The sequence below is a fragment of the Pinus tabuliformis genome, chromosome 5_2 (genome assembly GCF_031772625.1).
Source record: "Pinus tabuliformis cultivar Carrire ecotype Pingquan chromosome 5_2, CPIR1, whole genome shotgun sequence".
Taxonomy (NCBI): Eukaryota; Viridiplantae; Streptophyta; class Pinopsida; order Pinales; family Pinaceae; genus Pinus; species Pinus tabuliformis.
This window is the reverse complement of record NC_142306.1, coordinates 683,101,111-683,173,199: the sequence shown is the minus strand read 5'-3', so window position 1 is coordinate 683,173,199 and position 72,089 is coordinate 683,101,111. Positions and strand designations below refer to the sequence as shown.

General features: G+C 37.7%; 1 long non-coding RNA gene across 2 annotated transcripts; it reads left to right on the top strand.

Moving 5' to 3' along the window:
* Window positions 1-27,523: 27,523 nt before the first annotated feature.
* Window positions 27,524-68,780, top strand: LOC149160950 (uncharacterized). 2 transcript variants are annotated; one of them, XR_016261580.1, is made up of 3 exons: window positions 27,524-27,616; window positions 68,399-68,476; window positions 68,572-68,780. It is a non-coding gene; the product is annotated as an uncharacterized LOC149160950 (long non-coding RNA). The 2 variants fall into 2 exon arrangements; XR_016261579.1 differs by having other exon boundaries at window positions 68,399-68,480.
* The last annotated feature ends 3,309 nt before the right edge of the window (window positions 68,781-72,089 follow it).

Here is a 72,089-nt window from a genome sequence, read left to right as displayed (position 1 = left end):
TTGCAGCCAAATGTCCTCACAAAATGAGGTTGTTATGAAAGGAAATAAAAGTCCTAGGAAGTTCAACAAGCAAGGCAAGAAGAAATGGCTTAAGAAAAGTTTCTTATCCAAAAAAGATAGCTCCTCATCTAAGTAAGATAGTGGTAATGAAGAAGAATTCAATGGAAGAGTATTGTTTATGGCCAAGCACAATAAGCAAGAGGCACCTAACGAAGAAGGAGATGAAGAAGAAGAAATGAATGAGGTTGAATTTCAAAACGAAGTGATCAGGGTTATCAAAGAGCTCAAGGCTGAGAAGAAGCACATCAACACTCTTGAAGATGAATTAAAATCAGAAAGGGAACATGTCCTAAATCTTAAAGTCAAGGTTGAAGAATACAAACAAATTGAAGAATCACTTAGGAAAGAATTAAAGGAAAGCAACAAGGAAAGAGAAGCATTGGAAGTTGAAATCGTTTCTTTACGAAAGGAAGTAAAAAATGGAAAAACTCTTCCAGACTATGCCAACGGCTAAAAGACTTTGGACAAACTCATCAATAACCAGCGATCATGCAACGATAAGAGTGGTCTTGATTACAAAGAAAAAATTGAAAAGGAGTCAAGTCCTTCTATGACAACTAAAGAAGATGGATATGCAAAATCTACCAAGCAGGTAGATCTCGTAGCTAGATCGAGAAATCAAGACTTGCAAGAAGAACCTTGGAAGACAATTCCTCGAAGAATATTTCCTCCCAGGTATGAATATATTTTATGGTCACGGTTATTCATGTGGAAGGTTTGGAAATAGAGCTTTAGAATGTCGCATGTATGTTTGGAATGAATATAATTCCAAGAGATCTCTTAGAAATGGATATTCCAGAACTTAGCATAATATCCACAAATTTGATCATTTGAGAGATGATGTCGAATGTTACAAATGTAACAATTTTGGACATATGGCTAGGGATTCTGAAGTTCCAGACAGGTACAACTATTATCGGCAAAACCCTAGAAGCAAATTTGCAGGATCATGAGATAAATACCAAACTATATCTTCTATGAATAACATTGAATGTTACAAATGTCATAACTATGGACACATGGCTCGTAGCTATCGGTACAAGATGGAATCAACCATGAATGAAAATATTGATGATGAGAATAAGAAGGTTTGGAAAGGAAAACAGGTACAGGATGAACAAGTAAAAGATGACCAAGAAAAGGAAGAAGGCAATAAGGTTCTGACAGTTATTCTTTCACGATTCATAATGGATTGTGAGGAATCAACAGTTGCTTTAGTTAATGACTCAATTCCAGACGATCCGTTAAATGACACATTATTCTAAACAATTCAGCTTATCGACTCCTAGAAATTTGAAGATGAGGAGTCTATGCAACAATATATGACACAAGTCTATGATTGACAGACAGGTAGTTTAAATAATATGGTAGTTTCATTACATGTTCAAGGGGAGAATAATAGTTGACGTATTATAGATTCAAGAAAGGAAGTGCTGACAAGAAATCTCTATGTGAAAGTGGATCAAGAAAATCTAACAATTATCGAGATATCTCAATAGGATAAAGGAATATTCATATATCAAATCAAGTACATCAAGGAAATTCTCAATAAATTCAAGATGGAAGATTGAAAGCCTATCCTTACCCCCATGGTAACAGGTTACAAGAAGATTCGTCAACAGATGTGGACCAAAGGTTGTATAGATCCATGATTGGTAGTCTCCTATATGTGACAGTCTCCCTGCCAGATGTGATGCAGGCAGTTGGACAAGTAGCAAGATTCCAAGAAGCACCAAAAGAATCTCATATTATTGCTATCAAAAGAATTCTTTGATATATTAAGGGCACAACGGAATATGGTCTATGGTATCCCAAAGGAAATGATCTGGTTATCCAAGCTTATACAGATGTAGATTGGGTAGGAAGTGTTGATGATCGTAAGAATACCAATGGAGTAACATTCTATCTAGGTGGCTGTCTTGTTTCATGGTTAAGTAAAAAACAACCTTCAATCTCATTATGCACAACAGAAGCAGAATATATTGTGGCAACAACTTGTTGTACACAAGTTCTCTGGATGAAACAAAGTTTGAAAGATCTTCAAGTCAATTTTGATGAGCTTATTCCCATCTTTTGCGATAACACCAGTGCCATCAGTATCTCCAAGAATCCTGTGATGCATTCCAAAACGAAGCACATTCTGATTAAATATCATTTTGTTAGAGAGCAGGTTGCCGAAAAGAATATCCAGCTTGAATATGTTGGCACAAAGGAACAAATTGCTGACATATTTAACAAGCCATTACCTCGTGAAGAATTTGATTATCTTTGCCAAAAGCTTGGGATTCTCCCAAGTTTTCATTAGACTCTTTCTTGTATCTACTCTAGTAGAAAGGGGGAGTGGAGGTGTGTACAGGTTTGTAGGATGGCTATTTGTCAGGGGGAGTTATCCTTTGCCATTGATGACAAAGGGTGAGAGAAGGTAGTAGGAAGAGGTGTCATGATCGCAAGGAGAGTACTTGTGTTGCCATCAATGCCAAAGGGGGAGATTGTTGATCAATGATTGTCATTGATGTCAACCCAAGCAGCACCAGGGGCTACCCTGATCTTGCAAGGGCATTTTGACTTGACAACTCATATTATTTTGCATCAAAGATCTTCTTGATGGATTCTAATCATTGAGATGTTTCCATTGATATATGGTACGCCTCCCAGTTCTTCACAGTTTGAGAGTTATTTGCGTTTGAAGTTAGTAACCCCAGTTAGTGGGCTAAAACCCTATGGGGTTGTGGCATGGCACTCATAATTGGTTGTGGTCATTGAATAGTCAATTAATAATATTTTTTTTCTCCTAAAATCTCTCCAACATTCACTTGTTGAGGACCCTCTCAACTCAAGACATTCATATAAATAATGACCCTTATATCCTCCTCTTGTAGGGATTTTGTGGCTTAAAACAGGCCATCGTGGCAATTTGACTATAATTTTTATTTTTATTTTTTATTTTTATTTATTTATTTTATTTATTTATTTATTTATTTTATTTATTTATTTATTTATTTTTGCGAAACTTCAGAAGCTGAAATTAATGCCCATTTGAGCCGAAATATTGATGAACCTCGTGACCAAATTTAAGATCTTGGTTCACTATATTTTTGGAGATATGATCTGAGGAAGTTATGGTTTTTGCAGGCTCCCGAATTCCATGTCAAACAAGTGACATTGGGAAAATCGTCATAACTTTCTCTCTAAGAATTGGATTCAAATTTCGTAAATAGTCACAAAAATAGGACGGACTATAGTTTGTTGAGTAGCGTTTTCAGGACCTAAGGTCGTAACAGTGACACGTGGAACTTCGTACAAGTTCGCTCTACTGAACTAGTATATAATCAGGTCATCGTGGGAGATTGGGCATAACTCTTTCTTGAAGAATCCAATTTTGATCAGACCCATGGAGTTGGAAAGAGGACTCAGAGGGCTACCAGAGGACGAAATTTCAGAGCCTGGAGAGCTGAAACTACATAGATACAACAGATTCAATATCGAGCTCCTAGAAGGCAAGAAAAAACATGCATTCAAGGATCACTGCAGTAAGGACCACACATCAACAGTCAAGGGTAAGTATCCTACAACAAGGTATGTATGATTAGTGTTTACATTTTAATTTTGAGTATCATCTCTAACATATGTTTTTGCAGGACAACGTAATTATATACAATATCTTGGTTATATCTCTATGTCTCTATATGTCACAATTAGTTTTTCGGATGTCCTATTCTTGATACTACACATTTTATGCTACATATTCTTGATGCTACACCAAGTTTGCTAAATCTATATGATGTTGTAAGTTCATGTTACTTTTCTTGTCATAGTTGATGGAATGGTCTCTATTGTTGTACTTAGAACTGGTCCATCGCAAGTCTAAGGTCTGTCAGGTTTTTATTGTATATATCTTTATGCCAGTTTTGGATATAGTCTTGCATAGAGTCTAGGCCTATATAAAGAGTGGGAGTCTTTTTCTACTGCTGCAACAAGTCAAAAAAAAAGTGACAAGCACACTTCAGGTATGCATTGTAATTTTAATTTGTATTTATTCATTATTATGCACTTACATGTGTTTTGCAGGCAGAGGTAAGTTGAAGGGTATTTTGTTTTGTTTTGGGATTGGTTTCGCTGGGCAAAATTTTCATGCAGGTAGAAGAAGATTCAAGTAAAACTTCAAGCAAGAATTCAAGCGCTGAAGTATCAAATCAAAGGAGGCATTAAAACGGGACATCCTTTGAAGACATGACAACCATCTGCATATTGTGAAGAAGTATCAAGGCCAAGAGTCAACGGGACATCCTTTGAAGACATGATAGTCATCTGCATATTGTGAAGAAGTGTCAAGACCAAGAGTCATCATTGTAAAGCTGTAAAAGAGTCGTTTGTAAAAGTGTCATCATTGGAAGATTCTATATTGTAAAAGAATCAATCTACCTAGAGTCGAAAAGGCATTGTTGGGAGGTATAAGAGTCTCTCATGGGATGATGCCATGGTTGGGTTGCAGGTCATAGTGTGATTGGGCATTCGGTAAAAATCATTGTAAATCATATTGTATCGTGGATCATTGTCCCTGGTACGGGAATCCACTCTTGTCTCATTTCAGTCATTATAGGGTGGCAGGGAGGTGTTAGGCAGGTGCATGAAGTCGCTTACAGGTTGGAGCCTGTGAACACTTTAGGGTGGTAGGTTGGTCTAGGGTGTTGGGGCATCCATTCAGTTGATTACTGAAGAAACTAGGGTTTTGGGGCGTCCTTCCAATGTGAGCTGGAGAATAATGCTTTTCTAGAATTCTAGGAAGTTGTTGCTTTCATTTCAGTTAGGGCTAAAGATTAAAGAATTTATTAGAAAAGCATTTGGTGGTTTTTGACCCGGAGGGGGTTTTCCACCTAAAAGTTTTGTGCTTCCTGTGTTCTTTTATTTAATATTCTTACTGCATAAACATTAATAATAATTGAAGATTAACTAATGCTCTGAAAATATTTAAAAGTGTTAATTGCTAAGGAATACTGATTCACCCCCCCCCCTCTAAGTATTTTCCAACAGTAAAAAAACCCATCATCGGTGTATTCACCACCATTGTCTGACCTTAAGACCCGAATCTTCCTACCTGTCTGCTTTTCAACAAGATCTTTGAACTCTTTAAAGCGAATGAAGACCTCACCCTTGGTCTTCAAGATATATATCCAAGTCTTCCTAGGGTAGTCATCCATGAATATAACATAATACTCATAACCACCCAAAGACACATGAGACATACGACCACTAACATCAGTATGAATCAAGTCTAGTATACCTGTAGATCTGTTGTCGCTCACTAGGAATGGTAACTTGGTGTGCTTGCCCAAAGCACACCCTCTATAGACCTCATAATGCTCGACACTAAAATCAGGAACTCCGGTAGTGATCTCCCTCGGTACTCTCAAAGCTCCATGATGCATATGCACCATCCTCTGGTGCCATAACTCGCACAAGTCTCTATTACTGGTGGTACTAGTGTTGAGTGCTACCAGATGTGCTACTCACCAATGCTCCCACCGACTAAAAACTAAACCTATATAGTTTCCAAGAGTGGACTCCAATCACTTTGGCCGAAGTGATGGAAGCTCCCATGGGATGCATCAATACCTTTCCTCCTGAGAAAGTGACATCAAACCCCTTCTCCTCCATAGCAGACACTGAAATCAAGTTCTTCTTGATTCCCAGAACACACAAAACATTAATAACCTTCAAAGGAGGCAAAGATTCCCTCTCAAAGGTCACATTCCTCACACCAACAACTCTCACAGTGTGGTCATCTCCTAGTACAATCTCAATATCAAGTGCCCTCCCTGCAAGCTCTGAAAAGAACTCCTGTGCACATGTCATATGGCAGGAAGCCCCGATGTCTATCTACCACACATCGGATGATGTACTGCTACTAGATGTAGAAGTAATAAATGCAAAGTCCTTGTCAAACTGTGAAGCAAACTGCTCCACCTCTGCTGAAGCTGCAGTACCCTTCTTCCCCTTGTTCTTCCTCTCAGGACACGTAGCAGCATAGTGTCCCATCTTCTGACATGCCCAACATTTGACTTTGGACATATTCGTATCTTTCTTATTCTTCTTCTCTTTTCCCTTAGCCCCATCTGATGAGGCCCCTTTCTTGGCCTTCCCTTTGTTCTTCCCCCTGGCTGTCAAGGCTACATCCTCCTCATTTGCTATCTTCACCCCACCACTGCCAGTCTTCTGTATCTCATGCTGCACACAATCATCCCAGAATCTATCCCAATTGGGAAGATTCTCCCTAGAGGTAACAACATCTCCAAAGACCTCCCAAGACTTAGGAAGTCCCGCTACAACTATCTTGACTAACTCTGTGGGTGCAACTGCCTCACCAATAACAGTCAAATCATCACGTACCTGTTTGACCCTACCAAGATAATGAACTACACTTTCAGCCTTTGTCATCCTAATGTTCTTCAATTGTTCTTTAAGTGCCATCTTCCTTCTCTCATTGGTACTCTGATAGAGAATGGTTAGAGCTATCCACATCTGATATGCATATGTGTTTCCTGTCACCTGAGGAACCACATGATTCTTCAGACTGTCCATCAAAATCCTTTTTGCCTTTGCATTATTTTTTGTGAGTTCAACAAGTTCATCTGCAGTAGTAGGAGCTACAACCACTTGCCGCACTATGTCCCAAATTGTTGCCTCCTCAAACACGGTTTGAATTATGTCCTTCCAAACGGCATAGTTGGATATCCCATCCAGTCTATCCTCTATCCTTAAGAACATGGCCATGATTGCTATCCAAAATTTACAAAACCAAGAAAATGGAGAAATGAACTTTCCAGCACACTTTGTTGTCCCAAAAATTCAGCCTATGTGAAATTTCACCTTGCTGTCCAAAAATATCATTTTGTTGTCCAAACTGAGTTTACTATCCAAAAATTCAGTTTGATGTCCAAACCACAGTTTTTTGTCCCAAACTACTGTCTGGTGTTCAAACTACAATTTTCAGCCTGTACCCTTAATACCATGTTGAAATTTGATGACTAAAAAGTTTCCTACAATCCCAAATTGATTTTAATTTCACCTTATCACTCTCATTCAGTTAAATGCCCTTTCCCATAAACATACATTGAACATATAAAATTCTGGAAATGAAATTTTCAGATTAAAACACATGGGACTGCCAATATGCTGAAAATAAATATGGACATAACCAACAACACACATATCAGTTTAGACCCAGGAAAAACCCCTTCAATCTTCTCCGAGGAAAACATGTTAGAGAGCTCTTCAAATTTATTTATCTTTCAAGTCCAGGAAAAATACATTTTTAGACAAAACAAAACAACAAAATACAACTTATCTCTTCAGGCCAAAAACTCCTTGAAAACCGTGCCCACTTTGCCTCAATTTCCGTGCCCACTTGAAGCTGAAAATATATATTGTATGGATACGGACTATACGAACTGTATTGTATGATTTTTGTACGGGTATACAGAGTGTACATATTTTTCAATTTTTTTTTCCAAAAACTTCTCTCAAATAATGTGCAGCTCACAACATTAAATGTTGTTTGTACTATACCTTTTGTTCTCTTCTATGCCTTGATTTTCGTGCCCAGCTTTGCCCAAAAATCACTTCTTCAGCTTGTTGCAACAAATTTCTCCTTCAGAACTTTTCTCCAGCTCTTAGCCTCCTTTCTCCAATCTGTTCATGAAGAATGAATGCAGTCTCTCTTTGCTTTTCCCCCTTTTGTTTCCTTAAATGACTTTTGGGCAGCCCTAAGATCTAATGGATCAAATTCATTTAGATAAAGGGATGAGAATAAATGTGCATTTAATTCTCACTTTCTATTTTTTAACTCACCCATTAAATAAACTACCCACATTGTACTTTATGTCTAAAGTCACTTTTCACTTTATAATTTAACATTGACTTTACCACTTATAAAGTCACTTTCACTTTATAAAGTCAAACTTAGGAAAAGAATTATTTTGGACACTTTTCCTTAGGTAGATACTAACCCATGGGAGACCATTTGTCCAAGGTATATTAAAAATCAACATCAGGTTGTTCAATGTAAACTTCTTCCTCCAATTCACCATTTAGAAAAGCTGACTTAACATCCATTTGGTAGACCTTGATTTTTCTTGAGCAAGCATAAGTGAGAAACATCCTGATAGCTTCCATTCTGGAAAAGGGTGCAAATGTTTCTTCAAAATCAATTCCTTCAACTGTTCTTCTCCCCCTGAACCTGTTATGAAAATGTCATCTTGTTCAAACTATCTCTCTGTCAATCAGAGACTTGTGCCATATACCGCTACATAGACTCCCCCTCTACAAACTTCAAGGAGTCAACAAGCCGGATTGTTCAAAATAGTGAGTCACGTAACGGGCCATCTTGAATTGAGTCATTATCTGAAGCAACTACTAATTCCTCATGACCTTTTGCTTTTATGAATCCTGAAAGCACAACTGCTGAAAAATTCTTATCTGCTTGGTCTTCTTGTACATGTTTCCTTTTCCAAACCTTCTTGTTCCTGCAATCTCGATCCATGTGCCCATACTTATGACACTTGAAGCATTCAATGTTTTCCACAGGAGATTCCATTTGATATCTGCAATTGTGAGCACTATGGCCATAGTAATGGCATTTGAAGCATTCAATGTTTGGCCCATCTAACACGTATTGTCTTCTGACAAAATCATCGTGGAAATTGTCTCGTGATCCTGCAAACTTTCTTCTAGGGTTTTGCAGATAATGATTGTACTTGTCAAAAACTTCACAATCCGTAGCCATATGTCCATAGTTAGCACATAAAAAGCAATAACCATCAAATGAACGTGCGTACCTGTATAATTTATTCAGAGGCTATGGTCCTTGATAATTGTCCCTGTCAACAACTTTACAATCCTTGGCCATATGTCCAAAGTTAGCACATGAAAAACAATAACCATTAAATAAACGAACATACCTGGAAGATTTGTCATTCTTCTTTGAAGGCAGTGTTGTAGTTTGTTGCCATCCTTTGTTCTTGATTGCTTTGGTCTTGTTCTTTGGAGTTGCCAGATTCTTATTTGGCTTTTCACTTTGATCAACTTCCTTCTTAGAATCATCCTGCAAAGATGTGGAGCTTGTACCTTCATAAGCTAGAGCTATACCATCTTTAATTGCCTTATTTTTTGCTTCTTCATTTGTCTTACGTTGTAGGTTCTCTTTTTGTGATCCCTTGAGTTTGTTGATCTCATCATGGGTTGCATCAAGCTCTTCTTTCTTTTGAGCAAGATATTCTTGAAACCATCTTTTCAAGATCTCTTTTCTTTTTCTACCTCCTCAACCTGTAGCTTCAAAAGAGTGGCCTTCTCTACTTCCTGTTGAGAACCTGTATCTGTTCCTTCTACTTCTCATTTTCAATCTGAGCCTGCTTATTTCTACTGAAGATGTTTCTAATTCCTTTTCCTTTTGGTCAACTATGGATATGTATATTTGATCAAATTCATTCCTTTCAATTTATGCTTCCTACATATGCTATGTGATCCTGCTAATCTCTGCAAATGCTGTGTTGAGTTCTTGTTGCTTCTGTTGGACTTCTCTCTTGAGGTCTCGTGTCTTTGTATTTTGTTTTCTTCCAATTGAGTTCTAAGACTGTTAATCATCTTCTCAGACTGTTCATTTTCTTTGATGAGTTATTTTGTTGTCTTCAATTCTTCTTCCAAAAGTCTTGTCTTTTCTTTTTGACTTTTGAGTTCCTTTATCACCTTGATCACTTGATTTTGAAACTATGTTTTACTCATTTCTCCAATTTCTTCATCATAATTATAAGGATCCGAATTTTCAATAACATCTTGACGTGATTTCTTTGTTGAATAGATATTATGAAGCTTTCCCCAAAGAGCTTTAGTTGTTGAACATTGACCAACTTTTGTTTTCACAAAATTTGGCAAAACATTCAAAATTATATTCATGGCCTTTGAATTGTACCTTTTAGCTTCGTCGGTAGATGTGTCTCAAGAAACAATTGATTGCCATACTCCATGTGCTTGCAAATGTACTTCCATCTTGGATTCCCATATCCAGTAATTATCTGCATCAAAATCAGGGGTTGGTACACAATACTCACGTTCTTTAGATTTTATTATACTTGTACCTTCCTTTGAATCCTTACAACCTACTTCTTTGACTTTCCCATCTCTATGCTCTGAAAACTGCCTTCCAACGTTTTAGCTGTTACTGAAGGAACCAAGCTCTGATTCCAATTGTTGGAAATACTGAGGGGGAGGGTGCTGAATCAGTATTCCTTAGAAATTAGGACTTTTAAATCTTTTCAAAGTATTAGTTAATCTTCAATTATTATTAATGGTTATGCAGTAATAACAGTAAATAAAAGAACACAGTAGGCACAAAAATTTTAGGTGGAAAACCCCCTTCGGCTCAAAAACCACCTAATGCTTTTCTAAAAAATTCTTTAATCTTTAGCCCCAACTGAAATGAAAGCAACAACTTCCTAGAATTCTAGAAAAACATTATTCTCTAGCTCCCACTGAAAGGATGCCCAACACCCTGGTTTCTTTAGTAATCAACTGAATGGATGCCCCAACACCCTAAAGTGTTCACAAGCCCCAACCTGTAGGTGACTTCATACACCTGCCAAGCACCTCCCTGCCACCCTATAATGACTAAAATAAGACAAGACCGTGGATTACCAAAACAGGGACAACAATCCACGATACAATAGGATGTACAATGATTTTCATGTACTTGACCAAATACCCAATCACTCTATGACCTGCAACCCAACCATGACATCATCCCAATAGTGACTCCTATACCTCCCAACATTGCCTCTTCGACTCTAGGTAGAATGACTCTTTCACAAATGACTCTTTTACAATCTTTACAATGATGACTCTTTTACAACTTTACAATGGTGACTCTTTTACAATGATGACTCTTAGCCTTAACAATACTTCACGATATCTGGATGGTTGTCATGTCTTCAAGGATGTCCTGCTGCAATGCTTCCTTTGATTTGATACTTTTTCTCTTGAATTCTTGCTTGATGTTTTACTTGAATCTTCTTCTACCTGCATGCAAAATTTTCTCGACGAAACTAATCCCAAAACAAAACAAAATACCCTTCAACTTACCTTTGCCTACAAAACACATGTAAGTGCATAATAATGAATAAATACAAATTAAAATTACAATGTGTACCTAAAGTGTGCTTGTCACTTTTGTTGTTGACTTGTTACAGCAGTAGACAAAGACTCCCACTCTTGATATAGGCCTGGACTCTATGCAAGACTATATCCAAAACTGACCTAAAGATATATATAATAAAAATTGATGACAGACCCTAGACTTGTGATGGACCAAGTTCTAAGTACAACAATAGAGACCATTCTATCAAATATGACAAGACAAGTAACATGAAATTACAACATCATATAGATTTAGCAGACTTGGTGTAGCATCAAGAATATGTAGCATCAAATGTGTAGTATTAAGAATAGGACATCTGAAATGTGGTATCAAAACTAACTGTGACATATAGAGACATAGAGATATAATCGAGACCCTGTATATACTTACGTTGTCCTGCAAAAACATATGTCAGAGATGATACTCAAAATTCAAATGTAAACACTAATCATGCATACCTTGCTGTAGGAGACTTACCCTTGACTGTTGATGTGTGGTCCTTACTGCAGTGATCCTTGAATGCATGTTTTTTCTTGCTTTCTAGGAGCTCGATATTGAATCTGTTGTATCTATGTAATTTCGGATCTCCAGGGTCTGAAATTTTGTCTTGTGGTAGCCCTCTGAGTCCTCTTTCCAACCCCATAGGTCTAATCAAGATTGGATTCTTCAAGAAAGGGTTATGCCCAATATCCCATGATGACCTGATTATATATGGGTTCAGTAGAGCAAGCTTGTACGAAGTGCCACGTGTCCCTGTTGCGACCCTCGACCCTGAAAACGATATCCAAAAAACCAAAATTCGTCTTCTTTCTGACACTATTTACGAAATTTGAATCCAATGCTTAGAGAGAAAGTTATGACGATTTTCACAATGTCACCTATTTGACATGGAATTCGGGAGCCTGCAAAAACCCTAACTTCCTCATATCATATCTTTGAAAATATAGTGAACCAAAAATTTGAATTCGGTCATGAGATTTATCAATATTTCGGCTCAAATGGGTTTTAATTTTGGCTTCAGAAGGTTCGTAGAAAAAAATTTATTGCGAAAATTCCACGATGACCTGGTTGAATCCACAGAATCCCTACTAGAGGAGGATATGAGGGTCACTATTTATATGAATGTCTTGAGTTGAGAGGGTCCTCAACAAGTGAACTTTGGAGGGATTTTAGGAACAAAAAAAATGTTATTAATTATTGACTATTCAATGACCACAACCAATTATGAGTGCCATGCCACAACCCCATAGGGTTTTAGCCCACTAACTGAGGTTACGAACTTCAAACACAAATATCTCTCAAACCGTGGAGAATTAAGTGGCGTGCCATATATAAACGAAAACATATCGACGATTTGAATCCATCTAGAAGATCATTGACTCATAATAGAGTAAGTTGTCAAGTTAAAATGCCCATGCAAGATCGAGGTAGCCCCTGGTGCTGCTTGTGTTGACATCAATGACAACCATTGATCAACAATTGGAGAATTATTTTATACATAGATAGGGAGAAAAGAAATATCATGGATATTTCTTAAATGAGTTTAATGCAATAAAGAGGAAACCAGATGAAGAAGTGGTTGAGTTCATCAAAAGATTTATTAAACTGTATAATAGTCTTCATGCAGAAATAAAACTACCTCCTACTAGTGCAAAAGTGGTGTTTGCATGATCATTTGAGTCAAATTTTTGCTTTACTCTAAGGGAATGATGGTTCCCTACTTTATACCCCTACCTTACACCAAATTCAGGTTGATGCATTAGAAATTGAAGCCAATTTTTCTGCAACAAGGAAGATTAAACAAAAATATGAAGCAGTTGATAAAAAGAAGGGAAAGGAAGATGTAAAACATTCTAATCAGCTTAATGATTCACATGAGAAAAAGTTGGATGAGATGAAAAAAGTCATCAGGAATTTGTCAAAAAAATTGGTCAAGTTGGAGCTTGATAATAAAAATCCTCCTAGACAGATTCAATAGGCACAAAATAGAAATTTTATTCCTCAATTCAGAAGACCACCATTGCAAATCATGAAAAGGGAGAAGAAAGACCAGGATCACGTCCAAACCCTCTTGTACATTGAAGATTAAACAGAAGAAGTTGTGGAGGAAACTCTTACATTGCAGGAAAATCAATATTCTACTCTTTCAAGAAATAATGAATAATGAGGATTTAAATCTTGAACCTAAAATTGCATCAGATGATGAAGAAATTGATTAACATTGCAAGAGATTTACATATTTTATGCAGGCATAGTTGCATAAGAAGTATGATCTAAGATCAAGGACTCAATATCATGTAGAGGACCAATCAAATCAAACAACTTAGCTATCTGGGCCAAAAACGGATGAAAAGGGGAAGCAACTTTTGAGAACAGTCTTGGTTCAACAAGGAGAGAGTTCTAGAAGCCAACATATTAAGGTAACACGGGAAAGAGAAGCCAGCAGAGGAGGAACAACCTAAAGCAATGAATGAGGCTCATTCTTTCAATATTCAGAAAGAATTTGAGAAGATCAAAATACCTGTTCCATTGATTGAGTTGGTGAAGAAGTCTGCTTATAAAAAGCAGATTTTAGATTTTATCAATTTATCTCAAAATAATGATGTAGCAGATATAGTCAATTTACAGGAGGAGAGGCCAGTGGTGATGTTTGGTCCTCATGTGGAGGAACATGACTCTTCAACTCCTTTTTATATTTCTCTTTTAATACATACTTTTATTCTTCATAATTGTATGTTGGATTCAGGGGCTTCTCATAATTTGATGCCTCTCAGTGATGAAGCAGCTAAACCTCCAGATTACAAAACCATACAAGGATTTATATTCCTTTGATTCCAAAAAGGTTAAGTGTGTGGGACTTATTAAGGATATTGTGGTCTCTCTGGCTCAGATTCCAGCCAGAAGTATTGTAATGGATGTTGTGGTTGCAAACATCCTAATCTGATTTGGAATGTTGTTTTATAGATCTTAGGGAGCTAAGATGGGAGGAATGTTGAAGCTCAATTTCATTTATGCAATTATTCCAATTTTTGGTGGAGAATAAAGAAAGTTGTATAGGGAGTCGAGGTTTTATAAAACCATCACAAAGGAGGGTCCTACTAATAAATCAATAAAAAATAATTTTTCCTGTTTTATATTGAGAGTACCTGAAGAAGTTATTGAGGATACACAAGTGCAGGTTCCTCCAGTAATTCAAAATAAGGAAGTAGTAGTAAGTGGTGTTTGGAAGTTATATTTTGATGGAGCATATTCAAAGGAAGGGAATGGTGCAGGGGTTCTTCTGCTTTCCCCAAAAGGTGAGATGATTCCCCTTTCTTACAAATTAGAATTTGATTCTACTAATAATATAACAAAATATGAGGCTCTCATTCTTGGTTTACAAGATGCTAAAATTATGAGGATAGAATGTATTGATGTCTTTGGAGATTCTAAACTACTTGTGAAGAAAATCAGAGAATAGTGTCAAGCAAAACATCCAAGGCTTAGAGCCTATCAGAATGAATTATGGGATCTAGTGGATAATTTCTTTTTAGCTTTCAATATTCAGTTTATGCCAAGAGAAGGAAACATTCTGGCTAATTCAATTGCAGTGGCAACCAACACCTTTAAACCTCCACAAAATCCTAAGTTAAGGTATGAAGTTGAGGTTCAAAATAGACCTTAAATACCAGATAATGTTAAATATTGGTAGTTATTTGTAGATGATGAACAAATAAAAAGATTTTTGGAAGTGGTAGGTAAATTTTCTAACTAAGAAATTGATCAAGAAGCTGAAGCTAAAGATAATGCAAAGCAAGGAATTAAAGGCAAACCACATTGGAAGGATTCTATGGCTAGCTAGAAAATTGTTCAATTGAAGGGTAATGTGGATTAGGGGAGTTGTAAGTTCTGAAATGGGTCTCCTAAGGAAATTATAAAATAATAGTGGAAATAATAAAATAATATTAGATTACATCATCATATTTTAGATGGAAAAAAGAAAAATATATTTTCATCACATATTTTCAACTTATCTCCTTATAGGTTTACTCAAATTTCGAGTGGAAACACTCATTGGATGCATAATTTGATTCCTCATACAAGGAGTACACATGTTTCATACTTTCGATGTACCCTGCTACACAAAAAATGAGAAATACATGAAAAACGTGATTGCAATCACGTTTTTTTTTTTTAATGTATTTCTCATTTTTCGTGTAGAATAGTCCATTGAAAGTATGCAACATGGGTACTCCTTGGATGATGAATTAAATTTTGCATCCAACGAGAACTCTTGCTCGAAATTTGAGTAAACCCTTAGGGAGATAAGTTGAAAATACGAGTTGAAAAAGTAGTTTTATTGTTATATTATTTTTTAATATTTTTACTTTTTTACTCCAAAAATGGTATATCATCCCCCATGGTTGACATCATCATCTTGAATCCTATTGGTTCTTATAAAGTTTATTTTGGTTGTACATTTTTCTTAGGAGGCCCATTTTAGACCTCAAAAATCCCCTAATGATTCCTAAAGGTTTGGTACCCTTGGAAAAATTGTTTAATGCAAATGACGTTCCAGTAATTGCCAATAAGCAGAGTTGGGAGGATGATGTTGAAGATTGTAACCTTGGAACTGAAAATCAACCCAAATTGGTGAAGTTGGAAAAAGGTATTTCTAAAGATTATAAGCACAGGTATGTAGATTTGTTCAAAAAATATATTGATGTTTTTGCATGGTCTTATGAAGACCTCAAGACTTATGACACAAACATCATACAACATAAGATTCCTTTGAAGCAAGGGGTCAAACCATATAAACAGAAGTTGAGATAGATCAACCCCCTGCTTTTGCCTTCAATAGAGAAGGAAGTGAAGAAATTATTGCAGGCAAAAATAATTGTCCCTTTGAGGTACTCAGATTGGGTTGCTAATTTAGTACCAGTGAGGAAGAAAAATGGAGAGATTAGGTTATGCATAGATTTCAGAAATCTAAACAAAGCCTCATTGAAAGATAACTACCCCCTCCCAAAGATGGATCACATCCTACAAAAAGTGATAGGATCTTCCAGATTATCCATGATTGATGGCTTTTCAGGTTATAACCAAATTGTAGTGCACCCAGATGACCAAAAGAAAACAACTTCACAACTCCATGGGGGACTTTCATGTATGCAAAAATGCCATTTGGGTTGATGAATGCTGGTGCAACCTTTCAGAGGGCTATGGATATAGCCTTTGTGGGAGAAAAGGATAAATTCATGGTTATTTATTTAGATGACATTACAGTGTTTTCCAGATCATATGAAGAGCATTTGAAGCACCTACAACAAATTTTTGAGAAGTGTAGAAGATATGGGTTATCACTAAATCTGAAAAAAGTCTCACTTTGCTTTGAGAGAAGGAAATCTTCTTGGGCATATTGTATCTAAGGAAGGGGTGAAAATTGACTCAAAACGAGTAGAAGCAATCAGTAATATAGCTTTGCCTAGAAACAAAAAAGAAATTCAAATTTTCTTGGGGATAATTAATTTTCTCAGGAGATTTATTCCTAATTATGCAGAGATTGTTAAATAAATCACTGATATGTTGAAGAATAACGCAGAACTTAGGTGGACCCCAGCAACCAGAGAATATTTTGATAGAATTAAAATGCCTTTTGGTGAAGTGTTTGTTTTGGTAATCCTGATTACCAGAAGTTGTTCCAATTTTTTTCTTTTGCCTCACCTTCAACTGTTGCAACTGTTCTTTTACAGAGAAATGATGATAATGAGAAACTAGTAGCATTTTTCAGCAAAGTATTAAGAGATGTTGAGTTGAAGTATAACATCTTAGAGAAACAGGCTTAAGCTCTGGTAAAGCCTTGAATGTTTTCAGAACATATGTTTTGCAGTCTCAGATCGTTGTATATGTACCAAACTCAAGTGCGAAAGATGTGTTGACACAAGGTGATAGTGAAGGAAGAAGGGGAAAGTGGATAGCCAAGATTCAGGAGTATGATATGGACATTAAGCCAATGAATTTAATAAAGGGATATGGATTAGAAAAGATTTTAACAAAAGAAAATTACTAGGTCATGGGGATTAATTTGCTTGCAGAAATTTCAGAATCAAAATTAGATGATGAAAAAGGTAAAGAGAAGGAATCAGATAACATAATTCAATACAAATATCTATGTTTTGATTGGTATAAAAATATTGTTCATTACTTATCATTTCTTAGCTGCCCAACTTCACTAGACAGAACAAAATATAAAGCCCTAAGATTGAAGGCTCAAAAGTATGTGATAACAAATGGCCAATTATATTGGAAAGATCTTGTTGGTGTTTTGCTACTTTGTCTAACAGAGGGGGAGACAATCAAAATTTTTAATGAGTATCATGGATGTGCATGTGGAGGACATTATAATTGGAAGGTAAAAATACATAAAATCTTGAAGGCTGGGTTTTATTGGCCTACTTTGTTTTCAAATGTTTACAAATTGGTTAGGAGTTGTAAAAAGTGCCAACTCTTTGCTGAGAAGAAAACGTTAGCACCACTGCCATTAATTCTTGTGTTTGTTGAAGAGCCTTTTAGGTAGTGGGGTCTGGATTTCTTAAGGGAGATAAATCCACCTTCCAGTGGACAACACAAATGGATCTTAACAGCCACTGATTATTTTACGAAATGGGTGGAAGCAATTCCAACCAAGAAAGAAACTGATACAGTGGTAATCAAGTTCCTGGAAGAAAATATTTTTGCAAGGTTTGGTTGTCCTAAGAAGTTGGTTACAGACAATGCCCAAGTATTCAAATCTGCAAAATTAATTAATTTCTGCCAAAATTACAATGTTATTCTTTCTCATTCTACCACCTATTATCCTCAAGGAAATGGGTTGAAAGAGTCTTCAAACAAAACTTTGGTAAGAATACTCAAGAAAACAATTTCAGATAATAATAAGAATTGGGATTCTAAGGTAAAGTTTTCCTTATGGGCCAACAAAGTGACTACCAAAAGGTCCACTGGTAAGTCACCCTTTGAGTTAGTGTATGGTACAACAACTCTTTTTCCTAGCCAGCTAGCTAAACCAATAGTTTCACTCATTCAAGATGCTGAGGAGGAACCTAATGCATTAACTCGAAGGATTAACCAGCTAGTAGAACTGAATGAGAATAGAAAGTGGGTGACTGAAAATCTAGTCAACTACCAAGAAAAGATGAAACTTATTTTTGACAGAAAGGTCATGGAGATAATCTTTCAGCATGGAGATCTTGTCTTTAGATGGGATGTTAGAAGGGAAGAAAAAGTCAAGCATGGAAAATTTGATCCTCTGTGGTTTGGACCTTTCAAAATAGCAGAGGCAAGAGCCAATAATACTTTCATTCTAGAAAATTTGGAAGGAGAACTACTGTAGTTGCGTGTCAATGGGAAGTATTGGAAACACTAATTTCAACATTGAGAATTTTTTAATTTCTTCCATTGTAATATCGGCTTGATCATTGTAAGTGCTCGATGAGCTTTCATTGTAATGTTCTAAGCTATGATATGACTCCATGCCCAAAGTGAAGGCACTAATCTGCGGTTCATAGTGTTTTACTCTAAAACATTATCCCCGGGTGGAGATAGATGTTGTAACTCATTTTCACTAAGTCAAAAAAGTGAAAGAGAAAAATCATATATTTAAAAAAAAAATTATATAATAAAAAAAACAAAATCAAAAGCTTACTTAGGTTAAGGTTTTGTTTTTGAAAAATAAAAGGTGGGTTAATGTTAAACTAAGATGATGCAGCATTAAGTAAGAATGTGATCTGTGGGACCCCAACGGTATTCAAAGGAACGAAAGGTTAAATGTCGGGCACGTTTGTCATGTGGTTTCAATAGAGATGTTGGACCTTCCCCACAGAGGAAACTCGACATCACAACATGCGCAATAGATATTGATGGGGGTGCCCCCATAAACAAGTCAGCGCTAGATCGCTGACTCTCGATCAATGGAGAGGATCTGATACGGGATCACTGAAAGATGGTCCCACTAACCACCGTGGGTGCTCGCATGAGTATTAGAGGGTTACCACCAAGGGTTTGCGGCAAACGAGTGTGAGTATATTTCATCATCGACACTTCACTACCACCTCATCCCAGCCTACCACATCACCTATGTCACATCATCGAAAGGTTAAATGTCAGGCACATTTTTGTGTGGTTTCAACAGAGATGTCAGGCCTTCCCCATAGAGGAAACTCGACATCACAACATGCACAATGGATATTGATGGGGGTTCTCCCATAAATAAGTTAGTGCTAGATCACTGACTCTCAATCAACAGAGAGTATTTGATATGGGATCACCCAAATATGGTCCCACTAACCACCATGGGTGCTCGCGTGAATATTCAAGGGTTACCACCAAGGGTCCGTGGAAAGTGAGTCTGACTATATTTCATCATCGACACCTCGCCGCCACATCATCCCAGCCTACCACATCACCTATGTCACATCATGCATGTCATCACTGCCACACCACTCTATACACTTATCACATCCACATCTAATCTCGTTTTCCCTCGCATTTTTCTCGTTTTCCCATAAAATCTCGTTTTCTAATCTCAAAATGTACATTATCTATTCCATTTTCGCGCATCCGTAAGCACGTCCACATTTGCCAGCTTATCAAACTTAGATTCCAACATCATCCATCAGTATTTAGGTACTTGTACATTTGTTCACCCACTGAGTTCATTAAAAAAGTCAAAGAAAGTTTCATTGGCTAGCTCTGCAACTCATATTCCCCTCATGGACATATAAAGGGATATTTTTGATCTTCTTTTCTCCCTAAATTTGATAGAACTTCGCCAAAACATTCTATCATGCCAAATTGATTCCCCTGTATACACTGCAGTAGTAAAATTAGGCCTTTTCTCTGCCATAATTCCCCAAACATATGTTTACCTTGATTTTATCACTTGGTTGGTTTCTTCATTGTATCCCCAAAAATGTTTTGTAATGAATGCAATAGGAGAAAATATCTTTCGGGTCTCTACCCTACTAATTCAGCAAGCTCTGGATTTTCCCTCTTTAGATCATTATACTTCATTTACAGAACAAACCCTGGTAGAAAGCTTTCAAAATTTTTCCGTAAGAGACTATTTCCAATTATCATTTTATCTTATGCCATCAGGACAGACTTTATCTACGGAACAAACTGAGTTTCCCCAAAATTTTTTTGATGAGAATGTTAAGCCAATTTTAAAAATAATTGCCAAGGTTTTGGGAAGAGAGAGTACTTCTATTATTGACCGTGATGTTCTAGGGATGTTTAATTTAGTCATGCAGCCTGAAATTGTTCTTGATATACCAACCTTTTGGGAGGGGCTAATAAACTCTCAGTTGTCAAATTTGAGTCTTACTGGTTGTTTCAAATTTCCATCACTATTAACCTACTTGTTCCTTTATTTTCAAATTTCCATCACTATTAACCTACTTGTTCCTTTATGTTCATGTGGAAAAATTCATGCATTTAGGCCTTGTTACTGCTCAAATTAGCAGGGGACCTAAAGGGTAAATGCTAGGCCAAGGGCAACAAATGGAGGCTTAGCCCACTATCACCTCAGCTAAGGCTCCCTTCTATTTACGAACTTTCATTGATGGGGGGAGACCTGGTATGTATGGAGTCACTAATGAAGGATAAGTCAATGAATATGAGTGACCCAAATAAGCCCTTTCCTAGAAGAGTTTGAAGGATGGAGCTTGCTTACTTTCTAAGCAAGGTACTATGTGTTCTAAGGAAAAGAAGAGAGGATTTAGGAGTTAGTTTTGTGTAATAAGACTTGGGAAGGAGGTCCCCAATCCCAAAATCCTTTTTAGAATTGGTATCCCAGATGGTTTTTGAAGAATGATCTTTCAAAGGAGCGCGACCACACGGGGCTAAGTGGACCCAATCTAGGGTATGAGGAAAGAATGTAGCAACCAACAATATTCCTACTGTAGACAAAGGTGGCGAAAGTACCAAAGAAATAATTTTCATTTGATGATGTGGTTTTGACCCTATGAAGTACTAGCCTTGGGGATGGCAGGGGAAGTTTTTATCTCGGAGGTAGGGCTTGGATTTTATCCCAATTTCACCATTAGAATGGCTTCAAAATTGGAGGAGAGCTCGAGGAAAGGCCAGCGTAGGAGACCCTAGGAGATTGAACTTTTTTGGTGGCTAACTTGTTGCGAAACTGATGCGTTAGGTACCCCAACCTGGCTAGACCTGGAAGGAGGTGAAAGAATATGATTTTAGGTGACCAACCTTGGTAGATTAGTGCCTTAATCTTTGGGATAATGGAGTATATGATGAATATGAGTAGGATTTCTTGGCTTTGAGTCAAGGAGGCCTCAAGGTCACTTCGCTAGCCTTTCTAGTTCAAGAAGAAGCAACCTTGCAAATTTTATACCTGATGTGCAAAAGGAATGGCTTATCAAGGTAAAATTCAATAATATAATTACCCCTAGTAGATTTACCTCATATTACTTGGCCCATACATTAAGAGAAGCTATAATAGAGACACATTCCACATTTTTTAAGCAGTAAATGCATGCAACAATTAGCCCTAGAACAACGAAAATACTAGTCCGACATATATGAAAAAAGTAAACAAGAATAACATTAAAAATCATGTACTTACATGTAACATAGTATATCCAACCATTCACAATTGACAAGAGAGAAGCTCCAAGAGAAGATAAACCAAAATCCACACGTCAAGACTCATCCATAAAGCTTCAATTCATCCTCTAGAAAAAGTGTGAAAACATCAAGAGATATAAGAGATCCAAACCAAAGTGATGATGATAAATAAAACCATCTCACTTGAATTTTACACAACTTAGGAGTTTGAATTACCCTTCTTGGCCTACATAAGCCCCAAAAATAAAATAGCGTTCTAATAATTCAACTTTTGGTGACAAACTCACCAAACTAGCTCATAAATGAAAAAGTAAGCCTCTCAAGAGATCAAATAATAATCTATGCATGTTGTAGGGCCCTCTAAGAGGCCTAATGAGGTCCACTGGTGCCATAATGAAGAGTAGGACCCTCAAAGGCAGTGGACAAGGGGGTGGCCCCTTGTAATAACCCATGGTGCTCCAAATGACACGTGGAGGCACACAAGTGTCCTCATGGTCTCCAAACAAATCAAAGATGTTTGTAGATCGCCTAAAAGGGCTAGGATGATGGTGTAGGTGATGCGACATCATCATGCAAGTCCTGGATCATCTTCAAAGTGTATGGTGCAAATCTGGGGCCAACTGGGCATAATGGATCAGGTGCATCTTCCTCGTCCAATAAGTGAACCACAAAAAATCTCTAAATGGTTGTGGGGATCCATGGAGTGTTGTCTGCTGCTGTGGAGGCCCATGGCTCTCAATGCACATCCTTCATGTACCAATGTATCCCTCTGGAGGATTAGGACCTCGTATAGGGAGACCAAACCCAAGATGGAGACCATCTGCAATACTACATAAGATCCAATGCATCCCCTAGCCTTCCAGTACAATAAGTCATTAGAGAAATCAAGTAAATGAGCTTACCTATCATGGACCATAGGTGGGGACTTCATAATGGCTTGCCCTTCCATAATGTGCTTCAGGATGTTGCAATGTCTCCTAAACTCTAAATGGGCTTAACCAATAACCCTATTAGGTGGTTTCTACTTCTAAAGGGGATAATATAGTCAAGGTACATCCTTCAAAAGGTGGTGGCATGTGACAAATAGGTGAATGAAATAGGGGATGAGAAGGGGAAGCCCTGGGTCACATGCTGGGGTACAAGGGTAGCTAAGAAGAGTAAATCCCACACTTGGGTCTATAATGTGTAGAAAGGAGCAATCATGGTACATGACATGCCCCGACCTGGATTTTTCCACCCTTCTTTATATGCATTTTTCCTTTTTATGATTTTCTTTGATTAACTGCTCGGGGCTCAAGGGGTAAGAGCATAATGTATAAGATATAGTAATGAATATCCCCCTTTTAAGGTGGGATGGTTCATTGCCCACTAGGGGTTGGGACAATCATGGGTTCCTATATGATGTAGGGGGCTCATAGAGCCTATAGGAACTAGGGTGATGATGAGGTAGAGCTCATGTATTGGCTTTTTCCCACATGCTAAATGTGTTTGTCCCAACCATATTTTGCATTTTGTGGTATATTTTCCTGTTGAATGTGGCCATATATGCTTTTATCTTTCTTTTTAGCTGCATCAACCTCTAGGATTCATTCCAGACCATGAACCAAGGTGTGGGTAAGGTGAAGGGGCATGCTAACCCTATGTGGACCCAATGGGGGAATGTGGACCCAGGTGGGAGAAATGATGAATGGGGTAATAATGAATGGAAAGAGGGTACTATAAGTGGATAAGGGATCGGGACCACGCAACCAAAATCAGGGTTTCCCATGAAATACCAGCCCTAGAGACAAATGATTAGTAAAAGAGACCCCACACAAGAGCACAAAACTATCACATCTTTTCCATTGAATCCCCCCATTAATCCATGCCGAAAAGTGTCCATGATAAGAAAACTACAATACTCAATTTCCAAATGACAAGGCATACTTTTAGGTTCACGGGGGCCACCTTCAAACATGCGATAATGGAAGATGGGCGAGGGACCACATGGTTGGCTCAGGTGGCAGAGAAGTGGCATAATGAGCTAGTTGGTGGCTGCAAGGGGTTGCTTTCTTCTGGTTGAGGGCCATATTGGAGAAAAAAAAATTTCCTGGGGATATTACCCACAAAATGGTGGGTAACATTTGGCTCCAACTGGGACGTGATCTCTCGAAGAAGTGGGTGAAGTTACTTGAATGGGAGGTCATGAGAACTCCAAAAATCTCTTGGTTCTCGTAGACCTATCACCTGTACAAATAATAGATGGAAAAACACGGGACAAGATGCTTTCACGACGTCTCATGATCGCACATGCTATATGTTAGGCCATAAAATCAACAGACAAAGTAGGCAAATATGCATCTATCTACCATGAGAAATATCATATTATGTTAGTTCTAATGCAAATATCAACATGCAATGCATCCTACTCTAACATGCATATAGTAAGGCTGATACTAAGTGTAATCATAATGCCAATGCAACCAACATATCATCACATCAATATACATATGTCTATTAGTATGACTACTCATGCAACTTCTCCTAAGTCGAATGTGGACATAGTCACATGGATGAAGCGGGTGGGAAGTGGGAAAATATGATCTCCATTTGAGGTAAAGGGAAGTCCTAGGAGAAATAAAATAGGTCAATCTAGAGGTCCCGAGCTTTCCTTCTAGGTACACAATGGTGGAATGAATGATCACTCTCAAGAACTCCTCATCACAATCATTGTTTGTAATATCGAAGATGTCACACAGTTGTGACGAGAAGGGAACGAAGGGTGAGAGAAAGAAGGAGCACAACAAATAGCTCGCTCAATGTGATATTCTCATCAGAGAGGGGAGATCGCGGAATGATCATAATCTTGAGGATGGGTCAAAGGGGATAAAGTATATTCAATGAAGGGTTCTTTCTTGACACCATATTCAGAAAGGGGAAAAGGGGCATGGTCACTTGAGGTTATAACCAAAGGGACGAGGGAGTTACTTGAGGAAGACTCAAGGTGATGAGCAAGAGGGAAAGGTGAAGTGCCATATTCAATGGTTTGTCCTTCCCCACAATCTAAAGGCTTAAGTGATTTAAATACATAATCATAAGGTGGGTAGGTAAGAGCCTAGTTGCTTTCCTCATTATAAGCATTAAATATTGGGCTTTCATTAAAATGAGAGTCAATTACTTCAATCAAATATTGTCGTTCTTTATGCAAAGGAAAATAATAATTCTTCTTCCCAAGGGTATCAATGGAGATGTCATCGCAAGTAATTCCGGGATAAAGGAAAAACCAATCTCAATCTCATCTTCTTTGTTAGTATCATAAATGGGAGCACAATCAAATTGAGGCCTAATAATCTCCCATTTCTCCTTTTCAATGTCGAAATAATCTCCAATGTCATCTTCCAAGGGGCTCATGGGATCACCTTCCTCAAGGTTCCCAAAAGGAGAGTCATGAGGAGTGATACCGTTGAGAAAGGTAAGTTCAGCCTCGACCTTACTTTCCATAGCCTCATTCTCCTTAACACATGTGCTCTCAGAATCATCTTGTCCATCCTTTGTCCCAAACGAGGGCTCACCCTCTAGATTCTCAAGGTCATCTTCATCTTGGTTGGTTGACAAGCGAAACCCTTCTTCTTCTCTCTTTTCTTGAAGAAAAATGGCTAAGGTATTCGTTACATGCTTATTCTTCTCTCATGGGATCACCTTCCTCAAGGTTCCCAAAAGGAGAGTCATGAGGAGTGATACCGTTGAGAAAGGTAAGTTCAGCCTCGACCTTACTTTCCATAGCCTCATTCTCCTTAACACATGTGCTCTGAGAATCATCTTGTCCATCCTTTGTCCCAAACGAGGGCTCACCCTCTAGATTCTCAAGGTCATCTTCATCTTGGTTGGTTGACAAGCGAAACCCTTCTTCTTCTCTCTTTTCTTGAAAAAAAATGGCTAAGGTATCCGTTACATGATTTTGGTAATATGCTTCTAGGAGGAGAGAATTAGTGGGGTTCTCTTTATATTCACATTTCATCTTATGAAGATTCACCTCTTCATCATATAAATGGGAGAATACTTCATTAGAATTACATTTCGCTACTAACCCCCTGCATGACCTACTATATTCATCCATTCTTTCTTGCGTGATTTGGAGGCTTTCAGGATCCAACTCTTCGTCATCCTCATAGGAGATGTCTTTCACTTCACTGTTATTCACACCTAATTCCATAACTGGTATTTTCTCATCATCCTCATTTTCTTTGTCATCCTCATCATCCAAATCCTCATCTGGTAATGTTACATGTCAATTTGTCGCCATGACACTTGATCAGTTTATGGGTCTTTTTACCATCCATGAACATGTTTGATTGAACTCCCTTAGAAGTCAAACAACCAAAAATATCTTGAAGGAGATGAGAAATTTGGGGAAAATAACTGTCACACCTTGTCAAGTTTCACCTACGCTGATTTTCCTAGATTTTCCCGCGCATTCGTTGGAATTAACTCTGAGAACAACGCAGAGTTGCGCTCTGTCTGCCACTATAAACCCGTGCAGGTGAATTCAAGAAAGTAAAAATAAAAAGTACATTCTAGAAACATAGTTGGTCGAATATTTCCCAATTGAAAGCTTCCAGGTGATGACTATTCGAACTATAACCCTCAGATGATGCATCTCAATCCCTTTCCTCATGGAAACCTAATCTCTCAATTAAGGGGTCTCACCCTCCTCTTTTGGATCTGAAACTTCTTCCTCTTGGCCTATAAAATGACTAGAGGGTTAGAGGGGGTTAGAACTTAGAGAAGATAAACTTATGATGTTAGTTTGAGATTGGAAAGCTTGTCATCTAAGGAGGAGATTGAAGGCATTTGGGAGTGTTACACAATATTTTGTCACACCTCTTGCACTTCCCTCTGTCATGCCTCGGAGTGCTCGAAACTTGGTAATGATGTAGTGTACCCATCCTAATATGCAGTCTAGATCCTCCCTGAAACACTAATGAAAACATGCCTTGAGCCTTCCCTAAAGAAGTAAGCTCTAAAACCCTAATTTCAGGATCAACGCGACTGTGACATTGGCAACTAGTGTTGATGGTAGGTTGCATTATACTAGCCTCGTGCTGCCAGCACGCTTTTTACTTGGATACTCGCGCTAATCCCTAAAAGGAAAGTTTTCCCAAAGAGGACAAGAAGCTTCATGATCTAGAGGCTTCCAGAACGACGAGATGGAGGTTGTTCGTTGTGGATGTGGTCGAATTTCCCAATATTTCCCTTTGATCTTATCCCTATGAGCTTCCTCCTTGAGATGAGGGCCTTCCCCTATCTTTGGAGAGATCCTAACTCCCTCTCCCTGCCTATATATTCATCCTATCGTATTCCCAAATGGTTGGTCTCTGATTATTTGCAACCTTATGCTGAGATAATGTTTACATGCTGCTCATTTGGCTTGGAGAATGAGTTCTTGGAGAGCTTGAGATTGGACTTGGACATTCACTCAAGGAGGGCTTATTGACATCAAGGCTTTGATTGTATGCTTATTCTTTTATTCATTAATATATACAACTGCTGGTTCCCTTTCCATAAATGCTTATGTTATTGCATCATTTATCTTAATGCTTCCTGATCTGTTAAGTGAATTACTTTCAATTATGCTTGTTACACTTGTATGCTTTGTTGTGTCTTTGATCTCTTGTGCAGGTATCCAAACATTGTGAGCAGTAGAGTTGATCCTGAGGAGCAAGCGATCAAGATCTTCAACAAAGGAATGTGTTATAGCATCAGAACGAGGTCAGTTTCCTTCCTCTTCTCTCATTTCGATTGTAATTTAGGAAAGTGTCTTGTAGATTATCATGTAGGTTGCTAGTCCCACTTATTAGGCTAGAGGGATCGTTTCTGTCCGCATAGATGATTTACCTAGACAACAAAATGGCAACTCCATTGGGTATGTTATAACCTTTCCATCCTTTCCTTCGATTAGATTCTTTGATGAGTTTGAGCAACCATCGATTTATTGGCTTGTGTGCATCTCTATAGATATATGCAATCACTGGTTTTTGCTTGAGAATGTTGAGCCTACCCTAATTTTGAAGATTTTTTGTTTTTTTCCTTATTTTTCTCGCTCTGCGTGTTTTCTTCTCTAACAGAAGTGTGGACAGCACTGATTTTCAATTTACAGCTGCGCTGCTCTGTCGTTCATCACCCTTTTGCCTTTAACAGACACACTGATCTAAGAGGATAGAAGAAAAATTAGGGTTTCTTCTTGTTTTCAATTGTTTTCAACCTCTGTGAGTGATTTTCTAGTGTAATTATAGTGTGTTTTTCTTGATTGTTATCCTTGTGTGATTGCAATTGTCTCTTGGCTTTGTTGATGTGTGTTTGAGGCTTGATTTCTTTCTAGGGTTTCTAGGTCACCCTTCACCCATCGCTTGGTTTGTCTCTGTGAGATTGATTGCTTCCATTTGGGATTTTTGTTGCAGTTAGGACACCATTTTCAAGTTGCTTTCAGTTCAAGTTTGTGAATTATTTTCATTAGTGTTGGATTGTTTTGGTACTTTGAAAATTGCTTCTACTCCATTGCAAAACGTAGATTACAATTGTTTTCTTTGGTGAAACTGAAAGTGAATGCTTCTTTTGATTTCATTGTTTCGAAAAGAAAAGTGAAAGGACTTCTTCATTTAAGTATTTTTGAAACGATTTGCATTCGAAACCAAAAGTGAATGAAAATTTCATTTTAGTTGTTTTAGATTGCATTTTTCCCTTTGCTCATTGCATTAGTTTGCATTGTTGAATCAAAGTGAAAGGAAAAGAAAAAAGATTAGTGCATCTTAGTGAAAGAAAAGTGATTTTTGTTTCTCATAGGATTGCATTTTGGCATTGCATTTGTTAGTGAAAGTGAAAGAGTAGATTTCATTTTTACATTTTGCATTAGAAAGTTAAAGAATTATGTTTTGATGCATTTTGCTTGATTTATGCATTTTCTTGGTTGTCTCTCTTCCCTCGTTAGTTTAGCCTTCATCGAATGAAAATATTTCATTTTTCTCATTTAGTTGCATTATAGGAATTCAGGTGACATCGTTGAGCCATAAAATTGAAACCTAATTCAAGATAAACTTAAAATTTACCTCAATCAACCTAAGGAGCATTTGTAACCTAACGCAAATATCTAGAGGTCTAGGCTAGAGACGTGTTCTGACATCTTTAAACATAGCAGTTGTCGTTAACTACTTGCATTGTATCCCGGGGGTGAAATCCCGTCCCAGTACGGAAGTATATCAAAGGTTCTCCAGTACTTTCGGGTATATAGGGGGCACTTCAGTATGGCAAGTATATAGGGAGGATCTTATCGAATGGTTATGCATTAGACATCGCTAACATAGACTTGTGCTCCCTATACCGTCGAGTATATATTGGGAGACCCCACTACGTTTCTATCCATTAGCCACAGGTAACCGAGTCAGCCGCCTTGTAAACATGATACGCCGAACACAACATTCGGGGAGATCAGTCGTTGTATGTCAAGTCCTTGGTTTCAGCTAAGGTTTATATAACTGTTCATGTATACTCGAAAAACCCTCTTACCTAGCATTACCCATTTTGATTTATTTGTTGTTTCGTGTCATAAAATTAGTTACCAATGATAACATGTCGAACCCATGCAGTTGCTTCTTGGCCTCACATTGAGTAATTACTTGTAAATTTTAATTTTAATCAGCCCTCAACGAATCATCTCTTCTCCTTCTCTTGAGAGAAATTCATCGTGGCCGAACCATTGCATTCACCTCACAGTTCCCCTTCATCGCTTGATACTAAAGGGTCTTCACAAGGAGTTCATCCTGAAAGTTCGCTGTCACTTGAAGCTCAAGGCTTTGAACTTGGAATTGTCCCACATGTCCAACCCTTTGCTTCTCTTCCTCCACCTTGAGACTCATCATCGTCTCAGGAGTCTGATTTAGACACCCTTGAGAGTCCACGGAGGTTTGTTTCATACCCTCTGAATCTATTATTTGACCCGTTTGTGATATCTCCTCAACATCCTTATACTCCATACGATCAACCTGGTGTTCCTTTGGAGTTATCTCCTCGTCCATCTTGGATTCCTCCTCGCCAGATGTTTCCACCTATGGTTTCAGAAGGTGGGATTCCAACCTCTCCTCGAGGTCCTTTGGAAGTTTCCCTATGTAGGAAGAGTTCCATCTCAACCGCCTCCTGAAAACAGTGGCCAATGCTTCCACATGGTTATACAACCTTGGCTCAACTAGTTTTAGGAACTCCCAGTGCTTCTTCATTATACCAAAATCCAATTTGGTCATCAAATGCTATGCCTACTTCTGGTCCGTTTATTCCTAACGTGACCTCTCAGATCCCTATGCAAACTATCGTTACTTCAGTTCCGATTCAACCGACTATTTCATCACAATCGTTACCTTCGTTTCAACCTTCCATTCTGGTGAAACCGACAGTTTCGATTTATACATCTGTAAGTTCCTCGATTCCCCCATCAAGTGGACAAAATGTACCACCGCCTCATTCCCAACATGTGGGTCAAATTCCAAATATCCCTCTTGTTTCAGGTGGAACCCATGTGAGTGGATCACAACCTCACATGGTTGGAATGAGTCAACCTGTTAGTGGTATTCCTAATCCTATTGATTCATGTGGGACAGGTAATATCCATTATCAATAGCCTTATTTGACCTAGATACCTCTCAAACAGTATTATGTTCCATATGGTTCACAAGCACTGCAAAATCCACCTTATATTCCACAAGTGGGTCTTCATGTGTAGCCTAGTAAAAATCCTATTCCCGGTGGATATGGTCAAATCCCAATTAAAACTTATCAGTGCCAACAGGGAATCCCTCAAGGAACTGTTCAACAAACTTTACAGCAGCAAGGACAACCTTTGCAACAACAACCTCTGCAGCAACAGGGGCAACCTTTGCAACAGTGAACGCATTTTGTCCAACAACCAAACCAACCCTTGTATCTGCAAGGTCAACCATTGCAACAAAAAAATCAACCTTTATATCAATAAGGTCAAACCTTAGAGACACAAGGCCAACCCCTACAGTAGTAGGGCCAACAACTTTATTACCAGGGTCAGTAGTTGCAACAACCTTACAATCCATATGCCGCACACAATTTTTATCCACCTTATGGTTATCAATGGCCTATGGCAGGTCAATATCAACCCTACCGTGGGCAGAATCCGCCTTATGGTCAAGGTATCCCTCAATGGGGGCAAAATCAAGCCCCTTATGGTCAAAATCCTCCACTTTGGGGGCAGAACCCTTACCAACAAGGTTGGAACCCGCAGACTGGGCCTTACCAAAGGTCTTAGATGCCTTTTAACCCGCAATTTCCATTTTTAGGTGCGTTGGAATTGCCCGATGTCTCGAGGCTTACTAAAGATCTAATTCTTCATTCGCCTTATTGGCCTCCAATTCCCACTAAAATTCCAAGCAATTGCCTCAAATTCGAAGGAAAATCTAAAGAGGACCCCCAGGCCCATGTGATGACATATCACTTATGGTGTTCTTCCAATTCCTACATTGATGATTATTCTCGTCTCTGCCTCTTTCAGCGAACCTTGACAGGTGCTGCTGCAAAATGGTACATCGAGTTGCCTCGAGGTACTTATGTAGACTTCAACTCTTTGGCCATGGCCTTCCTCACCCATTTCCAGATACCAGTTCGTTATGAAACTAGTACCCACTTGCTTACATCTCTAAGACAAGATACCATAACCCATATCTCCGATCACATCCATGAATGGAGACGTCAATGTCGCCTCATCAAGTTTGAAATTCCTGATGAGTTGTTGACCGAATGGTTCACCAAGTCATTCATAAACAAAATCATTGCAGATATAGCAATGGGAGGTTGTGTTACTAAGGATCAAGCCATTGCCCATGCCTAGTATTTGGATTTGGTTTATTCCCAATCTGGCATGCTATATGAAATTTTTCCTGATGCTCCAAGGCCATATTCAGATCCAGCATCTTCGAAGTCTCCAGATGTGCCACCTGTTGATGGTATCATTGGATCAATATCTCAAACTTCCACTAAAGCTTCTTTAAAGAAAAAATATGTTTCGAATACTAGTTCTAATCCTCCTTCGAAAACCCCATCAAATCTTGGTAAAACCTCTGAGGTTAATGTCGTCCAGTCTACCACGACAGACAAAGCCTTGAAAGGTAAGAAAAAGGGTAAAGGTAAAGAAAAATATGATACCCCAAAACAGGATCCTCCTAAGCCATCTATTGATGATGCCTCCAAACGAAAGCCGAAATATCCTTGCCTCATTTGTGAGGAAGATCATTACACCAAGGATTGTCCCCGACGTGCAAAAGTTAGTTGTTTATTGAAAGGGACCCCGGCTATGCTAAAAGAGCCATTTCCATCTTAGCAGACTCAGTTGATAGACCAACCACAATCCTTTGCCTCTTCTGGTTCTTAGGTTTACATGATGGGTTCACTACCTATCTCTGTTGCCACCTGATCGAAAGATTATCAAACTCCTCAAAAAAAGATGATGGAAAAGGAAGGCACTGATACACCTACTTCCACTCCACCCAGTTTTGATCCTCTCCATATCGAGAGACCTAATAATGAATTCGTCATCCGGCCACCTCCCAAAGGTGTGCTTTGGAAGTCATCTTATAATTCGAATGCTAGAGCTGCTCAACATTACATTATTGTCGAAGATTTAGCTCAAACACCCTCGACGATGTTTGCCTTGGAATTTCTCCAAACTTCTCCAACATAGCCAAAATCATTATTGTCTGCTATAGGAGGCATCGATCCTTTCGATTCAAACTTGATTACTTTCAATCTAGACAACCATGTTCCTCGTCTTCTTCATCAAATTGTATTTTTGATTCAAGTTATTGTAAAAGGAAAGATGATTCATCAGACTGTCATTTATGAAGGTGTTTCCACCTGCATCATGTCTATTTCCTATTTGAAAGCCATCGACTCTCCAACCCTCAACCAGTCCTCGAACACCTTAGAAGCCTGTGATGACAGAGGCTCCCATCCTTATGGTATTCTCACAAGTTTTCCCATCACCTTGGAAGGAAACAATGTCGAGTTAGAAGTAGAAGTTGTAGATGCAAATATGAATTACAACCTTCTATTTGGGGAAGTTGGACCCATGCCATGTTTTGTGTGGTTTCCTCTTTGTTCTGGGTGCTCTGTTTTCCTCATGAAGGGAAAATTGTCACTGTCAATCAATTGTCCTTTTCCTCTTTCGGTCCTTCAAATGGCAACATCCCATATGTTGGAAATACCTATATTCCATACGAGAGCGTGGGGGTAGGTCTTTTCAAAGATTCTTCTTTAATGGGAACTTTTTCTCTCCCACCTCCGCATGTCACCTCGATCAACATGATCTCTATCTCTAATGATCCATGGATCATCCCTACTCCAGATCAGGTTGATTCTTTTGGTGATGCTATGCTGCTAAGTCCTTTCAAACAAGCCTATCAAGAAGTTGTCTTGGCTTCAGCAACCGCTTCAGAAAGTCATACCATTCTCAGTATGCACCTGGATACGTATTCACAATCTCCTTGGCTTGGTTCTTGGGATTCTCTAGATCCCTTGAACGAGATATTCCCCACCGATGAGAGTATTGTTGAGGTTATGTCTCTTGATGAAACCCCTTAGAATGATGCCCATCATCATTCCTCTTTCTTCCAAGTCTAAGTGAGATTCTTTCGTGCCTTGAGGCTTTTGTTTCTCATAACCCTACACATCCACTTCAAACACTTGTTTTACTACACGAAGTTTTGTCCAAAGGTAATATGGGAAATATTATTACGACTATGTCTATCAACATTTCCATTAAACCTGGAATTGTCGAGAACATTCACATTGGGGTTTCATGTTCTCCTGACGAGATTAGGGTTTACATTGACCTTTTTAAATAATTTTGCGATGTCTTCACTTGGCCGTATGAGGAAATGCCTAGTATTGACCCAACAATTGTGGTGCATGAAATACCCACGTACCCTAATGTGAAGCCCATTCGTCAACGGCTCTGTCCTGTGCATCCTAGAAAGGCTACTGCTATTAAGGGAGAAGTTGAAAAATTTCTAAAGGCTAGTTTTATTTACCCCATCCCATCGATAGATTGGGTCTCTAATATCGTACATGTTACTAAAAAGCAGGGAACAATCTGACTTTGTGTTGATTACTATGACATCAATCGTGTGTGCCCTAAAGACAATTATCCTACTCCCTTTATTGACCAAATCATTGATGAGTGCGTTGGGACTAAGGTCTTCTCTTTTATGGATGGTTTTTCTGGTTATAACCAAATTAACATATTTCTTGCTGATCAACACAAGATTGCTTTCATCTATCCGTGGGGGACTTTTGCTTATAAGAAGCTCCCTTTCGGTCTCAAAAACGTTGGTGCTACCTTCCAGAGAGCAATGTCATATGCCTTTCATGATATTAAACACATTGTTCAACCTTATCTAGACGACTTACCAACTCATTCTGCTAAGCATTGTGACCAATCAGACCACCTTCGAGTAATGTTTCTCTGTTGTCGACACTATAATATTTGTCTCAAACCGCATAAATGTGTCTTTTGCGTCGAATCTGGTCGGCTCTTGGGTTTTGTTGTGTCCAAAGAAGGCATCTGAATAGATCCTCTGAAAGTTGAGGCTATTGTAAATTTACCCCCTCCTTCATCACTACACCAATTGTAGAGTTTGCAAGGGAAGGCCAATTTTCTTCGTCGCTTTGTCCCTAATTACGCTGAGCTTGCTAAGGGATTTACTTGCTTTCTTAAGAAGGGGGTCCCATTCATTTGGGGTGAAATTGCCCAAAAATCTTTCGATGCTCTAAAGCAAACACTCACCAGTGCTCCTTTATTACATCCCCTTGACTATCACTGTGATTATTTCCTGTACTTGGCCGCGGCTGATGGTACCATTGCTATGGTACTGGTCCAAGACGATGATGATGGCAATGAACACGTGGTTTATTATTTGAGTCGAAATCTCATTGATAGAGAAAATCGATATGCTCATGTCGAGAAGCTTGACTTAGCAGTAGTCCATGTTGTTCAACGATTTCGCCATTACATTCTTCTACGGAATACCACTGTGATTTCTGACTGTAACCCCATGACTTATATTTTGACTCGTCAGTTGTTTGGGGGAAAATACTCTAAATGGATTGTTATCCTGCAAGAGTTTGATTTGGGGTTCACTACCGCCAAATCAAAGAAGTCACTCGTTTTTGCCGAATTGATCTGTGTCCTTTCTACAAACACCTCCACTGATTTTACTGAGTAGATTCCTGATGAAACTTTGTTTCTCCTCAGCACTCTCAACCGTGGTACATAGATATCATTGTTTATCTTCAGACCCAAACTTTCTGATCTGAATTTTCTCAATCCGACTGATGCCACATCCGACATCAGTCTCAACCTTATCAGATTATTGGTGATACGTTATACTAAGTCGGTGTTGATTCTGTTCTTCGCAGATGTCTTACACTTGAATAGGTTGAACAATTCTTGAATGACTACCACTCCGGGGCATGTGGTGGTCACATGTCAGGCTATGCCGCTTCTCATAAGATCATTCGCGCCGGTTACTTCGGCCTTCTATCTTCAAAGATTGTATTCTGGCAGTTCAAAAGTGCCATGAATGTCAGATTTATAACCACAAACCATGTGCTCCACCAACATCCTTACACCCAGTTGTTACCGTTGGCCCATTCGCTAAATGGGGAATAGGTTTCATGACGTGTAACCCTCACTCGATTTGGGGGGGCATGGCTATATCATCGTTGTCATCAACTATTTTACTAAATGGGCTGAGGCGATGCCCACATATAATGATGACGGTATAATTGTTGTTTAGTTCTTCTTTAACCATGCCATAGTCTGTTTTGGCGTCCCTCAAGCCATTGTCACTGATCACAAATCACATTTTCGTCAGTACATGATGGCAGAGCTTACTGCTCAGTTGGGTCTTCGCCATGACAGCTCAACCCCTCACTACCCACGGGCCAATGGCCAAGTTGAAGCGATTAATAAAGTCTTAATTACTATGCTTCAATATACCAATGGGAAACATAAGAAGGATTATCATATTATGTTGTTCTCGGCTCTTTGGGCTTACCGAACCTCGACTAAGACAACCATTGATATCACTTCATTCCAGTTGGTATATGGTTTAGAGGCGACACTCCCGATCGAGTGTGAGATTCCTTCGTTAAAACTAGTTATCGGGCTACTCTCCAATACCTCACCTGAAGAGGAGTGGTTACTTTATCTCGAGAGGCTTGATGAGACCTGTCATATTGCTACGATGGTGATCGAGGCACAGAAAAAATGAGTTAAATCTCATTATGGTCAAACTATTTTTCCACGAGTTTTCGTTGAAGGTGACTTGGTCTTGTTGTATGACCAAGCCAACGATAAGTTGGGAGTTGGGAAGTTCGAACCTATGTGGCATGGGCCATACATCGTTAAACATGTCTTGCAAAAGGGCACCTATGAGCTGGTTGACTACGAAGTTAATGCATTATCACAGCCCCCAATGGGCTTTATCTGAAAAAGTATTATGCATGAGTTCTGTATAATTACTTTTGTACATTAGTGTGGGAATTCATTGGTGTGCATTCTTTTTTTTGGTGTGATTGTTTGCTTTGCAGACATGTTTCCTTTGCTTACCTTTTGTTTCACTCAATTCGCAAATGTCATCAAACCATTATGTTGGTTTTGTTGATGGTGCTTGTTGTAGCACATAGAACTTATCCTCCGCAGCTTGGGCACTCTTTGCCCCTGATGGTGAGTTGATCAATTTGCAAGGTATTTGCCTGGGACGAACAACTAATAATATTGCTGAGTATAGTGCAGTTATTGAACTGTTATAAGAAGAAATTTCTCTCGAAATTAGAAATTTGGTTGTTAAGTTAGATTCACAACTTGTGCTACAATTAAATGGTCATTATTCAGTAAGAAATCCACAAATTTTGCATATGTATCTATGTGTTCGATTACTGGAAAGAAAGTTTGATTATATCACATATCAACACATTCCATGAAATTTGAATACATTAACAGATGCATTAGCAAATTATGTTTTAGATAGACATTTGCATCACTTATGAAAAAACTGATCACATCATCATGATACATGAACACATAAGTAGAAGATAGAAACATGCATATGTGTGTGTATATATATATATCGAGTCTGTCAAAGTTTGTTCATCAAAATCTCAAAAAATAAGTGTTCTGGGGCACATGGCAATAGTGCTAAAAAATACGACTAGAAAAGTATATTATTCGCCCACATGGTGCTCGCGATAGCATGAGACCGCTCTGATCACTCGGCCTAATAACCGATGCAGTATCGCAGACACTCCTAATGTATGCCTCTGGTATCATAGTGGCACGTCATCTATAGTCACATATTCTGGAATCCCTCAGGTAATCACTTCCATATTTCGTTCCATTTCTACAATAGGATCTACTCCTTTGTCGTATGGAGCATCTTCTATCTGATGTGCTACTCGCCATGCTATTGGTGACATGCCAGGTGGCCTTTTCGGTCCTACATATGCACAATTATCACAAGTAAACTCTCAAAAACACTTTAACAAAATATCATAAAACTTGAAATAATTCCAAAAGACAAGTTTTACCTGCATCGGTCCATTATGCACTCGGTGGTAGAGGTAGATTTGGATCTCCTTTGGATTTTGTGCCTGCATAGGTATAGTCATCCACGACGATTAGTTTTTGGCGTAGACAACCAAAGGACGATGGAGGGAAATGAATCCGCTAGCCTTCTCCCCCTCGAGGCATGATCTCACTCCATCTAAGCAGCCTCGGACCTTGTGGAGCTGGGTCGTCCACCTCTACCTGCTAGTATCGAATTAGGGGCACACACTCAAAAAAAGAAAGTGACCAAAATCGATCCGAAGCCAAATTGCTTCAAGTTCCCCAACTTGCCTTTGGTCAGTTGTCTCTTCATGTTGACCAACAATCCCTCACACGAGTTGAATTCTATTGGAGCAAGGCAATCCATTGGGTATTGGAATTGTGATTTTGAAATCTCATGCAATGCCTGCACCCCACCAATATGGGTCATCGTGTGTAGAATTGTCCTTAAGGGAAGATTTTCGATGGTTGTTATCTTCACCTTCCCACTCACATTTGTCTCTGCACCCAGGAAATGCCTTCTGATTAAGGTATTAGTGCTCTCACCTCCAGCATAGGCTCTAAAGAGTTGGACTCTCTCTCCTTTTCTGAACAATCTAGTGATGAAGTAGATGTCAGCTACTTCTAGCTCTAGTGCTTGATCGCTAATGATGAAGATCTGTCGGTTAACATCCCATAGACTAATCAGATAGTGTAGCAGCTCATTTTCAGCTCTGAGTTCTTGAGTTCGGAGACCTTCATTAACCCGCAGTTCCTCAAAGCATTGACACATTCAACGCTTTAGTCAGCTTCGTGATCTTCTACCTCATGGTCTTTTTCCTTCCATTCAATGACCATGTTTGTCGGAATCTCCTACAAACAACCCATAAACAATGATTAGATGCCTTTCCACAGATCGAAATCATGAAAAAATTGATCAAGAGAAAGGATTTCTCTTTCGAGTTTCGTCTTTGCATCCAGCGCGACTATCTTAATTGTTTTTGCGCTGGCAGCGCAAGAGCCTTTTGGGCTCAGGGGTGATCAGCGTGGATCCAATGAGCAAACTCGCGTTGGTCGCCATCGATTTTAAAAATTGAAATCCTCCCCTTAACCAACTAAAAATCCTATGAAATGGCATGAAATTAGAATTAAAAGCAAGAGAAAAGGAAGAGCTCTTACTTGCAGCTGACGGTTTTTGAAATGGTGCCCTGGATCTCCCACACTGCTCGCCTGAAGAATCAAGGAAAATGGGGTAAAATGCACTCTCCAATTTACTCCAAGTGAAATGGTAAAAATGTTTTTACTTTTGGTCTATTTATAAGTTTTTCAACACATTTTTGCTAATATTTTATTATTTTTCTTGATATTTTTGATGTGTGGTTGTCTTTGTGCAGTTACAAGCTCTTTTTGGTGGTTAAAAAGTGATCATTTTTTTACCGATTCAACGAGTTTTTGTTTTATCTCTTTTTCATACTCGTTAAAAATAAACGAAAAAGAACCCCCATGGAGTCATCTTTAAGCTCTTTTCTGACTCTCAAAATATGAAAAGATCGTCGAGTACTTGTCTTTTTGAACTCGTTAAATTAAATGAATTGACATCGTCTCAGTATATGTTTACCCTTTTTTTGGGCTAAGATTGACTATTTACGAAAAATGTACACCTTGGTCGACATGGTCAAGAGGTTCTCTCGAATATTGTTTTCTACCTTTTCGGCTTCGAGAGTCAAATTACGAAAAGGGACGTGATGGAGTTTTCTTTTTCGTCTATTTTTCAAACTCTCTAGATATGAAAAAGACATCGAGTTATTCTTTCTTCAGACTCGTAAACATGAAACGAATAAAGACTTTTCACCATGACGAGACCGAGTTTCTCCTTCCTAGGACTCGTAAAACTTACTAGGATGGATTCATTTGAAGAATGAACTTACACGACAAGCATATGTTATCCCCTTCAATCTTGTGATTAAAAATAATTGGGGTACTCGCTAGAAATAGTTGGGAAAAATGAAAGTGAAACATCTCTTGTATAAGCAGCATGTCGCTCTTGAACATGACACTCATCTGTTTCTCATGTCGGGTTTGGGATATGCTCGCTCAGTCACTTGTCTTTCCAGGTTTGGATGATCCATTTTGCCTCTCATCTGACTATTCCATTTCGTCATCATGACCCTTGGTCTTATGTTGAGTCAAATGTTTCCACACTCTGGAGTCTTTTCTCTAATATGTTCAAGAGAAGTCATATCTACAGTTTACTACCTATACATTGTCTGTCCTTTTGCTACAGTCTTAGATCATACTCATTCATTCCACTTTATTCCTTGTTTCGTGTCGATGATGGGGGAATCATCATGGCCCTCTTTCGACGGGTCACTTCCTATCGACTTCAGATCATTATCCAGGAAGATGACTTAGAGACCCCCTTTCAATACCTTAGAGCTTGCATGCCTTAATAGCAAGTTCTTCACATCCGATGATAGGTTTTCATCATTGGCCTTTGATCAGATGATTCCACGAGTGTTCGACTTTAGCTTCATTTTCACATTCACGGATTGTACTGTCGTACTTTGAGAGCCATTATTATTATTGGTGGTTTCTCTCGTCCCTGTTAACAGTCCACATCATTGGCCGGTAATTAGGTGGTTTTCTAGCATGTTCGACTTCAACACATTCATTCACATGTTAGAATTTGTACTTTGATCAGGTTGGGATGGAGCACAAGACCCTGAGTTTTGTCTAATATAACTCAAGTTGTGTGGAGTTATGTATTATTCATGATTGTACACATGTTTCTTCTATACGGATGGCTGTGACCATACCGTGGGACTTTATATTTATGATGATGATGATCCTTCTATATCGGGTGGCTGCGTCCATACCTTGGATCTTAGACTTCCAGACGATCTTTTCATTCGGATGGATGTGCCCATGCCATGGATCTTTTCATATAGTCCTTTATATCCAGATGGCTGCATCCATACTGTGGATTCATATTTTGATATCATATATCATTATGTATATGCGTCCTTGATTTGCAGGTCTCATAATAGTGTTTTTTCTTGTCCTTGCAAAAGCTCGTAAAGCATCTCAACCATCACTCCTTGTTCTTCCTTCTGGGCATCTGTTACACAATATTTTTTCACGCCTCCTGCACTTCCCTATGTCATACCTCGGAGTGCCCAAAACTTGGCAATTATCTAGTGAACCCATCCCGATATGCAGTCCAGATCCTCCCTGAAACACTAATGAAAACATGCCTTGAACCTTCCCTAAAGAAGTAAGCTCTAAAATCCTAATTTCAGGACCAGCGCGACTGTGACACTGGCAACTAGTGTTGATGGCAAGTTGCACTATACTAGCCTTGCGCTGCCAACACGCTTTTTACTTGGATACTCACGCTGATCTCTAAAAGGCAAGTTTTCCCAAAGAGGACAAGAAGCTCCGTGATCTAGAGGCTTCTAGAACGACGAGCTGGAGGTTGTTCATTGTGGATGTGGTCGAATTTCCCAATATTTCCCTTTGATCTTATCCCTATGAGCTTCCTCTTTGAGATGAGGGCCTTCCCATATCTTTGGAGAGATCCTAACTCCCTCTCCCTACCTATATATTCATCCTCTCCCATTCCCAAATGGTTGGTCTATGATTATTTGCACCAATATGCTGAAATGGTGCCTACGTGCTACTCATTTGGCTTGGAGAAGGAGTGCTTGTAGAGCTTGATCTTGGACTTGGATGTTCACTCATAGAGGGCTTATTGATATCAAGGCTTTGGTTGTATGCTTCCTCTTTTATTCATTAATATATACAACTGTTGGTTCGCTTTCCATAAATTCTTGTGTTAATGCATCATTTATCTTAATGCTCATTGATCTGTTAAGTGGATTACTTTCGATTATGCTTGTTGCACTTGTATGCTTTGTTGTGTCTTTGATCTCTTGTGCAGGTATCCAAACGCTGTGAACAGTAGAGTTGAGCCTGAGGAGCGAGCGATCAAGATATTAAACAAAGGAATGTGTTATAGCATCAAAACAAGGTAGGTCTCCTTCCTCTTCTCTCATTTAAATTGTAATCTAGGAAAGTGTCTTGTAGATTGTCATGTAGGTTGCTAGTCCTACTCATTGGGCTAGAGGGATTGTCTCTGTCTACAGAGAGGATTTTCCTAGACAACAGGGAGGAACCTCACAACATCAAGGCGAAGGTTGTAATGCTCCTCTTTATCTTTGATTAATACAAATGAACACTTTCTCCCATTGGTTTGTCTTATTGGAATGATGAATGGTTTATAATTGTATACAATGCTTATTAAGGTAAATTTAATTCCTAATTTTCTTGATCATTAGATTAAGTTTTGTTTGGATTATTATATCGCATATGCTTTTGATCCTTTTATGGTCTATGGTTGCAAGTCTTGTCAAGCATTGAGGAGCTGCATCAAATCACAACAAAGGATATTCATCAAGAATTTCATGAAATAGGTAAGAGGCTCATCCATTATCCTTAATTATTATAATTCAAATAAGTCCAACTTAGTGTTGATCAGTGGTTGTCATTGATATCAACCTAAGCAGCACCAGGGGATACCCCGATCTTGCATGGGAATTTTGACTTGACAACTTACTCTATTCTGAGTCAAGGATATTCTAGGGTCATTCTACTCGTCGAGATGTTTCCGTTGATATATGGCATGCCAAATAATTCTTCATGGTTTTGAGAGATATTCGTGTTTAAAGTTAGTAACCCCGATCAATGGGCTAAAACCCTATGGGGTTGTGGCGTGGCACTCATAATTGGTTGTGGTCATTACATAGTCAATAATTAATAAAAATAAATTGCTCCTAAAATCCCTCCAACGTTCACTTGTTGAGGAACCTCTCAACTCAAGACATTCATATAAATAATGACCATCATATCCTCCTCTAGTAGGGTTTTGTGGCTTAAAACAGGTCATCATGGAATTTTCGCTATAAATTTTTTCTGCGAAGCTTCAAAAGCTGAAATTAAAACCCATTTGAGCTGAAATCTTGATGCACCTTGTGACCAAATTTCAGATCTTGGTTCACTATATTTTCAGATATATGATCTGAAGAAGTGAGGTTTTTTGCAAGCTTATGAATTCCATGTCAAATCGGTGATGTTGGGACAATCGTCGTAACTTTCTCTTTGAGCATTGGATTCAAATTTAGTAAATATTCACAGAAAGAGGACAGACTGCAGTTTGTTGAGTAGCATGTTTAGGGCTGAAGGTTGCAACAATGACACGTGGAACTTGTACAAGTTCGCTCTACTGAACCAGTCTATAATTAGATCATCATGGGAGATTGGGCATAACTCTTTCTTGAAGAATCCAATCTTGATCAGACCTGTGGGATTGGAAATAGGACTTAGAGGGCTACCACAAGATGAAATTTCAAACGCTGGAGATCCGAAATTACATAGATACAACAGATTCAGTATCGAGCTCCTAGAAGGCAATAAAAAGCATGCATTCAAGGATCAATGCAGTAAGGACCACACATCAACAGTCAAGGGTAAGTCTCCTATAGCAAGGATTGTATGATTAGTTTTCACATTTGAAATATGAGTATCATCTCTAATATATGTTTTGCAGGACAACGTAAGTATATACAGGGTCTTTGTTATATCTATATGTCTCTATATGTCACAGTTAGTTTTGATACCACATTTCGGATGTCCTATTCTTGACACTACACATTTGATGCTACATATGCTTGACGCTGCACCAAGCCTGCTAAATCTATATGATGTTGTAAGTTCATGTTACTTGTCTTGTCATAGTTGATAGAATGGTCTCTTTTGTTGTACTTAGAACTTGGTTCATCACAAGTCTAGGGTCTATCATCAGTTTTATTGTATATATCTTTAGGTCAGTTTTGGATATAGTCTTGCATAGAGTCAAGGCCTATATCAAGAGTGGAAGTCTTTGTCTAGTGCTGCAACAAGTCAACAACAAAAGTGACAAGCACACTTCAGGTACCAATTGTAATTTTAATGTGTATTTATTCATTATTATGCACTTACACGTGTTTTGCAGGCAAAGGTAAGTTGAATGGTATTTTGTTTTATTTTGGGATTGGTTTCATCGAGAAAATTTTGCATGTAGGTAGAAGGAGATTCAAGTAAAACTTCAAGCAAGAATTCAAGAGTTGAAGTATCAAATCAAAGGAGGCATTACAATGGGACATCCTTTGAAGACATGACAACCGTCTGCATATTGTGAAGAAGTATCAAGGCCAAGGGTCAACGGGACATCCTTTGAAGACATGACAGTCATCTGCATATTGTGAAGAAGTGTCAAGACCAAGAGTCATCATTGTAAAGTTGTAAAAGAGTCATTATTGTAAAAGAATCACTCTGCCTAGAGTCATTATTATAAAAGTGCTAATTGCTAAGGAATACTGATTCACCCCCTCTCAGTATTTCCAACACTTGGGGAAAGAGTCAGTTCAATTGTCTTTCTTGTTTCTAGTTTCCATCAAGGATCTAGGGAGATCGCTCTTGTCCGCAAGAGGGATTTATCCAGTGTAATAAGTAATGAGCCAAAAATTTCCTTGATCTTGTGAGACAAGGAATTAAATGCACTAGTATAATAGGCAAGCTCCAAGAAGAGATAATCTGTGGGCCCCTCTTCATACAATTTCCTTATGTCGTCGAGGTTTGACTTGCTCTTGTTATAAAAATTGAGTATGATGTCCCCGTTCTTGTGCTCTATCAAATGATCACAAAGCTCAAACCACGAATCCAACCTTTCCCATAGGTCTTGCTATTCTTTGGGGCTAATATCGTGGATATTTTCTTTAACCATTTTTCTCGATATTGCATATAATGTGAAAATGGAGTCGCCATGATGAATTAAAATGCCTTCATAAATGCTTGCTTCACCCTACAAGCATTGACTTTGAAGTTCAATGAGGAACTAGGACGTCATTCCTCCAATGGACTCACCAAATGATATATCAATAATGTCATATGGGGAAATGTAATATCCCTCCCCTTAATAATAAAAAATAAAAATAATAAATAATACAAAAATAATAATTAAAAGAATAAATAATAATAAATAAATTATAATTAAAAGAACAAATAATAATAAATAAATTACTTAATAATAAATAATAAAAATAATAAATCATAAATGTTAAATAATAAATGATATTAAAAATAAAAATAGTAATAACTATACTAAAGCTCTAAATAAGAATAAATAGAAATAAAACAAGAAAACTATCAAAAAGAAGAAAATAAAACAAGAAAGCTAAAAATCAAAAGAAAAGTAAAGAAATAAAACAAGAAAGCTAAAAATCAAAAGAAAGTTGCATGTAGACACATGGAGTGTGTGCATGTGGTTCCCCTTCCAATGTTTGTTCTATTTCATAGATGGTGAGGAAGATAAGAGGCATTCCTACGTTCCATCTTTCCGAGATTCTGTCTTCCATTCTCTTGGGAGAATGGTGTTCTAAGACATAGGAGTCACGGGCAGTAGTACGTTGATTGAGGGCTCGGGGTGGCCAGTTGTAGCAAATCTTTGCACAATTGAGCCTGCGGTTTTGGGGACTACATAAATTATAATTAAAAGAATAAATAATAATAAATAAATTATTATTATTTATTCTTTTAATTATTATTTTTGTATTATTTATTATTTTTATTATTTATTATTAAGGGGAGGGATATTATAGGAAAAAAGCGTGCCTTTCGTGTCCTTGGGAACGGCACCAAATTGTTAATGCTCAAACTAGCAGGGGACTTAAAGGGGATCCCTAAAGGGAAAATTCTAGGCCAAGGGAAACAAATGGAGACTTAGCCCACTATCACCTCAACTAAGGATCACTTCTTTTTACGAACTTTCATCGATGGGAGGAGACCTGGTATGTATGGAGTCACCAATGAACAATAATTCAATGCATATGAGTGACCCAAATAAGCCCTTTCCTAGAAAAGTTTGAAGGATAGAGCTTTCTTACTTTCTAAGCAAGGTACTATGTATTCTACGGAAAGGAAGAGAGGATTTAAGGGTTAGGTTTATGGGATAATACTAGTGAAGGAAGTCTCTAATCCCTAAAATCCTTGTTAGAATTAGTATTCCAGATGGTTTTTGAAGAATGATCTTTCAAAGGAGCGGGACCACACGGGGCCAAGTGGACCCAGCCTATGGTATGAGGAAAGAATGTAGCAACTAGTGATATTCTTACCCTAGAAAGAGGTGAGGAAAGGATCAAAGAAATAATTTCCACTTGAAGATGTGGTTTTGACCCTATGAGATACTGGTCATGGGGATGGTAGGGCAAGTTTTTATCTTGCAACTAGGGCTTGGATTTTATCCCAATTCCACCATCGGAATGGCTTCAAAATTGGAGGAGAGATTAAGGAAAGGCCAACACAGGAGACCCTAGGAGAGAAAACTTTTTTGGTGGCTAGCTTGTTGGGAAACCGATGGCCTAGGTACCCCAACTTGGCTAGACCTAGAAGGAGGTGAAATAATATGATTTTAAGTGACCACCCTTGGTAGACTAATGCATTAATCTTTGGGAAAATGGAGTTTGTGATGAATATGAGTAGGATTTCTTAGTTCCTAGTCAAGGAGGCCTCAAGGTCACTTCGCTAGCCTTTCTAGGTCAAGAAGAAACAACCTTGCATATTTCATACTTCAATGTGCAAAAGGAATGGCTTATCAAGGTAAAATTCATTAATATAATTACTCCTAGGAGATGTTTCTCATATTACATGGCCCATACATTGAGAGATGCTATAATACAGACAAGTTCCACAATTTTAAGCAGTAAATGCATGCAACAATTAGCCCTAGAACATCGAAAATCCTAGTCCAACATATATGACAAAAGTAAACAAGAATAACATTAAAAATCATGTACTAACATGTAATAGAGTATATCCAACCATTCACAATTGACAAGAGAGAAGCTCCAAGAGAAAATAGACCAAAATCCACACGTCAAAACTCATCCATAAAGCTCCAATTCATCCTCTAAAAAAGGTGCGAAAATCTCAAGAGAGATAAGAAATCCAAACCAAAGTGATGATGATAAATGAACTCATCTCACTTGTATTTATACACAACATAGGAGTTCAAATTAGCCTCCTTGGCCTACATAAGCCCCAAAAATAAAATAATGTTCTAATAATTCAACTTTTGGTGACAAGCCCACCAAACTAGCTCATAAATGAAAAAGTAGGCCTCTTAAGAGGTCAAATAATAATATATCCATGTCGTAGGGCCCTCTAGGAGGACTAATGAGGTCCATGGGTGCCATAATGAAGAGTAGGAGCCTCAAAAGAAGTGGACAAGGGGATGGCCCCTTGTAATAACCTGTGGTGCTCCAAATGACATGGGGGGCACACAAGTGTCCTCATGGTCTCCAAGCAAATCTAAGATGCTTGTAGATCTCCTACAAGGGCTAGGATGATGGTGTAGGTGATGCCACATCATCATGCAAGTCTTGGATAATTTGCAAAGTGTATGGTGCAAATTTGGGGCTAGCTGGGAATGATGGATCAGGTGCATCTTCCTCATCTAATAAGTGAACCACGAGCAATCTTTTAATTGCTGTGGGGACCCATGGAGTGTTGTCTGTTGCTGGCTCTCAATGCACACCCTGCATGTGCCAATGTATCCCTCAGGAGGATTAGGAACCCATATAGGGATAATAAACCCAAGATGGAGACCATCTGAAATCCTACATAAGATCTGATGTGTCCCCTAGCCTTCCAGTACAACAAATCATTAGACAAATCAAGTAAATGAGCTTACCTATGTTGATCAGTGGTTGTTGTTAATGTCAACCCAAGCAGCACCAGGGGCTACCCCGATCTTGCAAGGGAATTTTGACTTGGCAACTTACTCTATTTTGAGTCAAGGATATTCTAGATGGATTCTAGTCGTCGAGATGTTTCCGTTGATATATGGCATGCCATTTAATTCTTCACGGTTTGAGAGATATTCATGTTTGAAGTTAGTAACCCAAGTTAGTGGGCTAAAACCCTATGGGGTTGTGGCATGGCATTCATAACTGGTTGTGTTCATTGAATAGTCAATAACTAATAAATCTTTTTTTCCCCTAAAATCCCTCCAATGTTCACTTGTTCAGGACCCTCTTAACTCAAGACATTCATATAAATAATGACCCTCATATCCTCCTTTGGTAGGGATTTTGTGCCTTCAAAAAGGTCATCGTGGAATTTTCACTATAACTTTTGTTCTGTGAAGCTTCAGAAGCTGAAATTAAAACCCATTTGAGCCGAAGTCTTGATGAACCTTGTGACCGAATTTCAGATCTTGATTCCCTATATGTTCGGGGATATGATCTGCGAAAGTTAGGGTTTTTGCAGGGTCCCGAATTCCATGTCAAATAGGTGATGTTGGGAAAATCGTCATAATTTTCTCTCTGAGCATTGGATTAAAATTTTGTAAATAGTCACAGAACGAGGACAAACTATAGTTTGTTGAGTAGCATTTTCAGGACCTAAGGTCGTAACAGTGACACGTGGCACTTGTACAAGTTCGCTCTACTAAACCAGTCTATAATCAAGTCATCGTGGGAGATTGCGCATAACTCTTTCTTGAAGAATCCAATCTTGATCAGACCTGTGGGGTTGGAAAGAGGACTCAGAGGGCTATTGCAGAACGAAATTTTAGACCCTGGAGATCTGAAATTGCATAGATACAACAGATTCAATATCAAGCTCCTAGAAGGTAAGAAAAAACATGCATTCAAGGATCACTGCAGTAAGGACCACACATCAACAGTCAAGGGTAAGTCTCCTACAACAAGGTATGTATGATTAGTGTTTACATTTGAATTTTTAGTATCATCTCTGACATATGTTTTTGCAGGACAATGTAAGTATATACAGTGTCTCAGTTATATATCTATGTCTCTATATGTCACAATTAGTTCTTCGGATGTCATATTCTTGATTCTACACATTTTATGCTACATATTCTTGATGCTACACCAAGTTTGCTAAATCTATATGATGTTTTAAGTTCATGTTACTTGTCTTGTCATAGTTGATGGAACGGTCTCTGTTGTTGTACTTAGAACTTGGTCCATCACAAGTCTAGGGTTTGTCATCAGTTTTTATTGTATATATCTTTAGGTTAGTTTTGGATATAGTCTTGCATAGAGTCCAAGCCTATATCAAGAGTGGGAGTCTTTTTCTACTGTTGCAACAAGTCAACAACAAAAGTGGCAAGAACACTTTAGGTATGCATTGTAATTTTAATTTGTATTTATTCATTATTATGCACTTACATGTGTTTTGCAGGCAAAGGTAAGTTGAAGGGTATTTTGTTTTGTTTTGGGATTGGTTTCGCCGGGAAAATTTTGCATGCGGGTAGAAGAAGATTCAAGTACAACTTAAGCAAGAATTCAAGAGCAGAAGTATCCAATCAAAGGAAGCGTTGCAGCGGCGCATCCTTTGAAGACATGACAACCATTCGTATATTGTGAAGAAGTGTGCAGGCCAAGAGTCATCATTGTAAATTTGTAAAAGAATCATTTGTAAAAGTGTCATCATTGGAAGAGTCATTATTGTAAAAGAGTCAATCTGCCTAGAGTCGAAAAGGCATTATTGGTAGGTATAGGAGTCTCTGTTGGGATGATGTCATGGTTGGGTTGCAGGTCATAGAGTGATTGGGTGTGTTGTAGCTTATATTGTGATTTAAGCCTTATTTATCAATTTTATCACAATGTGTGGCCTAAAATCATTAAGGGGGTTCAACCTCAATGAAGCCCTTTATATTTTCTACTCCGCAAAGTCTAAAAGTAATGAGGTATTTATTTGTTATAATATATCAAAATCGCAAAAGGAACAAGTATAAAGGAATTGGCCCATGTGATAAAGTTAAATCGCAACATAAATGGAGCCATAACCGATATATATATATATATATATATATATATATATATATATATATATATATATATATATATATATATATATATATATATATTGAAATAAAGAAATATATTGGATTTACAAAGGAAACAAGTGTTAAAGAGTTAACACCAGACCCAAAATACTATAAGTTGTGTTTTATAAAGTTCGGCGGGTCCGCAGTTATATATATGTATATAGATCCGCCAATTGTGATTTATGATGGCGGACCTGAAACATATCTATGTTATATTTAAAAGCCCGGCGGGTCTGTAAAGCATTGAATACATATGTTGGTTCATTCACCGATTGCCGATTGCGATTCATGATAGCTGGACCCGAAAGGTATATACATCGTGGTTTTAAGTCTCGTCGGGTCTGCCATATCAAAAAGTCCTTCATATACATTATGATTACGCATTTTTATATATTTCTATTATAAAGGGATTATAATAGAAATAAGCGTCGATTGCGATTGCAATGGTCGGACCTGAAAGCATATATATTATGTTTTATAATTGCGGTGGGTCCATCATATCAGTAACATATTATATATATATATATATATATATGGAAAGCGTCGATTGCGATATGCGATGAGATTCCGGATCCGATGGAGTTATTAAATCAAGTTAATTCCTTTTCAGTTCCGGTGCTTTGCATTAATTCCGTTATATAAAGGGAAAATCAGTGTTAAGGCTGAATCTGAAGAAAAGGCAATTGGTTGGGTTTTTTGGTGTTTTGGCCAATTAAAATGTATCTGATACATGCATAAGCTCAGGTTTATACAAATCTAACACAGTGCATTATGATTAAAGCGGATTAACAGAGCAAGTCAACAATTATTGTCCTCTTCTAAATTCAATTGTTTTCTGTTATTTTATGTTCTTTGAGGTGTCTTTAAACCTCTGTAAAATTCTGTAATAATTTTTAATTCAGATAGTTAGGGAAACAGTTTAGTAGTTTGACACTTTCACAAATGTATAAACGGAGGAAATTTTACAGAGAAAAAGGTTAGTGGTTGGAATTTTGTTGAACCCGGAGACTAGGCCACTATATTCTTGATATCATCGTTGATTAATGAAAGGATCATAAGTTTCCATGAGTTGTTGCATATAATTTTGTAAGCCTCTCTATCATGTGTCATGCTATGTTTTCTTCTTTTCAAGTATAGTAATGAAGCTACAAGTCTTTATTTGCTTATGTAGATAAAGTTAAAATTCCTTAAAAGAGCGCTCCTATACTTGAAGTCCTCACTTCCTTTCTAAATTATAGATAATAGTTTCTGTGAAAGACCAGCATATTGTCTATGATTCAGTTCTCGTTGTCATAATTCTTCTTAGTTACAGATAGTAGTTTATGTGAAAGATCAGCATATTATCTTTAACTTATCCTTCAAACTTTCTTCATTCATCATTTATATCTAGCAACAAATGGCATTCTGAGATGTTCTGGTCATACATGTATTAAGAGTTAAAGACCCAGTTTTCCAGGTCCTTCATTTGAGAACACAACAAACAATAAGTGACAATAAATAATATTTATTAATGTCTTAAGCACAATTTCCCCATAGCCATGAAATTGGTTTCTTAAGGAACAACATTAATTGGCATCGTTGCCCGGGAGAGAAGACAAGAACACTTTCCCTGGGTTTTTAAGATTTTCCTCTGGTTGTTCAGTGAGGAGGAAATATTTGGTTATTTCGAATAAAAGCAATAAAAGGCGACTCCATTATAACAAAGACCACAGCTTGCAAAGCAATAGAATAAAAACACTTTTTTTGGGTTCATTGAATTTGAAGCTGATTCTTGAGAGTGACAAGTTTTAGCAGTTGGTTGTACATTCACACCTGTGATTTTCACTTACAACATTAATTGGCAACTCCACTGTACTTTGAAGTTTTATTTTCTGGGCTTTAATGGCTCTCCCTGCATTCTTAGTCCATAAATTTGATCCATTTGATTTTACTGAGATCACTGGTTATCCTCATGATATGCCTGCATTTTCTGTGTGGAATGAGTATCTTCCAAAATTCAGTAGAAAAGAATATGAAGATCCAGCTCAACATCTCCAAGAGTTTCATGAATGCATGGAGTAGCAGGGCATCATTCATGAAGATGTTAAGATGAGGTTGTTTATGTTTTCTTTGGATCAAGAAGCTAAGGTTTGGTTCAGGTCTCTGCCTCTTTCAAGCATTTTGTCTTTGAAAGATTTCCATTCAGTGTTCAATTCTTCTTGTAAAACTTATTACCCACATAAGTTTCTTTTTGAAGGTTGTTGTGAATATTATGATGCTAAAGAAACTTTAAAAGCTCAAGATAATCTTGTTGAGGAAACTAATGATTTTGTTGAGAATATATCAAGCATTCAGAGTTATGAGCAAGTCTCTGAAAGTGAGGAACTATCATGTTCTCAAAATAATGCAGAGAGGGTTATAAAGCAGTTTTCTTCAATAATCTCCCAAGCAGAGAATGGGTTGACTCTGTGCCAAGTAAATCAAGAGAGTATTCAGATGGAGGAAAGTTCAAACATGCATCAAGAATTTCTGCTCAGCAGTTGAGAAGAGGAAGAAATAATTAAGTTGCAAATAAATCCCCAGAGTTCCTATTTTGTTAAATTTGATGATCCTCCTATCTATAATGAAAATGGTTTAAATAGGGAATAGGATGAAGTTATTCAAGTTCATCAGTTGGCTATTGAACATACAGGAAGAAACCAGTAAGTGGGATATGTTGGACAACAATATATTGAGCCATTTATCATAGCAAAAGAGGCTATCTCATGTAAAAAGGAAGCTGATAAAGAGATTGTATATCATTGCATTGAAGAACATAAGGATGCTCATGGATCAGAGGTAAACAATCTATTTGAAGTTGATCATATGTTGTATAGTAGTGTAAAAAAGTTCCTTTTTCTTCCTAAGGCTATAATTAGAAGTTATTTTCAATCAAACCATAGAGATGAAGAGTGGAGACATGAAAGTGACATAGATCATTGTCTTAAAGATGTTGTTTATTGTTCTGTTGAACATATTAGCCCAACAAAAGGTTTAATTGCGCAGAAACCTTCATACATAGAGAATTTCTTTTTTGGAGTTGATCAAAACCATATTTCCTCTTATACTCTTGAACATCCCGTGGCAGATTATATGGAGGAATTTATCAGCAGTCTACACATATCATTTTGTGGATATACTTCTAATTTTTGTTGTAAGTTGCCTTTATGCATAGTTTATTTTTCATTTAGGACGAATTGTATTTTAAAAATTCACTAGCAGAATGGTTCAAGATTATGCACTCAAATGCTAGTCTGGTATCATTGGAAGATTGACTTCACCTGATTGAGGTCAGTCATGTACATATGTAGGGACTTATACATAAATAAGCTCAGGTGTTGAGCATTTGGTTTCCAGTTGCAGTTCTTCAGTTTAATGATTAGTTGATGAATAAGGGTGACTTTCCCAGTTGGAAACTGGTTTGCAGAGGTGTCAGACTTCAAGATTGTCAAGTTTCAGTTGTCAGATTTCAGGGTTTTCACAGTTTTGGACTCCATGCCCAACTAAGGCTACTGATCTACAATTCTCAATATTTTGTTATCAGAGCACAAGCATCTAATCACTATAGATATTGGTGTGGGTTCATTGTATAGATTTTCACACAGTTAAGCCTTGGCAAAGCAATATATGAATTCATGCCCAATGGATAAGACATTGATCTGCAGTTCTTAGTGCTTCCGAGACAAAATCACTATCCCCAGGTGGAGCCAGATGTTGTAGCTTATATTGTGATTTAAGCCTTATTTATCAATTTTATCACAATGTGTGGCCTAAAATCATTAAGGGGGTTCAACCTCAATGAAGCCCTTTATATTTTCTACTCCTCAAAGTCTAAAAGTAATGAGGTATTTATTTGCTATAATATATCAAAATCGCAAAAGGAACAAGTATAAAGGAAATGGCCCATGTGATAAAGTTAAATCGCAACATAAATGGAGCCATAACCGATATATATATATATGTGTGTGTGTGTGTGTGTGTGTGCATATTGAAATAAAGAAATATATCGGATTTACAAAGGAAACAAGTGTTAAAGAGTTAACACCGGACCCGAAATACTATAAGTTGTGTTTTATAAAGTTCGGCGGGTCCGTAGTTATATATATGTATATAGATCCGCCGATTGTGATTTATGATGGCGGACCCAAAACATATCTATGTTATATTTAAAAGCTCGGCGGGTCCGTAAAGCGCTGAATACATATGTTGGTTCATTCACCGATTGCTGATTGCGATTCACGATAGTCAGACCTGAAAGGTATATACATCATGGTTTAAGTCCCGTCGGGTCCGCAAAGCCTTTATGCATATAGAGGTTGGTTCCACCGATTGCGATTGCGATGGCCAGACCCGAAAGCATATATATTACGTTTTATAATTGCGGCGGGTCTGTCATATCAGTAACATATATATATATATATATATATATATATATATATATATATATATGGAAAGCGTCGATTGTGATATGCAATGAGATTCCAGATCCGATGGAGTTATTAAATCAGGTTAATTCCTTTTTAGTTCCAGTGCTTTGTGTTAATTCCGTTATATAAAGGGAAAATCAGTGTTAAGGCTGAATCTGAAGAAAAGGCAATTGGTTGGGTTTTTTGGTGTTTTGGCTAATTAAAATGTATCTTATACATGCATATGCTCAGGTTTATACAAATCTAACACAATGCATTATGATTAAAGCAGATTAAGACATATACAGAGGAACTCGACAGCGGATTAATAGAGCAAGTCAGCAATTATTGTCCTCTTCTAAATTCAGTTGTTTTTTGTTATTTTATGTTTTTTGAGGTGTCCTTAAACTTCTGTAAAATTCTGTAATAATTTTAATTCAGATAGTTAGGGAAACAATTTAGTAGTTTGACAGTTTCACAACTGTTTCACAAATGTATAAAAGGAGGAAATTTTACAGAGAAAAAGGTTAGTGGTTGGAATTTTGGAGAACCCGGAGACTAGGTCACTGTATTCCTCATATCATTGTTGATTAATGAAAGGATCAGAAGTTTCCATGAGTTGTTGCATATAATTTTGTAAGCCTCTTTGTCATGTGTCATGCTATGTTTTATTCTTTTTAAGTATAGTAATGAAGCCGCAGGTCTTTATTTGCTTATGTAGATAAAGTTAAAATTCCTTAAAAGAGCGCTCCTATACTTGAAGTCCTCACTTCCTTTCTAAATTATAGATAATAGTTTCTGTGAAAGACCAACATATTGTCTATGATTCAGTTCTCATTATCATAATTCTTCTAAGTTACAGATAGTAGTTTCTGTGAAAGATCAGCATATTATCTTTAACTTCTCCTTCAAGCTTTTTTCATTCATCATTTATATCTAGCAACAAATGGCATTCTGAGATGTTCTGGTTATACATGTATTAAGATTTAAAGACCCAGTTTTCCAGGTCCTTCATTGGAGAACAAAACAAACAATAAGTGACAGTAAATAATATTTATTAATGTCTTAAGCACAATTTCCCCACAGCTAGGAAATTGGTTTCTTAAGGAACAACAAGGTGTTCGGTCAAAATCATTGTAAATCATATTGTATCGTGGATCATTGTCCCTGGCACAAGAGTCCACACTTTTGTATTTAATTTTTGTCTTTATAGGGTGGTAGGGTGGTGCTAGGCAGGTGAATGAAGTCTTCTACAGGTTAGGGCCTGTGAACACTTCAGGGTGGTGCTAGGGCAAGTTGTGGCTCACTAGGGTGTTGGAGAAAATCATATTGTATCGTGGATCATTGTCCCTGGTACGAGAGTCCACACTTTTGTATTTAATTTTTGTCTTTATAGGGTGGTAGGGTGGTGCTAGGCAGGTGAATGAAGTCGCCTACAGGTTGGGGCTTGTGAACACTTCAGGGTGGTAGGGTGGTGCTAGGGTGAGTTGTGGCTCACTAGGGTGTTGGGGCATCCATTCAGTTGATTACTGAAGAAACCAAGGCGTTGGGGCGTCCTTCCAGTGGGAGCTGGAGAAGAATGCTTTTCTAGAATTCTAGGAAGTTGTTTCTTTCATTTTAGTTGGGGCTAAAGATTAAAGAATTCATTAGAAAAACATTCGGTGGTTTTTGACCCAGAGGGTGTTTTCCACCTAAAATTATTGTGTCTATTGTGTTCTTTTATTTACTGTTAATACTAGATAAACATTAATAATAATAGTCAAGGTACATCCTTCAAAAGGTGTGGCATGTGACAAATATGTGAATGAAATAGGGGATGAGAAGGGGCATCCATGGATCACATGTTGGGATACAAGGTAGCTAATAAGAGGGAAGCCCACACTTGGGTTTATGTAGGAAGGAGCAATTGTGGTACATGAGGTACCTCAACCTTGATTTTCCACCCTTATTTATATGCCTATTTCCTTTTTATGATTTTATTTGATTAACTGCTCGGGGTTCAAGGGGTAAGAGCATGATTTATAAGATATAGCAGTCTATATCCCCCTTTTAAGGTGGGACAGTTCATTGCCTACCAAGGGTTTGGACAATCATGGGTTCATATATGATGAAGGAGGCTCATAGAAATTGTAGGAACCAGGGTGATGGCCATGACGATGGGGTAGAGCTCATGTATTCACTTTTTCCCACGTGCTAAATGTGTTTGTCATGGCCATCTTTTCCATTTTGTGGTATATTTTCCTGTTGAATGTGGTCATATATGCTTTTATCTTTCTTTTTAGTTGCATCAACCTCCAGGCTTCATTCCAAGCCATGACCTAAGGTGTGGGTAAGGGGAAGGGGCATGTTAACCCTATGTGGACCCAATGGGGGAATGTGGACCTAGGTGGGAGAAATGATGAATGGGGTAATAATGAATGGAAACAGGGTAATATAAGCGGATAATTGAACAGGGGCATGTAACCAAAATTGGGGTTTCCCATTAAATACCATACCTAGATGCAAATGGTTAGTGAAAGAGACCCCACAAGACTAGAATCCAAGGTTAATACCTAAAAGGGGTCTAGGGGACAAGAGCACAAACCTAGCTCATTATTTCCACCGAATCCCCCCATTAATCCATGTCGAGAAGTGTCCATTATAAGCAAATTATAATACTCAATTTCCATATGACAAGGCATACCTTTAGGTTTGGGAGGCCCACTTTCAAACATACGATCATGGCAGATGGGCGAGGGACCACATGGTTGGCTCAGGTGGCGAAGAAGTGGCATAATGAGCTAGTTGGTGGCTACAAGGGGCTATTGGCTACCGGTTGAGGACCATCTTGGAGAAAAACAATTCTCCTAGGGATATTACCCACAAAATGGTGGTTAATAGGCCTAAACATAATGGATCCACACAAAAAGAAGCATTTAGTAGTAAATTGGACTGATATTGTCAAAAGTCACTCTAATCATGAAGGTTTTGTATATTTCATTGCCTCTTTCATGTCAGTTATTTATTCCATTATAAATAGTTTTGTTCCACCATGCCTTTTTCCACAAGCTCAATCTTTCTTACAACTTAGCAAGGATGTCAAAGTAGGAGATTGGTTTCAGTTTGAAGATTATGTTGAGATCAAATTATATGGAGCAGAGGTTTCCCCTTATAGGCTTCCCTCTTTTGTACCAATAAGACCCTTTGCTTTGGAATTCATTAGAAAAAGTCTAAATGTAGACCAAGTTCATATTGCACCAACAAAAAAGGGACATTTATTCAAGTTGCCCAAAACTGTGGGACCTTTTATTGTTAATAATAGACAGGCCACGAGGAAGTGGAGAAAATACTTCAAAACAAGCAATTACAACAAGGGGATAAATGGCCTTATGATTCTCGCCATTTTATTTCCAAAAGAAGGGTAGAGAATTCTTATGCTCCATATACACATGAATTTAGACCAGAAATTGAGAAGCTAGCTAATGGTGGTAAGTTTGAAGCTGAAAGGGGAATGGAGATTGAGATTCCCCATCCTATTGATAAAGGCTTGAAAAGAGGAATTGAAGAGATAATTGATCTAGATGATGAAATGAGTCACTACTCTAAGAAGCTAAGATTGCATGAAAAGGAGAAGGAGTCTGAACCTCTAGTTGGAAGTTCCTCTACTGCATCTAGTTTTCGATTGCAATTGGGAGAAGTGACATGCACACCTTCTTCCCTCGTTCCTGAAGAATCTTCACAAAGTTTTGTTTCAGTTTTAAAGGAGTTGTATGGCCAAATTGAAGAAAGAACAAGAAAATTAAAGAAAATGTTGTTTCCCAACTTGAAGCTTAATCAATTTTAGAGTATCATACCAGATTGGTATCAACCATGGATTTAGAAAGAAATCAACTGAAATTTTCTTTTTCTCACTCCTCTGCTTTAACTGTTTCTTCATCAACAGGTTTCAAAACTATAAATCTAATTGTGGATGCAAGGGAGATTCCATTGCTTGATAAAATCAACTTGCATAGGCAAACTGGAGAATTGATTTATAGTGATTTGAGTAAAGAATCCTTAGCAGTGAATACAACAGAAGCCTTATTAGGGAAAGTTATAAATCAGTTAAAATTAGAAAAGGCAAACTCCACAACTTTGTTTACTTAGAATGAAGAGTTGAAGAAATTAACTATCAAAATTGGTGCCAATCCAGAAGATAGGTTTTTTGTACAAAAACTCTTACAAGGGGCAGAGTCAGAAATCCAAGTGCTTAGAAAGAAGTTGAAGTTGCCTATTGTAGAACATGTCATGGCCCCAGAGGTAGCCCAAGTGGAGAAGGAAAAGGAGATTTTAACCAGAGAGCTACTGGAAAGAAACAATGAAGTGGATTCCTTGAAAGAAATGAATACTAGCTTACATCAGAAGCCAGATACTCATGTCTGCACCATTCTAGTACAGCCTGATTTAGAGGATCCAATTGATAAATTAACCAAGGTTATGACTGAATTAAAAATTTGAGAAGACGAAATGAAGAAAATGCAAAAGAACCTGGATGACACAAAATAACTCTTAAAGATTAAATAAAGACAACTGACTGTGGCAAAGGAAACTACATCAAAATATCAAAAGGATTATCAGAAAACATGTAATGAAATCAAGGAGTTAAGAGAAAAAGTAAAGGGAAATATGTCACTCATACAGGCCAGAGAGATAATCTGGAATGATATCATTCAGTAAGCAAAAGCTATCTGGGACTATATGTTGATAATACTAGAGGATAAGATGATTGTCAGGGATGTGGGAAGCATAATTGCTTCTCATAAAGAGGAAAACCAACAACATGCTCAACTAGCAAAGAGGATGATCGATTTTCTTGATTCCAAATCATCTTAGGAATTAAGAACTATGCAAGTGCCCCTGATTAGGTTGTGTACGAGGATCTCGACGCAATCAACAGATTTAATGGTGAAGGCCTCGAAAGTTCAACCCACCACCTTCCACATGCATGGCAAGGTTGGCAGGGTCACGTCGGGTAGCTGGAGAAGTAATATGCATGAGGGTGGCGGCAGGAGGTGTATTCATCTCCATTATCGTTGTGAGGTGTTGAAGGACTGCCTGTGGGTAGATACTTGGAGTCTGCAAGGAGATCGAAGCAACGATGGGCAGACGGACCAAGGATGCACTCAACCAGCCACTATGAGGGTGAATTGGTATGTAGTCTGCCCCATCTCCATGTTCGCAATGCTAGAAGTTTACGGGATTTATGGTATGGACCGGCAGGGCATCATTTAGTAGGGATCTGTGAGTTCAAGTCCTGTACTGTCTAGTTTTGCATCGAGTCAGGGGGTCTGCATTGGAAATTGGCCTGGAGGCACCACCATTTCCCTACTATTTGGCATATGGTTGTCCTGCTGGGGGATCTTCCTAACCTTGAAAGCTAAGTTACCAAAAAACGGATACGGGAACGGATACAGGTACAGGGTTTGAAACAGATACGGAAAATTTTCAAAAAATCTGGATACGATACGGCAGGAAACGACACTTAATATATATATATATATATATATATATATATATATATATATATATATATATTAAAAATAAAAAATTCATATTACCATTCATATTTCAGAATCTAGATTATCATCTATGATCTATCATGATTCATCATCATCAATTCAACATATGCCATAAACATTCAACATTGCCATCATCATTAACGATTATTATAACATTCATGATTCAAGTTTCAAGTTTCAACATATCATCAAGTTTTTGTTTCAAATTTCAAACATCAAGTTATCAACATGACAAGTTACACGAACACCATCATCACCAAAATTAATAATGCATACAAATTACTACATAGTACAAAGTAAAAAATGAACTATGACTTGCAGTCTACTATCATTACTCATAATTCATATGGTTGTTCAAAAGTTTAAAAGTTAAAACACCATCATAAATTACATTTACATATCATCAAATATGTCTTCATTCAGGCCACTATAATGATCCACTTCCACATCCTCTCTAGAAGTGGCACTGGGAACATTGCTGCCATGTCCACTTGAAGATCCACCTATTGGTGACTTCGAATCAAACAAATTCATATGAGACATGGCATTCAATGTCATATCCAAGTCAGGCAACTCTGGTTCCACGTCCCATAATTTGGTGGGCCCAAATTTGTATTCATCTCTCCTGTGTGATAGAAGGCGAAGGTTTGAATGAACATACACTAGTTCCTCAGCCTTCTTAAAGCCTAATCTGTTTCGCCTCACTGAATGGATGAAGCCGTATGTACTCCAGTTCCTTTCTGCTGAAGAAGAACTAGCAACCTGTGACAAGATCTTGATGGCCAATTTTTGGATATGTGGAAGTGCCCCACCATAGAAGTTCCACCACTCAATTGGACTTAATTTGCTCTTGTCCCGCATACACTCAATATCACAACCCCAACCCTCTGATCCCACAAAATGAGAAAACTGTGCACAAATCCGAAGCCCAATTTCAGGATCTACAAAAAGCTTTCTAAAAGCATTTTTAAATCCTTCTGCAACTTCTGAGTCTTTGTTTGGTGCGCTTCTTTCTGGATCACGTAGCAACTCTGCAGCATAATATTTTGGATTCACTTCATAGGCTAAAAGGTGCAATGGGGTGGTCATCTTGTTCCACCTTTTGGTCAATATATCTTTTACTTCTCTATAAAATATTTCATCTAGGTCATTCTCCTTGGCATTTATAACCAACCTTATCTTCTCTATCATGGAATCAATGCCCTCATACACCTCTCCCAGATTAGGCATATCTGTGTCAAACATACGGAGCAAATCCACAATTGGCTTAGTAAATGCCGAGAGGTACTCTACCCTATCCCACCATTCATCGTCAACAACCAACCATTTCATTGCTTGTGCTCTATCAGATTGGGATTGCTTCCATTGATTCCAAAGAGAACTGCATACCATTGATTGTAATGCATCTTTCACTTGCATGAGCCTTGTTAAGACTATGATGTGAGAAGCAAATCGAGTCTCGGCAACCTGCAGGTGTCAAATTGCCAATGTTTCAAATTTAAATCAATTTGAAAATTCATAATTTGATTGAATAACCTATTATGATTCATGAATCATGACATTTCAAAATCCAATTTAGATATTTGAATTTAGAGTCAGAAATTAGAATTTACGAAAGATTTAATGAACTTTAAACGCTAAAGTATAGGTACCTTAAGGAGCTCCAACTTAGCAAATTCCCTGTAGATGCCTTGAGACATGTGGTGGTTTGTGATAAAGGCTTGAATTTCTTTTGCCTCTTCAAAAATAACTCGAATCCACTCAATTTGCTTCCCCAACTTGCTCAACATGAGGTTCAATGAATGTACAGCACAAGGGGTCCAAAAAATGTGTTGACATTTTCCTTCAATAATTAGGCTTGCTGCTCTACACACCGTTGCATTGTCAGTTATTACATGGACAACATTTTCAAGCCCCACCAATTCAATTGCCTCAATCAAGATGTTAGCAATGAATTGAGAATCTTTCATCTGCCCCTCACAATCCACTGCCTTCAAAAAAATTGCCCCATGTGGGCTCTGAGCAATCACATTGATCAAAGGCCTATTTCTTTGATCTTTCCATCCATCAGAAATGATGGACACCCCTGAAATGAGCCATGAATCATGAATGGGGGCTAATTTAGCCTCCAAATCTAACTTTTGAGCACTCAACAATGTGGTGCATATCTTCTCATATCCAGGGCTCTTGTACCCTCTTGGGGCTTCATTCAAACTTTTTACCATCTTTGCCCAGTAAGGAGATCGCACAAGGTTAAAGGGAAGGCCATTTGCATAAATGCATTGGGCTACAGCTGCATATACTATCTCTCGAGCATCATTATTAAAACTCTTCTCAAGCGGTCCCAAATTTGACCGCTTTGAACCAACAATTCCATGAGAATGAAGTGGAGGCTTTGATGAAGATGGTCCCAACCTTGTTGGGTGTTTAAAATGGGAGACAGGATTTGCTTCATTTGCTTTAGCATCTGCCTCGTCTTGTTCTCTCTGATATTTTGCAAGTTTTACCTTGTTTAAACCATTTCCATCTGTCCCATTCTCTTTAGGTGGGCCACTACATATTCGAACCCCATTGTTTCTTAACGCAAGAAAATGTGCTTTAACCCATGTGTATGACCCCTTAAACTCCTTTTTACACTCACTGCAAACCCATGCCAATGATCCACCTCCTTGGATCTTCCCAACAGTAGTTACATATTTCCAAAGTGGTGACTTTGGATCAACTTTATGGGTTGATTCAATTTCATGTGCCACTTCCTCTGCCTCATGAATGGCTGAACTTGAAGTTGCCATGAATGATGATGATGTAAATGAAACTGAAAAAAGAAAATTGACAAATATCAGATATGTATTTAAAAAAAATTATTTGGTCATTTCTGGATGTTAATAAAATTATCTCATCATTTATTTATATGCCTTTCTCTTTACTCTGTTCCATCATTATTAGTTATTATTCCAATAACTACAAAAATGAGTGAAATCTGTGATAAACAGTTTGCAATTTCTAAGTCTTGAATGCAGTGATTCTGATTTTTTATGCCATTCTAACAACTGAAAAGTTATAAATCGTGATGACTCTAGAGGCAATGCAACAGTCATAGTCACTTTCCCTAGGAGGAACTAGCAGACAAAGATTCTGATCTCAATCATGTTAAAAAAGAAGAAAGGCACTGGATCAAGGTTCCATGATAGTTGCATCAAACAGTGACGATAACTGAGTCATGATAACAGGGCAGAACTTTCCCATGACAATCGGTTTTGGAATGGATTCAAACAAATCAAACAGGCACCTAAGTTGACTAACATTTAAAGCATGCAAACAATCAGAATGAAGCTGATGCTTGTCCTGGACATTTGAATTCCAATGCTGGTTCATACTTTGTTATATTGTGACACATTCTTCAATTGACCCTGATCAGATAGCTATTCAATAAAGGGTGGTTAAATTTGCTTTGACTAACTGTGATTTGTTCTGCATGAAAGTTTGAAACAGATTTAAAAATTAAACTTCAACAAGTGCTTAGAATAGTATTCTTTTTTGAAAACATAAAATGTAAGACCCTTGTACTTTTCTAATACAAAGTTTGCAAGTTTAGAACCTATGCCTAACCAACTTGCCCATCCTTTTCACTGGGTTTATATCTTAATTCTTTGTTTCCATGTGGGTTTCTAGCCTTTTCATTCATGGTTAAAGACATTGCTTAATAACATGTTTTAACTTTTACTGCCATTGCTGATAACATTGCCTTCGTATTTTGTAGTTTCCTGAACCTGCTTGATTTGATTTGGCGTCTCATCTGGAGACTAGTAGATATGGAGAGAGGTATGGTACTATGGAACGTTTAACAAAACAGAATTGAACCAAATTCAACCTCCAATAAGTCTGAAAGGGGTTTAGGTCGGAAGAAGCTTCTAGAAGCAGCTCAGCATTTGGTGCCACCTGATGAAAAGAGATGCCAGCCAGTGCATTGTGTACTTTTAACTTTCAGACCAAAGTCCATGGCAAAGTGAAAACTCCGACACCACAGCTAGTGTGCTAACATAAATAAATAGATTATCCATGCAAAACCAAACACTGTTCCAAGGCCAAAGTTCAAAGTTCACTGTTCAAACCAAACACTAAATAGAGAAAGCCTAACTGACTTACTAAAGAGCTAAAACCAAGGCCCAAACAAATCACTAGCACATGTGGGGCACAAAAGAGAGTTAGTCCTAAGTCATGACTAGTGTGCACAGGAGAACCCATATTACCTCCATGGCCATAAGCCGCTACCATCTGAAATCATCAGGATTATTGCAGGGTCAGCATGGCCAAACCATTGTGCAGAAAAATTGCCGACATCTTCAAGTCCCAGCCAGAAATGCACTACCAAATGTGCAATCCTATAACTCAAATTGATGGCCAGGTTTCTAGAATAAGTCCAAAGGGACTCTAGCACTCCAGGTTTAACTCCAAAATTTTCCCTTCCCTTAATCTTCTCTATCTCCGCTAGAAAAAGTTCATATGCACTGTTTAGGGTTTCTGAATAACAGGATTTTCTTAGAGTAGCATTGGAGGGCTGGTGCACTTCATTACTGGTGATGTAATGAAGGAAGCAACTGATTGCATGTATGTTAGGATGGCAACAGATCCCATTTTAACTTTTTGTATTTGTTGTTAACGCACCCAGTTAACTATAGAGCTAATTGTAGCCATTTCTCTATGGCAATAATACCATTATTTATGCAATTGTTCTGGCTTCCTGCTAGGGCTCTGAACAACTAACATAAAAAACTAAAGTTTAACAAAATGATAACGCAACGGTAAATACCAGGAGTCCAGGACCAACGATGTCGGCAGCGGACGTCGTTCAAGTTTCAACGGTTCAGGAATTAGAAGTTAGAACGCTACAATGTGCAGCTATGTCTCTCCGACGTCCGCAGTGATGGCACTGGAGTCTAGACAATGGAGAGTCGACAGTGAACCTCTGTCAGCAAGCAGTGAACCTCTCAGCGGCAGCAGTGAACCCCTTAGCACTCTTGTCGTTTAGGTTAGGGTAAAATGAAATTGTAAACCGTGGCCTGTAAAGTTAAAACTTAACAAGTTAAAAGTTAAATTCATAGAATCTGAAGTGAATCGTGATGTTCCCGGTGGGCAAGGTATGAGCTACCAAAAACGTTTTGAAATTTTGCAAAAACGTATCACGATTTGCTGAAATGTATTTTTTTTTAAAAACGGGAGGGTTTTTTCAGCAAAACGCCTGAAAAACGGCTAGGAAAAAAACAGTAAGTTTCTGAATCAAAAAAAAGCACCCAAAACGTTTTTCTCGCACTTTTTTTCCGTTTCTATTGTGCATACGTATCCAAAACGGAAAACGGCGTTTTGGGTGTTCAGGCAGCCATTTTCGGCAACTTAGCTTGAAAGCTCGGAGGGTAGGCAGGGTGAGGTAATTGCATGCATGAGACCCGTTGGACTTTTGGTTGAATGGCCTTGGGTAGAGGTTGATGCCAGGGGGAACGGGCGAGCTCCCGTAAGCATAAAGATGAACTGGCTCGGTAAAACGATGGCCTCGGCTGTGCAACTGAGCGAGGTTGACCCGACAAAGAATTGGGTAGTTAGAACAAAACCTCTACACGATAGGTGTTGGAAGTCTGAGGGAAATGGGGCTGAGGGAGAGTAGGGTAATTAGGTGCAGGGGGACATAGTAGTGGCGACAACCTCTTGTCAGCATGGGGAGGTTAATCCCTCAAGTCGCACTCATGCGAGGAGCAATGTATGGGGCCAGGCGCCTGGAAATTGCAATCCTGAGTCTGAATTGGCTTGTGTCGTTTTTGGAAATTGTATTAAAATTTGTAATGAACCTCGAATGGATGGTGAGAAGTTCTTTCAGGTTTTATGTATGTTGGGTGATCTTTGTATAGGTAATCCATTCGGAACGAGTCTAGGGCATTCTGAAATTTGGTGGCTCACTCCTCCGAAGGGCATCCACCGCCATAGAACACATTGCAGGAGGTGGGACAAGATGGTTCATGCAGCACCAAGCTCTTGCAACCCAGCCTCGCGAAGCCGAGGCAAAGGTTGGAAAAACAAGGGTAAGCAAGAGGAAGGGGAACCTAGCAATCTGGGGGGCAAGCCGAGAGGTCGCAAACTAACGGTGAATATTATCAATGAAGCAGTGAAAGCCTATCATGAAGGCATAGATGAGGAAATCCGACAGTTGATAGAGAAGTGGGAGGCCGACCTAAATCGGCAGGTAGGTTCTATGGAGATCGAAGCCGATGACTGGCGGGTCTTAGTGCCAGATCCCGGCCACACCTGCAGACGAGTGACCCAATTCAAGCACGCTATTTTCCTCTATTGGTCGATGAAGGGAATCCTGGGCAAGGCCCTGGAACAAATGGCTCTGAATATGGTTTCTGCAGTGCAGACATTCCCAGATTACAAAAAGGAATTTCAGAAACTCATGTTTTAGATGCAGAAGCAAGATGGGTGCCTCCAGCGAATCGAAAATCATTTTCCATGCATATTGCCAGCAGATGAACTCTCGGGGTCGAATGCAAAAGACCCAGCTCCAGTTGATTCTGCCTCGGTAGAAGAAGCAGATTAGTGAAACAATGTCTCTTGTTTAATAGTTTTTTATGCGGATAACATTTACTTTTAATTGTAATTACAGTTATGTTAGTTGGCAGGTAGATAGAGGGATAGATATGGACATACAGTCATATGTAGCTTGGATAGAAATACTCAAAATGTTTCATTTTTGGATGGATTACCGTGTTGTTAGGTGGCCAACAGACTTGGTTTCCCGCAGGGCAAGTTGAGGCCACCTAACAAATCTCAAAACTAGTTGTAACTTGCTAATTAAAATTAATAGAAAAATGAGGACCTACCAAGCTTAACAAAAAATAAATAACTATGCAAGTGGAAGACGAAATAGATTTGGTGCTAGAAATTAATAAGATGGTGCAGAAAAAATTGTACATGAAAACAACAGAAGCTAAGCTTGGTGATATTAAAGAATCTATTCTAAAATTTAACACAAATTTTGTTAAGAGGATGAGGGCAGGATTGCCCTCCTGCTAGGACCAACAAGGAAATTTGCTTCCATGGGAGACTTATGAGACTTTGTTGGTGGAAGATAAAAGAAAGATTGACTCTTCTCATGAGAAGACAACAGTTCTCAAAGGTCAACCATTGTTAATTACCTTCACAAGGACTTTCAGCTGTTGTGCTTGATTAAAAATATTTTTACAGAAAAGTTATCTTATAACCGAATCAACAATTTTAGAATGTCTCATACAAGGTTTATTAAGTGTCCAAGTTCAGATCTCATAGTATGGAGATAATGCAGAGCATGGATGTCTCCAACAACAATAGCAACAAAATGTGGACCTTCTACAAGCGAGCCTGCACAAGAATCACAATTCATCCCATGAAAAATAGCCACCTGACTTTATTTTATGAAATATTGAAAATATTTTATTTTCTAATGGTTACACAACTTTGTTGTCAATTTTATAAAATCCAAGTCCTTAAAAGGATTGAGTAGAGATAATGTAGTTTTAAAAGTAGTTTGGTAGTTTTGTGACAGTTAATAGTTTTATAACTATCACCATTGTAATGTAACCACAAAAGAAAGTTGAAAGAACCATTTGGGGTTCCGAATTTTGACTTCAAAAGGAATAATTTTATGTGTAATGTTTCTATCATTTCTTGGAGAATGAATAAAGCTTTTGGTGATTCCAATCAGTTTTTTGAATCTGATATGTGTTCTTGTTCTTTGTAAGTCATTTATTGTCTTTCTACTATGGAAAAGAGTAATGAAGCTGCTGGTTGTTTTTATAATACTGATTTATTGAAATTACAGTACTTGTAATTTTAAACTAAATAACCTTAATATGCGCTCGTCTTTTCTATAAGTTCATTTCTCAATATTTCACATTTTCTACTAAGGTTTGAGGCAAAATATTTTGTAGTAAGTAGCCTTTTTTTTGGACTTTCTATCATTTCTTTCTACCACTCTTCCATAGCTTCGAATCATTTTCATTGTCAGTGAGGCCATCTTGAAAAGTGTTTTACCCAGGACAATTTCTTTAACTATACTCGTGGAACATTATTTTGAAATGTCATAATGGGAAAACAAATAAAATATATCATATTTCAATATAGATGTCCTAGGCACTGACCTCTACTCAGCGAGGGGTTGTCTCTAGGGTTACAACACCAGGTAAGGAGTGGAAAGCCCTTGTGGCAGATGCAACTAAGAAGGTTCTTTGAAAAGGTAGGGAAGACACCACTCAGACCAGGAAGGTACGAGGCACTTTAAATAATGTAATTATGATGCTTTATCATCATTGCGACGTCTAATTAAGTTTTTCAGTATTTTCAATATAGGCTCCTAGATACGTCCAAAGCTATGACGGCTAGAATATATAAACATGTTCAACAACATTTTAGCCCAGGTGGTTACTCAAAACTAGCCACAAAAATTGTAAGTATATAAAAAAAATTGCATCCAAATTATATATTCTTAACAATTTTAATTTAATCTCACAGAAGAAGAAAAAATCATGTTCTCATGCAAAATTGCATGGGTCACAATTCAAAGGGGCTCCCACAGAGGAATACATCAAGCTTGCTTTCAAGAATGGCTATCAAGTCGTGATTGAACAGATGACAAGCTTGGGGTGTACACAGCCTTTCGACAACCAACTTGACACTGAGGTAAATAAAAGCAACGAAGATCATTTATAAATGATTACTTGTACAATCTATTATGATTATTATTATTGGCCATAAAGTAATGTACTTGATTGTATAAAGTGGGCAAGCAATGTAGATACAACACATGAGTCTAGTGAGAGTGGAGTGCCTCTTGAAATTGATGTTCAACTCGGTATTAGAGGTATTTCATGTGTTATAAAAAAGTGTAGTAGGGATTACAAATAAAAACATTTAAATGAAAATGGTGTATTAATTTTAACATTTTTTGTTTCTACTCTATAGCATGTACAGGATGAGAACAAACAAGACGAGGAACATATGGCCATGTCCGAAAGTACTATGCGTCCCTCCACTACCAAAGTAGGTAATGAACACTCTACTAATATTTTTATTAATAAAACACTTGTAATAATATTAAATATGAATATAAATTTAACATTTATTTATTATTGTAGTTGATGCTTTACCCCCCTTGGAGCAGCATAGACGTATGACTAGGTCATGAGCAAGGTATACAAAGCTTATAACATCTGAAGGGAAAGATGATGTCCTTGCGAAATACCTAAAAAATAGAAAGAGACCGAAAAATAAATTATTGCACTTGCTTATTTAGAGCTCAGTTTTTTGAGTACCACATTTTCTATTGACAAGTTGAATGCCTCATGGCATGTGCACGTGTAACTTTTTATTATCTTAATAAAAAATTGTGATTTTTCCATTGGAAAAAATTAGAACGACCTTGTTTCATGTTATGTAAACATATTTTTTGTGATAAAATTTATTGAGATTAAATATTTTGTGGATGTACGAATAAATGAATGAATTTTGGTATTTGTTTCTTTATGTATCTTAATGTCTTACTTTCAACTATTTCAACTATTTGATCTTGTAATCATCAACTATTTACACAAAGGTGTCCCATAATTTTGGTATTTGTTTCTTTATGTATCTTAATGTCTTACTTTCAACTATTTCAACTATTTGATCTTGTAATCATCAACTATTTACACAAAGGTATCCCATAAATTACCCCTTCTAGATCAGATCTTAGTCTAATTGTGTCGTCCTTCAAAACTGATGCATGGGAGTGGTGCCTCCTTTAGGAGGATCAAAATTCTATAAAGTGAGGTTTAATGGCCATTGTTTTGTAGAATTTGTTTGATAGTAATCATCAACGCTTTATCTCTATCTCTTCTTTACTACTTGCCTTGCCATCTATATTATATGCAAGATAGGTTATTGCAATTTATTTATTTCACTAATTCGAAGAATGTTTATGAAAGGAAAAAAAAATGTTTTCTTTATTTCACTACTTCCAAGAATGTTTACGAAATTAAAATAAAATATTTTCTTTCGATGAAGATATATTTCAGAATTATTGGTAAGGTTTGAAAAGAAGGTAGGAGTTTATTTATTTAAATAATTGAAATAATTTAATGTAGTATTGTTTATTTGTTTAGATAGTTGAAAAATCTCTTCTTCTATTGAAATATGTAGCCTGGGGGACATGACGACAATGATCCTGATTGGTTTGATGATGATGACTTGTTCATTTCTCCCGACCCAATTGTAGCAGTTAATAATCTTTTGGTTAGAACAAACAAAGAACTTGTTCGTTTGATTCGCATTAGAAATAAAAGACTTGAGATTAAAGATAGGATCGACATGTTCAACCAACATCTTCAGAGATATCAAGTAACAACAATATTTTAAAGTTATTTTTTTATGTCATAAGTTCAATTATGAATGTCTTTTTTTTCTTTCTTTTAACTTTTACATTATCTAATCGTAAAAAATAAAAAATAAAAAAAAAATTCTTATATATGATTTTTTGGCATAGTTCACACAACGACATACAGACACCACAAACCAACTTTCAATGGTAGAGAGTGTCATACATGAGGATCCTGTACCAGAAGATGAGCACAAGGAATCCATTCCAACAACATTGACTAGTGCATGAGGTAAAGAAAACTCTAATGCTCTTTTTATTAATAAAATACTTGTAATAATAATAATAATAATAAAATATCAATTTAACATATCTTTCGTGTTACAGTGGATGATCCACCACTCTTGTGGTAGCTTCGACGACTTCATGAGTACATGACTAGGCCATCAAAAATAAAGAAAAAGAATAAGAAATGATTGTACTACTTCTATCATTAGATACATTACGTACCATATTATGAAAACATATTTTTGATGATAAAATTTATTGAGATGAAGTACTTTGTGTTTATGATTAATGAATGAATGAATGTCATATGTTAACGAATAATTGCTTTGTGTTTCTTTATGTACACGAACTTGTTTTATATTGTCTGGATATCTTCGGCAAAATCACATAATCAATCTTTTGTCGACGCGTTTCGAACCAACCAGTGTGGTTCATCGTCAGGACAAGTTGAAGAACTGATCAGGCTAAGCTTGATTAAATAGAGTGTGCAGAGACTCCAACGGCTATATTGCAACGGCTAATTTTGACCTGAGGATCAAGGTCAAACCCTTGATTTTTATTAATAGAAGCATTAATTATTATTAGTTAATTGAGTAATAAATATAATGGTCATTATATCATCATATTTATTAAATAACCTATATTTAATATTATCCCCAAATTATTTAAATTAAATCGTATTAAATTACTATTATTCCTAGAATTAAGTTACAATCGGTAAGTGTGTATTAATTTAATAATAACTGTTTAAACCCAAGGGGTCCAAAGGTAAACAAGAATTATTGGTCATTAATAAATAAGGTAAATTAAATATAAATAAGGTAAATTAAATATAAAGGTCATTAATAAATTAAATTTTTTCAAATAACCTAAATTTATTATTATTTAGATATAGTATTAAATTACAAATATTCTTATAAAGTAGTTACAATAGGTAACTGTGTAATACTTATTAAAATTCAGGGTCCAAAGGTGAACTAGATCTCCTCTAAATTTAAAACATTTTCATTAATTATGATAAGTTCATACACTAATTATGTTTATTAAATATTCTATATTTACTTAATAATTTTTATCTTATAAATAGTATTCTAGTTAAGTAAATACCATAATTAAAGTACATGTTAATCTAACCTAGTAATTTATATCCATTAAACAATCAATATTTATTACTAAAATTATTTACTTACAAGGTTTAAAAGGTTTATTTTAATTAAATACATATGAATTCAGTTAAAGGAAATAACTAGGTTAAAAAACAAAGCAAGGAATCTGATCAAATTTTGAATTACCCCCTCGGATAGGATAAAAGCCATAATTGGCCCGAAACTACTAAAACCAAATTACTACCTCCTGCATTCCAAGACACACCCGCCAAGAACAGAAATTGAGGAGAGGGAAGATAGAAACCCTAAGACCTAACCAAAGGGGAAAGAGGAGGCTAGGAAGACAAGGCTGGGACCCAGCAACTGCTAATCTTCCAGCCATCATCCCTATTAAGATTGTTCGGCCTTTTCTCAATTTCCAGGGCCTCTCTAAATTTGCGATGGTGAAACTGCGCAACTTTGGCAATGACTTGAGCATCCTCTATACACACATGATGCATAGTCTTCCCCGCATGTTCAGCTAGGGCAGAGGACTTGGTTCTACCATGTCTTAAGTCAGCTGAATGCTCGCTAATACGTTGATTGATAGAGCGACCAGTTTCACCAATATAAGGGGTCCCACAGGAACATGGAATGACATATACGCCCTTCATGTCCTTAGGGTCAATAGGGTCTTTCACAGACCTGAGGGAGCTACGGATCGTGTGGAGAGGTCTAAAAGTTGTAGGCACATCGTACCTTCTTAGAACCCTCGCAATCCTATCTGTGGTCCCTTGGATGTGAACATATTTTTATGATAAAATTTATTGAGATGAATTTTTTGTGGATCTACAAATGAATGAATGTTTTCTATTTGTTTCTTTATGTATCTTAATGTCTTGCTTTCAACTATTTCCTAGTATATATA